The sequence below is a fragment of the Electrona antarctica genome (assembly GCF_951216825.1).
Source record: "Electrona antarctica genome assembly, chromosome: 4".
Classification (NCBI taxonomy): Eukaryota; Metazoa; Chordata; class Actinopteri; order Myctophiformes; family Myctophidae; genus Electrona; species Electrona antarctica.
Window position 1 is genome coordinate 55642600 of NC_136809.1, and position 72089 is coordinate 55714688.

The 72089-nt window shown below is 44.9% G+C and overlaps 2 protein-coding genes across 2 annotated transcripts; both read right to left on the bottom strand.

Moving 5' to 3' along the window:
* Positions 1-11661: 11661 nt before the first annotated feature.
* Positions 11662-12447, bottom strand: LOC306921378 (kelch domain-containing protein 3-like; the record flags this gene model as incomplete). The annotated part of the gene is made up of 1 exon (XM_079498488.1): positions 11662-12447. One exon carries the CDS (start codon positions 12445-12447, stop codon positions 11662-11664), a length of 786 nt encoding a protein of 261 aa, XP_079354614.1.
* Positions 12448-37812: 25365 nt separating this feature from the next.
* Positions 37813-38895, bottom strand: LOC306921379 (kelch domain-containing protein 3-like; the record flags this gene model as incomplete). Its single annotated transcript, XM_079498489.1, has 1 exon — positions 37813-38895. One exon carries the CDS (start codon positions 38893-38895, stop codon positions 37813-37815), a length of 1083 nt encoding a protein of 360 aa, XP_079354615.1.
* Positions 38896-72089: the final 33194 nt, after the last annotated feature.

Sequence of the window (72089 nt, forward strand, 5' to 3'; positions counted from 1 at the left end):
ATCCTAAAAAACTATGTTTCTGTCAGCAAATAGGTTGCCTTCTGCAGGGTATATTGAAAACAGCCTGCAATTTAAAAAAACATGATCCGGATTAGAAAGAGCTGGCGATATATATAACAAATATAACCTCCAAATTCTAAAACAACATTTAGTCTACATGTTGTGAGTAGGCTACATTCGTAATGTAAGTTTGCCTACATGTGGAAGTAGTTGGAATGCAAATGACCCATTTAGCTTGAACAATGCCCATGGCAGCCCGTCTCCAGCCGGGAGGGAGGTGTGAACGTCACTGCTTGCGGGTGGAGAAAGGGTGACGGCGGTCATTTAGGCGAAAAAGTGCAGATATAGTAGGTATAAGTATGCCTAAAAAAATAATATTTATAAAACGTTTCAGATGAGAAAAAAAACAGATGATTTGAATCGAACATTTAGAAAAAGTCATGCAAGGGGAACTTTCTCAGAACTTCACGGGCAAAGAAAATCCACTTCAAAATCTCAAAATCGGTCAGATGGACCACGTAGACGTGCTAGTGTTAATCTTTTAGAAGAACTCACTGAACGTTAGTAGCCTACATAAAGTGCTGCTGTAAACCGCTAGGCCTTAAATCATTTAGACCTGAGGCCGATTTTAAAAAGGCTTCTAAATCCTAAAAAACTATGTTTCTGTCAGTGGTACTCAACCTTTTTCATGTCAAGGACCCCCAGAAATATCTGCATTTGGCTGCGGACCCCCATCTCAAAATATGTTGTTCCAGGGATTCACTCTGAAAGAATAAATATTTCAAAGATTTGCGCCACATTTGCCATTTTTTTTAAAAAGATCTTCTATTTTTCAAATGCTTAAAACACCAAAAGGGGTTCCTGTCCTGAATGGGTTAAATACCTTTTTCACATTTTGTACATCAACAACAATCCCCCCACCTTGGTGTGAAGGAAATGAAATGATGCCTACTGGATGAATCCTTCCCTGGGTAGCACTGTGGCTACATTAAATAGATCTGTATTTATTGGCCTATAGTACTGACCAATCACCTTGCTTCGACTGCTGCAGCTGCAGCGCTACAAGATAGCTACGTAGAACCCACAGGGTGGTGGAAAGTACATTTTGTGACAGAGCAGCCTCTGTCACAGTAATGTATGCTGTTCAACAATACACATTCATTGTGTTTATGCTGCATTGTATGTTGACATTTGGATTCTCAGTCCCACAGAAGGTGCACATTCTGCTGTGACATGTGAATCTAACATACTTGTGTTTATCTGTGCAGATGCTGTAATTGGGACGCTGCCTTGATTGCCTGAAGAGAGCTCTGATTGATTGCTTTAGGGGGAGCGTCTTGGGTGTTGCTAAATGCATTGTGATTTGCTGACTGCTTAGCCAGGGGTGGAGTCAGGAGTCTATATAAAGGGGAAATGGTTCAGTAGAGAGGAGGCTGCCATGGGGAGAGGTTGACTCCAGTACCTCTCTGTTAAGTTATGTTGAGTTATGTTCTTTGAGTTATTTTCTTCAATTATTTCACTTATGTTGTCCAGGCCTGGAACTTATTAAACTTATCTTTCACCTGCAAGTCTGCCTCATGTCCATTATGTCATTTTTAAGGTTTTATTACTGACAAACAGCCGATCTACAATCCCACTTGGTAACAATTGGTGGCAGTGGTGGGATTGTAAAGCCTCCCAGGAGGAATTGTCAGTAGAAAACCTAAAATGGCTGGACGAGGGCGCGGTAGCAAACAATTACGAACTACCCGGAAAAACCCAGTGCTGATGACAGAAGAGAGTGAGGAGCCTGAGGAGGAGCTTGAGGAGGATCCAGAGGAGGAACTGGTGGCTGAGGCGAGTGGGGGAGGGGCCACGGCATCAGTTGGATCCCAATTAGCGGCGGACCAGCAGCTGGTGCTACACCCAGATCCTTCAGTAAAGCCAAAGGGGCCACCTGAGAAAATCCTTCCAACTAAGTTAAGTACTCCTCCTTCACAAGAGGGCCTTCCTTTTGGGCAACAATTTATGAATGAAATGAGAGAATTCATGTATAGGCAACAAAGTTGTTTGATGGGCTTGAAGATCTGAAATTTGTTGTATATCACAAACCCAAACAGTAACGGGGGACTGATGACCCAGCTGGTCACCAGAGTCCCTATGATCTGCCCACTCCAGCTCAACAACACGAGCAGCCCAGCCGATGGACAACGCCGACACATGCTCAACCGGAGCAGCAGCCCATCCGCCGGTACGACGGGGCCCGGATTCGAGAATTCAGTGAAGGTGAAGACGTGGAAAGCTTCTTCATCCGCTTTGAGCGCATCGCCAGGACATGGGGGTGGAATCATGACGAGTGGGCTGCTCGTGTCGTCACCCTTCTCACCGGTAAAGCGTTGGAGGCCTATGCCAGCATGGACGAGCAGCATTCTCACCTCTATTCCGACATCAAAGCTGCTGTCCTTGCCAAGTACAATGTGACCGAAGAGACCTACCGCCAACGTTTCAGATCTACTAGTACACCAGCAGGAGAGTCGACCAGGGAGACCTACAACAGGTTGAAGGGACTCTATAGGAGGTGGATGCGACCTGAGACCAAGACGAAGGAGTCAATGGCCGAGGCATTGATCCTAGAACAGTACCTGTGTGTTCTCCGCCAAGATGTCCGAACATGGGTAAAAGAGCATCAACCACAGACGGGAGAGGAGGCGGCAAAGCTGGCCGAGCGGTATCTGGCGGTACATCCGGAGCCGCCTCGTGAGCCTTCTCGGCCCTACAAGGTGACTGTGGGTCAAGTTAAATCAGAGGGCGTTAAAGGTGATGCGGTTCTACCCAAGCATGATACAGGGGGCGGGGCAAGGTCTAAAAATGGGGCATTTGTCTGTTTCTATTGTCATCAACAAGGGCACAAAGCAGCTTTGTGTCCGCTTAAGAAACCTAAAGAGTTTAATTTGTGCTATGTTCCTAGACCAGAAATTCAACCCACTATGCAAATTGCTAGGCCCAAATCTCTATATGCAACCTCAGTTCTTGTTAATGGGCAGGTTGCTAATGCACTGTTGGATACCGGTAGCTCCCAGACACTGGTGAAGGCAAAGTTTGTAGATGAGTCTTTAAACTTTGAGAACCTAGTAGGTTTGGGGTGTGTTCATGGGGAAGAACAAATGTATCCTACTGCTGTTGTGAATATTGGGGTGGAGGGCCAAGCATACATGATGATGGTGGGGGTGGTTGATCAACTGGCTTATGATGTCATTTTGGGTGAGGATCTGCCAATTCTAACTAACCTTGTTCAGGCTGTGTCAAAGTCATGTGCTTTGGTTACTAGGTCTCAGGCCAAGGGTTTGCAACCCCTTCCTGATATACATCAAAGTATGTTTGAAGGTGGTACAAAGGTTAGGAAGGATAAAAAAACAGCGCTGCCAAGCCAAGCATGTGGGAAAGGCCAGGGTGCAGGATCCAGTCCCGGTTGCTCCAGATCCTGACACCACTCTGCTGGACCCACAGTGGCAAGTCCCTGACAAATTTAAAGAGCTACAGAGAGCAGATCCTTTGCTTCAACCTTTGTTTGATAAGGTATGTCAAGTAGATGGTGAACCTGTTAAAGCAGCTAATCTCATTGGTGATAAATACATTCTCAAAAATAACCTTTTGTACAATGCAAACAGTGAGGTACCTAGGTTGGTTGTCCCTAAACTGTTCCATCAGTTCCATCAGTTAATTCTAAATTTGGGACACCACGTTCCATGGGCGGGACATCTAGGCCAACAGAAAAGCTATGACAGAATCAGTCGCAGGTTCTATTGGCCTAGACTTTACCAGGATGTTCAGGAGTACTGTAGGACATGTGCAGAGTGTCAAAAAGTAGCTCCAATCCGGAAATCAGATCGAGGACCGTTGCAGCCTTTACCAATAATTGGCACACCATTTGAGCGTATTGGTATGGACATAATTGGTCCACTGGTGAAAAGCAGTTCTGGGCATCGATTTGCTCTCGTAATCTGTGATTATGCAACAAGACACCCAGAAGTTTTTCCATTACGCTCTATCCAAGTCAAACACATAGTCCGGTGTCTAATTGATCTGATTTCCAGAGTGGGTGTTCCAGTGGAAATTTTAAGTGATCAGGTTGCCAACTTCATGTCAAAGCTGATGAAAACATTGTACAAGCAGCTGGGCATCAAGGGCATTAGAACTACACCTTATCATCCTGAAACTGATGGGTTGGTTGAACGCTTTAATGGTACACTCAAAAGCATGCCGAAAAGGTTTGTGGATGAGACGGGTAGGGATTGGGATAAATGGATTCCATTCCTGCTTTTTGCATACAGAGAGGTTCCACAAGCCTTAACTGGTTTTTCACCTTTTGAGTTGGTTTATGGCAGGCAGGTTAGGGGGCCCCTGGACGTACTCAAGGAGGGTTGGGTGGCTGGAGAGCCAGCCCAGTGCAGCGTTGCCTCCTACATCCTCCAGATGCGAGACAAGCTGGACAAGATGAGAGACATGGCCCAAGAACACCTGAGAGAGGCCCAAACCAAGCAAAAGGTGTGGTATGACAAACATGCCAGAGAGAGAGAACTGAAACCTGGGCAGAAGGCATTGTTATTGCTCCCATCCGGTACATCTAAGTTACTTGCTAAATGGCAGGGCCCTTATGTTGTGTCTAGAAAAGTTGGACCAGTAACTTATGAAATCCTGTGCCCTGAAAGGAGACGCCAGAAGCAGATTCTGCATGTCAACCTGCTGAGAGAATTCAAGGAGAGGGCTGTGGCCCCAGCTGCAAAACCAGTGATGATGGTGCAGGTAGGATGGAGATGATGAGAGTGACATGGAACCAGTTCGACCACAAGGGGGTGCCATCGAGCCTCCTGAACATCTGAGTGAGGAGCAAAAACAACAACTGGCCCAGGTACAGAAGTCATTCATTCCCCTCTTCCAGGAGACACCAGGTCTCACAGAGGTTATCAGCCATGACATCATTCTGAAGGTTCCTACACCAATCCGACAGAGGTCCTACCGTGTTCCTGAGAGAATGGTGGAGTCATTGAGGAATGAAGTAGCGACCATGTTGGAGATGGGTGTAATAGAGCCTTCAAAAAGCGAGTGGTCAAGTCCTGTTCTTTTGGTGCCTAAGAAAGATGGAAGTGTTCGATTCTGCACAGATTTTCGTAAGTTGAACAGTGTTAGCTGTTTTGACTCTTATCCGATGCCTAGAATCGATGAACTGCTCGAACGGTTAGGCAAAGCCAAATACATGACCACATTAGACCTTTGTAAGGGTTACTGGCAAATTCCACTCACTACTGCTTGTAGACCTTATACCGCCTTTCGTGCACCTACTGGTTTGTATCAGTACACAGTGATGCCGTTTGGTCTTCACGGGGCACCTGCTACATTTCAGAGGCTCATGGACAATGTTCTAGCTGATTGTGGACAATATTCAGCATCATATCTTGACGATTGTGTCATTTTCAGTGAGTCATGGCAGGAGCATCTCTAGCACCTTGAGCAGGTCCTCCAGAGGCTTCAGAAGGCGGGGTTAACCCTCAACCAAAATAAATGCTCATGGACACAGGAGGAGGTAACATACCTGGGGTACCGCATTGGGCATGGCCAGATCAAGCCGCTGGTGGAGAAGTTGGAGACCATTCGAGGGATACCCAGACCGCAAACAAAGAGGCAAGTACGGTCATTCCTTGGTCTAATTGGCTGGTACAGAAGATTTGTGCCTCATTTTGCCACAATAGCTACGCCAATAACTAATCTCACTAAGAAGACTGTTTCGTCCCACCTTCCGTGGACTGACGAATGTGAAGAGGCCTTTAGAAAGTTAAAGGAACTATTATGCCAAGATCCTGTTCTGAAGAGTCCTGATTTCAATGACACGTTTCTTGTACAAGTGGATGCCTCTGATGTTGGCTTAGGTGCTGTTCTAGCCCAAGGAGAGCCTGGAGAAGAGAAGCCCATTCTGTTCCTGAGCAGAAATCTGTTTGACAGAGAAAGGAAGTACTCTACTATTGAGAAGGAGGGACTCGCCATAAAGTGGGCAGTAGATTCTCTTAGGTAATATCTGCTCGGACGGAAGTTCACCCTTCAAACAGACCATCGAGCCCTGAAGTGGATGCACTCAATGCAGAGTCAAAACTCCAGAATACTGCGATGGTGTCTGGCTCTTAAGCCATACCGCTTTACAATTGAGTACTGTCCAGGGGGTCGAAACATCATAGCTGACTATCTGTCACGTTTACCAGGTATGCACAACCCAGAAGGAGAGGGGGTAAGAAATGTGACAGAGCAGCCTCTGTCACAGTAATGTATGCTGTTCAACAATACACATTCATTGTGTTTATGCTGTATTGTATGTTGACATTTGGATTCTCAGTCCCACAGAAGGTGCACATTCTGCTGTGACATGTGAATCTAACATACTTGTGTTTATCTATGCAGATGCTGTAATTGGGACGCTGCCTTGATTGCCTGAAGAGAGCTCTGATTGATTGCTTTAGGGGGAGCGTCTAGGGTGTTGATAAATGCATTGTGATTTGCTGACTGCTTAGACAGGGGTGGAGTCAGGAGTCTATATAAAGGGGAAATGGTTCAGTAGAGAGGAGGCTGCCATGGGGAGAGGTTGACTCCAGTACCTCTCTGTTAAGTTATGTTGAGTTATGTTCTTTGAGTTATTTTCTTCATTTTTCACTTATGTTGTCCAGGCCTGGAACTTAATAAACTTATCTTTCACCTGCAAGTCTGCCTCATGTCCATTATGTCATTTTTAAAGTTGTATTACTGACAAACAGCCGATCTACAATCCCACTTGGTAACACATTTACTTAAGTACAATTTTTAGGTATTTGTACTTTACTGGAGTGATTACCTTTGTTATCCTGTTTCTGTCGTCATGGCTGCCAGTTCCCACCTGATGTTGTGTGGGAGTCCAGACTGCTCCAGACCGTTCTGAATGACAGCTAGTTTGCATAATGTCTTGAGGCTGGGACTGAAGTGTAAGAGCTGTAAGATGAGTCGTGGTCCATAGAGGATGATGTGATCTCCCACCAGGCAACAGCACATTGTACCAAACCAATCCGGGCCTTTCCCCTTGGGCTCAACCTTCGCCCAGGAGAAGGTCTTTGGATTCAACTTCCACAGATCATTGAAGCCCTGATTCTGATTATAGTTGCAGCCACCAAATATGTACAGCTCTCCATTGTAGACAAAGGCTGCATGACGGTAACGCTGTTCTGGAAGAAGCTGTACAGAAGGTGTGTTCATACAACAGTTGGTATCTGTGTCAAACACTCTGATGTTGTCCTGGTGCCCGCTGCCCCCAAATACAAACATCTTTGTTCCAATGATGTTGGCAGAGGGATCTGATGAAGCCGGTGCTGGTGTGCCACTGGTGATGATTAGAGACCAGGTCATTGTGGTGGTGTCCTACTTATAGATGTCATTAGTGCGTCTGGTCAGCTGGGTCCATCCTCCATGGATAAACATGACCTTCTCCAAGACACAGGATGAGTGGCGGTACCTCTCCTCTGGAACAGTTCCAGTTACGTTCGGCTTGAACCATCTGTGGGTGTCGACATCAAATGCATAAAGAATGTTGACCCAGTCCCCTGTGATGGTAAACCAGTTGGTAACGTCTTGTGTCTTACAGTTCACCATCCCTCCCCAGATGTAGATGGTATCTTCTATCAGTACAGCTGTGTGTCCATAGCGCATGGAGGGAACCTCAACGGAACACCCTCCTCTTCTCTTCCTTGTCACCGGGCGCAACGTTGTCCAGCACAAAGTCACTGTGTTGAAGACGTGAACATCAATCTGATCATTGTTGCTGTAGGTCATTCCGTTATAGAAGAACCCTCCAAAGGAATACACCTTGTCCTCCACTGGTCCAGCAGCACAACCAAAGAAGCGTTGGGATGTCTGTGGTCCTCTTCTCAAGGTCGATGTCCAGGTCAACATCTCTACCTCGGACTCTATGTCTGACTGTCTCTGTCCGTCCAGGTCTCAATGTCAGATATTCCCTTCAAAGTGTCTCTCCAGATGTGAGCGACATCTTATATAGGCTGACAAACTAGTGTGACGTCACCCACAACACAAACTGATGTCGTGCATGTGAGGTCTGATACCAAGAACCACTGGTGGACACAGGTTTGCACGGGTTTACAATTCTCTTTATTGAAACTTAAAGGTGCGCCCAGCATGGGTTTCAACTCAGAGGGGTTTCATTCAATAAACAGTTCATCAGAAATGTCTTTGGTCTCCTCGTTCCTTGGCTCTGCAGAGCATGAGAGGTTAGTTAGACTTCATATAGGCCCCAGTCTGTTAGGATAGGCAACCTCACCTCCTCCACCCTAACCCTGAGCACTGGTGTCCCACAAGGCTGTGTGCTGAGCCCCCTTCTCTACTCCCTCTTCACCCACGACTGCACCCCTATGCACGGCACCAATACCATCATCAAATTCGCAGATGACACAACGGTGGTGGGTCTCATCAAAAACAACGATGAGACGGCCTACAGGGAGGAGATCCAGCATCTGGCGTCGTGGTGTGCCGTTAACAACCTGGCGTTGAACATCAAGAAGACCAAGGAGCTCATTGTGGACTTCAGGAGGACTAGGGCTGTCACTCACGCTCCCATTCACATTAACGGAGCGGAGGTCGAACGGGTCCCCAGCTTCAGATTCCTGGGGGTCCACATCTCTGAGGACCTCTCCTGGACCCTCAACACCGCGTCTCTGGTCAAGAAGGCCCACCAGCGTCTCTTTTTTCTGAGGAGACTGAGGAAAGAACATCTATCTCCTCAGATACTGGGGAATTTCTACCGCTGTGCCATCGAGAGCATCCTCACGTACTGCACCACGGTCTGGTACGGAAACTGTACAGCCTCTGACCGGAAGGCACTGCAGAGGGTGGTGAAAACTGCCCAACGCATCACCGGAACATCTCTCCCTGTCATTAAGTCCATCTATGACAGACGGTGCCTGAGGAAGGCTCATAATATCATAAAAGACCCCTCTCACCCCAACCACAGTCTGTTTGCCCTCCCCCCTCTGGGAGACGTTTTAGGAACCTCCGTTCCAAGTCCAGCAGACTTAGGAACAGCTTATTCCCCTCCACTGTCATCTACCTAAACTCCTCATCCACTCCTTTCCCCCCCCCCCTCCCCCCAACCCATCAACCATCCCTGTCGTATCCGAGACTCTGGACACATCCTAGTCTATAGCACTATAGTATGTAGACTCGTGCGATATGGCCACTGGACTTTGTGGAATATGGTCTCTGGACCTTAGTTTAGCACTTTGTGCATTGGGCCACGTGCAATAAGGGCTATGTGCAATATGGACAGATCATGCTTTCTTCTTCCTTCTCATATCCTATTATATTTATTTATTTAAATGACTACTGCTCAGCCCATATCTACTGTTACTACTGTACTACTGTAATTAATGTATCCTCCTCCTTACTGAAATGTTTGCACTTTGGTGAGATGCAAAAATACTTTTCGCTGTGCTGTACTGTACTTTGACAATAAATTGAATCTCATCTCATCATCTCATATAACAAAAACAGGAATTGTCCTTCTTAGGCCCGCTCCTCTCTGGAGGGGCGGTGATGGGGATAATTAAATAATAACTGGCTTCTTTTCTTTTTCTAGGTGGCAGTGGTGGACCCAGCGGACGGCGAGGTGAGTGGTATAGCCTAGGTTTTAGCGTAGGGCTTTAGAATAGCGTTTAGCATAGGATTTCTTCTTCCTCCTGAGTTCAGTGCGGGCTCCTTGATTTGACGTTTGTGCTGCGCCGCTCCCCGTAGGCGGCGCAGAGCCCAGAGATAGGTTTCCTTCCCTCAGTAGATTCCGTCTACGTCCGTCACGTTTCCAGGTCCCGTCCTAAAAGCCTACGGTGGGAGAGAGAGAGGTAAGTGGACAGTATTTGGCATGTGTATATGTGGGGGTGCGAGGCAGCGTGGATCTGACTTACCACCCGACATCGTTAGTGAGGCGCACCTCCGTTGTGCCCGTGGTGAACCATGCCGCTGTCAGACGCGGAATGACGGTGTCTTTTATATCGACCCTCCTGGGGGATCCGGCTGCCGCTGATCGCTGATTAGGGCGCGGCGCCGGCATCATTGCACACTGCTGGAGGAGGAGGTTTGGTAAGTATCTGTGATCTATCAGCGCGCCGAGGGCGGGTGGGTCTTTTGTCCGTGGGCGGTATGTGTCTGACAAGCGCGTCTGGTTACCATGGCAACGCACTCACCTGGTCGGGGGTTTCCTAGCGAGACCCCACAATAGTCAGTGTTGGGGAACGGCGTTATAAATAACGGCATTACTGTAACAGAATACTTTGTTTTGTAACAGAGTAACCTAACGAGCTAGTTTGCAAATAGAGTACAAGTAACACGCGCAAACGCGGGAAGCGAACGCAGCTCGTAAATTGCAATAACAACAATTAGAATAAATGACGTACTTTTTTAAGGTTTTAAGTTATTTTTTTATTTTTTAAGTGTTTTAAGATTTTTTTTCAGTTAAGTTTGTTTAAGTTAAGTTTTTTTTAGGTTCTTTTTTTAGTGTGTGTATGTGTGCGTGCGTGTGTGTTTTTTAGTTTTTCTTTTTATTTTTTTTGTTTAAGTTTAAGTTTTTTTTAAAGTTTTGTGTGTGTGTGTGTGTGTGTGTGTGTGTGTGTGTGTGTGTGTGTGTGTGTACAGCTGCGCCCTCTGGTGGCGGGCGTGTGGTGTTACAGCGTGACACACACACACAGACAGACATGTTCTGCTAGGTCTCATAGTTAGTGCTCATTGCGTTCGCAATCACTGCGTTCGCAAATATGTTACCTAGTTACCCTTTTCCAAAAACAATGCCGTTACTTAGTTGCCTTTAACACATATATTTCCCTCTCTTTTCTGTTGCCACAAAGGAAGAAGAATGGGTCGGGGTCTTGGCTGGGGGCTACACTATAGCAATAGAAACAATGGCTGTGCTCTACAGTGCTGGATGTGATGAAACCGAGATGAGTTGAAGAAGGCTGTGAGGGACACACTTATATACTATATATATACTTATATATATAGTGCTGCTCCTTAATCCTTTAGAAGAACTCACTGAACGATAGTACAGTACATAAAGTGCTGCTGTAAACCGTTAGGCCTTAAATCATTTAGACCTGAGGCCGATAAAAAAAAAGGCTTATAAATCCTAAAAACCTATGTTTCTATGTCAGTGGTACTCAACCTTTTTCATGTCAAGGACCCCCAGAATTATCTGTATTTGGCTGCGGACCCCCATCTCAAAATATGTTGTTCCAGGGACCCCACATTCACCCCACATTTTTGCCATTTAAAAAAAAATATCTCCTATTTTTCAAATGCTTAAAACACCAAAAGGGGTTCCCATCCTGAATGGGTTAAATACTTTTTTTTCACATTTTGTACATCAACAACAATCCCCCCACCTTGGTGTGAAGGAAATGAAATGATGCCTACTGGATGAATCCTTCCCTGGGTAGCACTGTGGCTACATTAAATAGATCAGTATTTATTGGCCTATAGTACTGACCAATCACCTTGCTTCGACTGCTGCAGCTGCAGCGCTACAAGATAGCTACGTAGCACCCACAGGGTGGTGGAAAGTACATTTACTTAAGTACAATTTATATTTGTACTTTACTGGAGTGATTACCTTTGTTATCCTGTTTCTGTTGTCATGGCTGCCAGTTCCCACCTGATGTTGTGTGGGAGTCCAGACTGCTCCAGACCGTTCTGAATGACAGCTAGTTTGCATAATGTCTTGAGGCTGGGACTGAAGTGTAAGATCTGTAAGATGAGTCGTGATCCATAGAGGACGATGTGATCTCCCACCAGGCAACAGCACATTGAACCAAACCAATCCGGGCTTTTCCCCTTGGGCTCAACCTTCGTCCAGGAGAAGGTCTTAGGATTAAACTTCCACAGATCATTGAAGACTTGCTTCTGCTTATAGTTGCTGCCACCAAGTATGTACAGCTCTCCATTGTAGACAAAGGCTGCATGAAAGTAACGCTGTTCTGGAAGAAGCTGTGCAGAAGGTGTGTTCATCCAACAGTTGGTCTCTGTGTCAAACACTCTGATGTTCTTGTCCTGGTGCCCGCAGCCCCCAAATACAAACATCTTTGTTCCAATGCTGTTGGCAGAGTGAGCTGATGAAGCCGGTGCTGGTGTGCCACTGGTGTTGATTAGAGACCAGGTCATCGTGGTGGTGTCCAACTTATAGATGTCAATAGTGACTCCAGTCAGCTGGGTCACTCCTCCATGGATAAACATGACCTTCTCCAAGACACAGGCTGAGTGGCGGTACCTTTCAACTGGAACAGTTCCAGTTACGTTCGGCTTGAACCATATGTGGGTGTCGACATCAAATGCATAAAGAATGTTGACCCAGTCCCCCGTTATGGTAAACCAGTTGTTAACCTCTTTTGTCTTACAGTTCACCATCCCTCCCCAGATGTAGATGGTATCTTCTATCAGTACAGCTGTGTGTCCATAGCGCATGGAGGGAACCTCAACGGAACACCCTGCTCTTCTCTTCCTTGTCAACGGGGGCAACGTCGTCCAGCACAAAGTCATTGTGTTGAAGACGTGAACATCAATCTGATCCTTGTTGCTGTAGGTCTTCCCGTTATAGAAGAACCCTCCAAAGGAATACACCTTGTCCTCCACTGGTCCAGCAGCACAACCAAAGAAGCTCTGGGATGTCTGTGGTCCTCTTCTCAGGGTAGATGTCCAGGTCAACATCTCTACCCCGGACTCTATGTCTGGCTGTCTCTGTCCGCCTAGGTCCTCAATGTCAATGATTCCCTTCAAAGTGTCTCTCCAGATGTGAGCGACATCTTATATAGGCCGACAAACTCTAGTCTGACGTCACTCACAACACAAACTGATGTCATGCATAGTCAGTGTTGGGGAACGGAGTTATAAATAACGGCATTACTGTGACAGAATACTTTGTTTTGGTAACTTATTAACCTAATGAGCTATTTTGCAAATAGAGTATTATGTTACCTAGTTACCCTTTTCCAAAAAACAATGGTGTTACTTAGTTACATTTAACACCTATATTTCCCTCTCTTTTCTGTTGCCGCAAAGGAAGAAGAATGGGCCGGGGTCTTGGCTGGGGGCTACACTATAGCAATAGAAACGATGGCTGTGCTCTACAGTGCTGGATGTGATGAAACTGAGATGAGTTGAAGAAGGCCGTGAGGGACACACTTATATACCAGAGTGCTACTCCTTAATTATTTTAACGCCATTGACGTAGATCTAGGTCAATTAAAGCCTAATTTTTGATACTACGCTTACCGCCATTGCCGTAGATTAATGGCAATTAGGCTTTTATAGCGATTTCGATCGATCAAGCCATAATGCTACTTACGTTAGCTGGTTAGCTAGCTATGTTGTTGTCACAGCACTGGATCGCCCATCTTAGATTGTCGTCGCCATAATAATCCATTCTATATGTTTCTTTCAATCGCCTGTATCTCCTATTCCTTGTCCCAGATGGCATTTTTGGTCAAAACAACGTTTATTTGACGGCACAGAGCCGACAGTGTGGACGTCTCCAGTGCACCAACATAGATTGATCTTGTAAACAAGGCCTGTCCAGGCTCCGTTGACTTACTAGGATAATACTACTTCCGGAAGTCTGGAAATGTGGCTTTTCAAAATAAGAGCTCAACTGGAAAAAATGCTGGCGTGTATTAGATCCTAATTTTTCAATAAATGCTAGCGGGCTAAGTGTCAATCCTTTAGAAGAACTCACTGAACGATAGTACGGGGCGGCGGTGGCTCAGGGGTAGAGTGCCTGGATGGGAACCGCAAGGTTGCCAGTTCGAACCCGGGCTCCCCCAGAGTTACTGTCGAAGTGTCCTTGAGCAAGACACTGAACCCCTAATTGCTCCCGATGTGCTAGCTGGTACCTTGCATGGTTTCCGCTGCCATCGGTGTATGAATGTGTGTGTGAATGGGTGAATGTAATGCACAATCTATGTAAAGCGCCTTGGATAAAGGCGCTATATAAATGCACCATTTACCATTTACCATTTTACATAAAGTGCTGCTGTAAACCGCTAGGCCTTAAATCATTTAGACCTGAGGCCGATACAAAAGGCTTCTAAATCCTAAAAAACTATGTTTCTATGTCAGTGGTACTAGACCTTTTTCATGTCAAGGACCCCCAGAATTATCTGTATTTGGCTGCGGACCCCCATCTCAAAATATGTTGTTCCAGGGACCCCACATTCACTCCGAAAGAATAAATATTTCAAAGATTTGTGCCACATTTTCGCCATTTTTTTAAAAGATCTGCTATTTTTCAAATGCTTAACACTCTTAAAGCCTGGAAAAACACGTGACCCCCGAAACGTGTTTTTTTTCTCTAAATAGGACCGGTCCTGTGGCAGTTTTTTGTGGGGTAGAGACGAGTTGATTAGTTTGTAGTAGCTAGCCTGGTTATCGAGACAAGTAGTAGCCTATTAGTTTGTAGTATTAGTTCAGTATAGATTTTAGTTTATTTGTGTGTCAGTCCGGTTTAGTGTGTGTCCGTCCAGTTTATTGTTCAGTGTAGTAGTCTTTTGTTTTCTTTTTCGTTGCGATGGCGCTAAAGAAACCAACAAAATGAAAATGCTCCCTACCGCGCCTGCTGCTCAAGTCAGCCTTCACTTCGGCAGACTCGTTGGATGGCTCGTTGGATGGCGGGTGCACACGTTGTTCAGGCTAGCTACAACATCGAGTGCTCGACGTCCAGAGGACTGCTGCTGGCGACATGAATCTGAGTGATCTTCCGGACGATGTCCCCGTACCGAACCCCCCCAGCTTCGATGACCCACTCCCAGTGTCTGGACCGAGCCGCGACCGTGTCCGATCGCGATGACAAGCCCATACTCTCCAGCTATGACCCGGCCAGTGCCTGGAACGGAACGATCGCCCGAGGACATCGGTCGCCCCTGAATCTATCCATGGTGACTTCTTCATGTCTGGTATGTCTCTACATTACATTTGTATGATTATTTATTTGATTATATATTTTTTTATTTTAGTGTGGTGGGTGGATGGCTGCTGTTGTTTAGGATCTTGCTGACGCCCCGGCGCGTTGTTCCTTTTTTGTTTTGACCACTGAGTGAATGAAACGCGATACAAATGTAGTCCTCTACAGTGAATCCATAGTATTGTATACGTTGTGTCGTTTGATAATCCGTTATATGATTTTATTATTGTTTAGCGTGACTTTTTGTACAACATGTGGGGGGAGAGACGGCTGCAGCAGCGCCTCTTTTTCCTTCCAAGAGGCGCTGCTGTTGCCGTCGCATCTACAATGAATGTCGTTTGATAACGACATGATTTTATAATTATTTAGAGTGACTTGGAGGCCACGGTGGTTTAGTACAAAATGTGGGAGGAGAGAAGAGGCAACGTGGTATATCGCATTCTCGCTTGCATGTGATTTTATTATTGTTTAGCGTGACTTTTTGTACAACATGTGGGGGGAGAGACGGCAGCAGCAGCGCCTCTTTGAAGGACTACTTTTTTTTAGTCGCCTTGCTATTATGTAGCCTTTGTATAAATAAATACAACTCGAAATGCAAGCAGAAAGGCGATCGACTGGGGGAGGAGGGGAGATATGGTGGCATGCTAACTTTGGCTTTTTTGATTTTTTTTAGGCTCGGCTCGCAGAAGGGGGGGGGGGGGGTTTGATTGTTGACTGTTGATAGAGATGTTTCAGCTTTGTGTGTGAGAGAGCTTGTAGATCAGCTCTTTTTACTACACTACACTGTATATCCCCAAAACTGTGGAATGCACTCCCCGTTGCAATCAGAACTGCAGCATCACTCCCAATCTTCCGCCGTAGTCTGAAGACCCACCTTTTCAGACTCCATCATGGCCCATAGCACTTATCCTACCCCCTTAGATACCACTTTTTAGACTTAGATAGCATTTGAAACAGACTTATAGCATGTCATGTAGACAGCACAATAATTGCATTGTATGTAGTCATAGCACATCATAGTACATATGTATAGCATAGTAGAGTATATATGTATAGTTAATATGTATAGTGTCATTATATAGATATGTTCTAGTTACGTTCTTAGCTTACGCATGTTTCTTGATAAATGCATTTTATATATGTGATGTATTCCCATACTTTTGTTCTTGCCTAATGTAAGTCGCTCTGGATTAAGAGCGTCTGCTAAATGCCTAAATTGTAAATTGTATATCTGCATAATTGCAGAGATACAGTGTAGTGTCTCAGTAAACTATGCAACTATGCTTGCGGAACTCGACTTCGTCTCGTTCCTCACCGCATCCCTGTCGTGGCAATAATCACGTTAACCCACACCCTCTCGTGTAATATTGCTTAAATATACCCTGGAATGTCTGTCTGAATCACACACAAAAAGTGAGTTTCTATCATGTTCCATTTTTGAGTTATGGACCGTTGAAGATGGTTCGGTGTCACAGTGTCACTACATACAGCCATCTGTTGAAAAAGCATGCTATAATCTGAGGTTCATATTTCTATAAAGGAAAATGTGAGAAGCTTCTTTTTTTAAAACAATTATAGTCAACACCATAAGGTTTAATTTGAGATAAGTCATGGATATGTAATAATAATAATAATAATCTTTATTGTCCCGAAGGATATTTGTCTTCACAATCTGTTCAACACCCACATCAAAACAACACAGAGCACATAACACCAAGACAATACAAAAACAAAAACATGAGGTCCCCACTGTGTACAGAACCATCCTATCGGCGGGGCAGTTTGTTTAAAGCTGCGATGGCTGAGGGGACAAAGCTCCTACTAAAACGGACCTTTTTCCAAGGTTCTGTATCTTTGTCCAGATGGCATGAGGTTAAAGAAGCGATACAGGGGATGATCAGTGTCATTTGATATCGAAAGTGCTAGCCGTGTGATGGCATTATTGTTCATATCAGAAAGTGTGGGTGTAGGAAGTCCGATGATCTTGGAAGCAATACGGGTGATACTGAAAAGTTTGTTCCTGTTAGGCATGGACAGTATGGTGTAGAAACATGCAGAACAGTACAACAGAACAGGTTGAATAATGCTTTTGTACAATAATAGCAGAAGATGAGGAGCAACAGATAATGATCTTAATTTACGGATTACATGGAGTCTTTGCTGAAAGCGTGACTGGATAGATGTAATGTGTTGATCAAACCTAAGTCTATTGTCCAATGTGAGTCCAAGATATGTAAAGCTGTCTACCTGTTCTACTGTTTTACCATTAATGAGGAGTGGGTTGAGTCCGGTGTGGTTTGTTTCAATGACCAGTTATTTTGTTTTGACCACATTCAACTCTAGATAGTTGTCAGTGCACCACTGTGTGAAATGAGAAATGGTATTCCTAGTAGAAAGTACTTTGAAAGTACTTTGAAATTACGTTTCACTAACGGGCTCATAACTCTGAAACCTTTTCTGTGTGCTGTTTTGGGTGAAAACGGGCTGTATTCAGCTGCTTACAGCTTCATACCGGTACATTTTATCAAATCAGTTTATTTTTTCCATGATAGCAGACATGTTAATGCTTATTTTGAGATATTGTGTGTTCATAAAGACAAAACAGAGAATATTCAATAATTCTTTAGATATGTCTCCAAATTCGTGGCTCTTGTCTCCAACCCTTTGGGTTTCCGTATCACATGGCTCGAATCTGGCCCGGCGCCAAGAGTGTTAACCAATGAACATCAACATAATCATCACTGTCATATCAATATCAATTCTTCAGTATTCGTCATATTCATCATTATCATCACATAATCAATCAGTTTCACTTCAGGTTTGTAGCGTGCACATTTCTGTGCACTTTAATTTGTTGGCAAGGGCCGCAAGGCTAACCTGACTTTGAAAGTCTGCTTCTAGCAGCTTATAGCATCAGCTTATAGCTTCTAGCTGCTGATTGGCCAGGCCGTTTTGTGGCCGGGCATCAAGTCTGCCTGAGAGTTCCCAGATGGGAGCAGGAGGGGGGAACCCAGTGTACTCTCTGCTGCCCCATCTGGCGGAGTCGGGTTACCGCAAGGCAGGAGCAATCTGAAAGCTTGCAGGTCTGTATACACTTGCAGGCCATGGGGGGGTCAGATCAACATATGGAATAAATTCTGTACTGGCCATATATGGAGCGTGTCTTGAGTGTACAGGGTTTCATTAGGTCAGATCAACATATGGAATGTCAGAACGGGTCAGCTCCATATATGGAGATCTAAGGGTGGCAGCGGGGGCAGTGTCTTGAGTCTACAGGGTTTGGTGAAGTCTGGCCATATATGGAGCGTATCTTGAGTGTACAGGGTTTGATGAGGTCAGCTCAACATATGGAATGTCAGAACAGGTCAGCTCCATATGTGGAGATCTAATGGTGGGCGGGGGCAGTGTATTGAATATACAGGGTTTCATGAGGGCCCAGGTAGGCCGGGCCTTCATTTTCGGGCCTGTTGAGAACTCTAGTTTTCGCCGGCTGCTGGGCGCGGCTGCACTAATACCTTTGCGGCAGGCCCGTCTAGAGTTTAAATGGACAGGTAGGTATCAGTCAAAAGGGAGACATCGAAGAGGAAGGACGGGTGGGGATGGATCAACATATGGAATGTCAGAACAGGTCAGCTCCAGATTTGAAGCTCCATGCTGATCTAGGTGATGATCCAGTCTTCTCCATGTATGGCTATCCAGGGTTTGATGAGGGCAGTGTCGTGATCTTCATATATGGAGACGGCCATATATGGATCGTGTCACAAGGCGTGATGGACTGATGGCCATATATGGTGGTGTGATGTGTCACAAGGCGTGAGGCACTGACGGCCATATATGATGGTGTGATGTCACGAGGAGAAACAAAACACCACATTCCACTATAATCTTTGTCCTTTGTTGGCAAGCGAAAACATTCAGTGGTATTATTCTGGTTGCTGATCAAGGATCAAGGTTCAAGGTCTTTATTAATGTCCCAGAAGGGCAATTGTGTTTACAGCAATTGTAGTGGTTTCCGACATACAAACAATACAAAACAATACAGGACAACAACAGACATGAGACACCATAGCATAAACAGAGGTCTGGTCCCATCTAGTGCAGGTATAGAATAAGAGATACAAAATAAGAAAGGCAAAAAAAGTGCTAAGATATAAGATATAAAGTGCCGCATAAAGTGCATGTTTCAGCATCATCATCATCACATTACATGATTACTGGCAGCATTGACTGCACGAATCGAGGCAGGGACAAAGGAGTGCTTATATCTGTTGTTTTTGACAACGGGGGCACCCAGACGATGGCCCGATGGCAACAGCCTGTACTCTGACTCGAGTGGGTGGGCATTATCCTGCCGAATGGCCCTGGCCTTCATGAGCAGCTGTCTATTGTAAAAAGGATCGAGGCTCTCCAACTGAATGCCAGTAATTTTGGAGGCAGTTTTCACAATACTTCTAAGGGAATTTTTATGTTGCCATACCAACAGATGATAGAAAAGGAGATAATAGAATGTACATAGGCACTGTAAAACAGTTTCATCAGGTTTCTGTCAACATTAAACCTGGCTAGTTTCCTTAGGCAAAAAAGGCGTTGCTGGCCCACAGCATGTCGTGTTTACATCAAATTTCAGTTTGTTTGATCAACATAACCAAAGTTATATAGTCCTCTTCTGGTTGGACAGCATTTTGAGTATGACCTTGCTCTCTCCTCCTATGTCCACAAGGCCTACAGTGACCTTTGTTATGTGAAGTGCATTATTCACCCAATGGCACAGGGATCTGATTCTTATTGAACATGAAATGTACATTGATGAATTATTGTCTTTTAGAGGGGAATCAGATTTTATTGTAGTAGCATGGCCTGCTGCTCATGCTCTCAAGTCTCAACCAGCTGCGCTGACTCTGCACATGAACCGTTCTGGATGGGAAATAGGACTGTTTTCATGTGTGCTTCTACAGAACTATTCGTGTTCTTTGCTTCTAGTATATGCCTTGTTGTGGTAGGGCCATATACTGTATACTGTATTTGCCTATTTCCAGGCTCCATCAAGCCAACTATCTTCTATCTATGGTGTTGGGTCCAAGATTATCGGTATTCCAGTGATCATGCAGTACATCCGTTGTGTCTGCTTCAAGACTGTTATCAGTATTTGCCATTCATAAGGTAGAGCTGCAATCAAATCACAGTACAAGTACAGTACAGTACAGCGAAAGCCCTCAGGGACATCTTGCTAGGAACCCCAAAAGGGTCATCTGTTGACATGCTGTCCACGACCAGGACATCCTCAGCTTCAGTTTTGCGCATGAAGACTTGAAAGTAGCCAGACCAGACATGCTTGATTCATTCAAGGCTTGCCCCAGGAATAAAGTCATCAAGGTTACATAACTTAATTATGACAAGACATTATTTTATGGACATCAAAACAGACTTAGACTGTAAGATTCTTCTCAATAAAGGTAAAGCAAAACATATAATAGCTATTTATGGGTTTCAGCCCATTTATGCAAATATGCTAAATGACAAAAGGTTGAATAATTTAGTCATGACATGGCAAGATATGAATTTCAGGACATGTATAGACTCAGAGTCTAAGAGAGACTAAGATAAAACTTGACTAAATTGTGAAAAATGTAGAAAACTTCTAGTAAAGTATAGAAATGTCCTTATTTTGACCTCATTTCTTTCACGACTTATGCAAATTATGCAAATTAAAAAGGTGGCATGATTGCACTATGGTAACAGATGCATTTCTAAACATCACAAACATAGACTTAGACTCTTAGATCACCTTTTTAAGTTAAGTAAAGCAAAGTGTGTGTGTGTGTGTGTGTGTGTGTGTGTGTGTGTGTGTGTGTGTGTGTGTGTGTGTGTGTGTGTGTGTGTGTGTGTGTGTGTGTGTGTGTGTGTGTGTGTGTGTGTGTGTGTGTGTGTGTAATTATAAGTGTGAATCAAACATAATTGTTAAAACATATACCACCTACAGTAAATTGCACAAAATCCTACTCTGCATATAATGGGAGTTAATGGGGAAACAATGATTGTCCCAAAAAAGTATTAAAGCTACTCTTTTGAAAATGCTATCATGTCTCAAAGTACTTATATGGACCCAACAAACAAAATGGTAGCAACGAGATTTTGCCACCAAAAATGTCCCTCACTTCTGGTCTGGCCCATGGACTAAAAGGGGTTCCCGTCCTGTTAAGGGAGTATTTGGTCTCACTATTTGTGAGAAGCAGACAGAGTTGGAAGCAGGACTCAACATCATCATGGTGGCATCATTCTTTATTTCAAGTTGTCAGATCATCTCAGTACAGTCAAAGTGGTAGCATCACTGGGTCCATCCTTCCCAGTCCTCATTTACCTCCCCTTTATTTCCCAAACACACCCCCCCAAATCGACAGTCAGTGACAGGTGTTTATTCAAATACAACAGGACATAGGCAGATAATAACAGGTGGTCATTCACTCATCTCCTTTCATGGTCGGAGTTAAATGAGCAGGAAACAAACATGCTTATTCTAATCTGTTCTATTGCGAGAACAACACACTATTAGTGACACCTTTGTTGACAGTGGTCTAGTGGGCATGGGAACTACAGCTGTCAGATTGACAGCTGTCGTTAGTGGTTGTTTGGGAGAGGAAGACAACTGTCTCGTCTCCTTTCTGTTCTAAATAGGGAGAGTTATACGAATGTTCTTACAGTAGGATGGAAGTTAAGGTGTGTATATCTATTTGGTAATAGTAACACCTTAACTGCCTGGCTTGGAAACTGATTCAGCTGTCAGGTGACAGCTGTTGGTCAGTCCAAATGCGTAGTTGTGGTGGCCCATTCAATTTGACTGAATGGGAGAACTTATATATTTAAATAGTATAATTGGCATTCTAAAACTGCCATTACAGTCCTGAAAGGGTTAAATACTTTCCCCCCCCCCACATTTTGTACATCAACAACAATCCCCCCACCTTGGTGTGAAGAAAATGAAATGATGCCTACTGGATGAATCTTTCCCTGGGTAGCACTGTGGCTACATTAATTAAATCAGTATTTATTGGCCTATAATACTGACCAATCAGGTTGCTTCGACCGCTGCAGCTGCAGCGCTACAAGATAGCTATGTACTGTAGCACCCACAGGGTGGTGGAAAGTACATTTACTTAAGTACAATGTTGAGGTATTTGTACTTTACCTTTTTTATCCTGTTTCTTTTGTCATGGCTGCCAGTTCCCACCTGATGTTGTGTGGGAGTCCAGACTGCTCCAGATCGTTCTGAATGACAGCTAGTTTGCATAATGTCTTGAGGCTGGGACTGAAGTGTAAGATCTGTAAGATGAGTCGTGATGCATAAAGGATGATGTGATCTCCCACCAGGCAACAGCACATTGAACCAAACCATTCCGGACCTTTTCCCTTGGGCCAAACCTTCGTCCAAGAGAAGGTCTTTGGATTCAACTTCCACAGATCATTGAAACCCTGATTCTGATTATAGTTGCAGCCACCAAATATGTACAGCTCTCCATTGTAGACAAAGGCTGCATGACTGTAACGCTGTTCTGGAAGAAGCTGTGCAGAAGGTGTGTTCATTCAACATTTGGTCTCTGTCAAACACTCTGATGTTCTGTGTACCACTGGTGTTGATTAGATACCAGGTCATTGTGGTGGTGTCCAACTTATAGATGTCATTAGTGCGTCCGGTCAGCTGGGTCCATCCTCCATGGATAAACATGACCTTCTCCAAGACACAGGATGAGTGGCGGTACCTCTCCTCTGGAACAGTTCCAGTTACGTTCGGCTTGAACCATCTGTGGGTGTCTACATCAAATGCATAAAGGATGTTGACCCGGTCCCCTGTGACGGTAAACAAGTTGGAAACCTCTTTTGGCTCACAGTTCACCATCCCTCCCCAGATATAGATGGTATCTTCTATCAGTACAGCTGTGTGTTCATAGCGCATGGAGGGAACCTCAAGGGAACACCCTCCTCTTCTCTTCCTTGTCACCAGGGGCAACGTCGTCCAGCACAAAGTCACTGTGTTGAAGACGTGAACATCAATCTGATCCTTGTTGCTGTAGGTCTTCCCGTTATAGAAGAACCCTCCAAAGGAATACACCTTGTTCTCCACTGGTCCAGCAGCACACCCAAAGAAGCGTTGGGATGACTGTGGTCCTCTTCTCAGGGTCGATGTCCAGGTCAACATCTCTACCCCGGACTCTATGTCTGACTGTCTCCGTCCGTCTAGGTACTCAATGTCAATTATTCCCTTCTGTTATATGACCATGGGTCATATGTATAAGTGAGTATAAAGCTGCCTACCTTCAGATCTTCAGAGGTCTTCCTCCATGCCAGTCTCCCAACAACACCAGCCTGGTGTTTGAGTGCTTTTAGCTAGCCATTACCAGTATTTTAGGACGTTTCACTGTCAACATGGTTTACTCCCGGTAATGTAGGAGTGGGTGTTCTTTCTTTTGGTTTCCTTGTTAATGTGTTTCTTTAGTTGATGTTAGGTAAGATACCTGTGTTTGTTTTGTGTAGGTAAGCATAGGTTTTCTTTTAGTGTAGTAATGTTCTGTACAGGTGCCCACCCTGAGGTAATTTATCCCATGTATTCCATGTCACTGTAACTTATGCAATAAACAACTGTACTTTGGCTTTTCAACTGGTGTTGGCTGATTATATTTGGGAACTAGGTAGGAGGGAGAACACTTTTGTGTTACACCTGGTGACCCCTAGGCCGGATCGTAACACCTTCAAAGTGTCTCTCCAGATGTGAGCGACATCTTATATAGGCCGACAAACTCTAGTGTGGCGTCACTCACAACACAAACTGATGTCGTGCATAGTCAGTGTTGGGGAACGGCGTTATAAATAACGGCATTACTGTAACAGAATACTTTTTTTTGGTAACTGAGTAACCTAACAAGCTAGTTTGCAAATAGAGTAATATGTTTCCTAGTTACCCTTTTCCAAAAACAATGGTGTTACTTAGTTGCCTTTAACACATATATTTCCCTCTCTTTTCTGTTGCCACAAAGGAAGAAGAATGGGCCGGGGTCTTGGCTGGGGGCTACACTATAGCAATAGAAACAATGGCCGTGCTCTATGGTGCTGGATGTGATGAAACTGAGATGAGTTGAAGAAGGCTGTGAGGGACACACTCATATACCATAGTTTACCAAAAGGGGTTCCCGTCCTGAATGGGTTAAATACCTTTTTTTTCACATTTTGTACATCAACAACAATCCCCCCACCTTGGTGTGAAGGAAATGAAATGATGCCTACTGGATGAATCTTTCCCTGGGTAGCACTGTGGCTACATTAAATAGATCAGTATTTATTGGCCTATAGTACTGAACAATCACCTTGCTTCGACTTCTGCAGCTGCAGCGCTACAAGATAGCTATGTAGCACCCCAGGGTGGTGGAAAGTACATTTACTGAAGTACAATTTTGAGGTATTTGTACTTTACTGGAGTGATTACCTTTGTTATCCTGTTTTGGTCGTCATGGCCACCAGTTCCCACCTGATGTTGTGTGGGAGTCCAGACTGCTCCAGACCGTTCTGAACGACAGCTAGTTTGCATAATGTCTTGAGGCTGGGACTGAAGTGCAAGATCTTTAAGTTGAGTCGTGATCCAAAGAGGACGATGTGATCTCCCACCAGGCAACAGCACATTGCACCAAACCAATCCGGGCCTTTCCCCTTGAGCTCAACCTTCGTCCAGGAGAAGTTCTTAGGATTAAACTTCCACAGATCATTGAAGACTTGCTTCTGCTTATAGTTGATGCCACCAAATATGTACAGCTCTCCATTGTAGACAAAGGCTGCATGACTTTGACGTTGTTCTGGAAGAAGCTGTGCAGAAGGTGTGTTCATCCAACAGTTGGTCTCTGTGTCAAACACTCTGATGTTCTTCTCCTGGTGCCTGCAGCCCCCAAATACAAACATCTTTGTTCCAATGCTGTTGGCAGTGTGAGCTGATGAAGCCGGTGCTGGTGTGCCACTGGTGATGATTAGAGACCAGGTCATTGTGGTGGTGTCCAACTTATAGATGTCATTAGTGCGTCTGGTCAGCTGGGCCCATCCTCCATGGATAAACATGACCTTCTCCAAGACACAGGATGAGTGGCGGTACCTCTCCTCTGGAACAGTTCCAGTTACGTTCGGCTTGAACCATCTGTGGGTGTCGACATCAAATGCATAAAGAATGTTGACTGATTCCCCTGTGATGGTAAACCAGTTGGTAACCTCTTTTGTCTTACAGTTCATCATCCCTCCCCATATGTAAATGGTATCTTCTATCAGTACAGCTGTGTGTCCATAGCGCATGGAGGGAACCTCAACGGAACACCCTGCTCTTCTCTTCCTTGTCACCAGGGGCAACGTCGTCCAGCACAAAGTCACTGTGTTGAAGACGTGAACATCAATCTGATCCTTGTTGCTGTAGGTCTTCCCGTTATAGAAGAACCCTCCAAAGGAATACACCTTGTCCTCCACTGGTCCAGCAACACAACCAAAGAAGAATTGGGATGTCTGTGGTCCTCTTCTCAGGGTCGATGTCCAGGTCAACATCTCTACCTCGGACTCTATGTCTGGCTGACTCTGTCCGTCTAGGTCCTCAATGTCAATTACCCCCTTCGAAGTGTCTCTCCAGATGTGAGCGGCATCTTATATAGGCCGACAAACTCTAGTCTGACGTCACTCACAACACAAACTGATGTCGTGCATGTGAGGTCTGATACCAAGAACCACTGGTGGACACAGGTTTGCACAGGGTTTACAATTCTCTTTATTGAAACTTAAAGGTGCGCCCAGCATGGGTTTCAACTCAGAGGGGTTTCATTCAATAAACATCCATCCATCCATCCATCTTCAACCGCTTATCCGTAGTCGGGTCGCGGGGGCAACAGCTCCACCAGAGTGCTCCAGACTTCCCTCTCCAGAGCAACATTAGTGACTACCTCCTGGGGGATTCCGAGACGTTCCAAGGCCAGTGAGTCGATGTGTTTCCTCCAACTGCGCCTTGGTCTGCCCCGGCGTCTCCTCCCAGTGGGACGTGCCTCGAGGACCTCCCTAGGGAGGCGCCCGAGAGGCATCTTAACCAGATGCCCGAACCACTTCAGCTGGCTCCTTTCAATAAACAGTTCAACAGAAATGTCTTTGGTCTCCTCGTTCCTTGGCTCTGCAGAGGATGAGAGGTTAGTTATACTTCATATAACAAACACAGGAATTGTCATTCTTAGGCCCGATCCTCTCTGGAGGGGCGGTGATGGGGAAAATTAAATAACTTATTTTCTTTCTTTTCTCTTCTAGGTAGTGGTGGTGGACCCAGCGGACAGCGAGGTGAGTGGTATAGCCTCGATTTTAGCGTAGGGCTTTAGAATAGCGTTCAGCATAGGATCCCCCCCCCCCCCCCCCCCCTTAGGGGTCCCGTCTACAGGTGAAGTATGACAACAGGTGAGGTATTTATCCGTAGCTCGTTACTCTTCGCTCTATAACCCACAGCCAGGTAGGTGCCTGTTAAGTGACAGTCTATTCTCAATGGGGATTCGTATATTTAGCTACTGTGCTTCATAACAGTGCTTTAGTATTAAAGGTTCCTTTCCGTCCTGAGTTCAGTGCTGGCTCCTGGATTTGACGTTTGCGCTGCGCCACTCCCCGTAGGCGGCACAGAGGCCAGAGATAGGTTTCCTTCCCTCAGTAGATCCCGTCTCCGTCCGTCACGTTTCCAGGTCTCGTCCTAAAAGCCTACGGTGGGAGAGAGAGAGGTAAGTGGACAGTTTTGGAACATGTATATGTGGGGGGTGCGAGGCAGCGTGGATCTGACTTACCACCCGACATCGTTAGTGAGGCGTGCCTCCATTGTGCCCGTGGTGAACCATGCCGCTGTCAGACGCGGAATGACGGTGTCTTTTATATCGACCCTCCTGGGGGATCCGGCTTCTGCTGATCGCTGATTAGGGAGCGGCGCCGGCATCATTGCACACTGCTGGAGGAGGAGGTTTGGTAAGTATCTGTGATCTATCAGCGCGCCGAGGGCGGGTGGGTCTTTTGTCCGAGGGCGGTATGTGTCTGACAAGCGCGTTTGGTTACCATGGCAACGCACTCACCTGGTCGGGGGTTTCCTAGCGAGACCCCACAATAGTCAGTGTTGGGGAACGGCGTTATAAATAACGGCATTACTGATAGACCAAGTCATGTGACGCATCACCGCCACAAATAGTGCTACAGCGTTATCTAAAATGCACTTCCGCATACCTCACCGTCAGTTACTTGGATTTATGAACATTTACATGCCTCCGTGAGAGAGAGAGAGAGAGAGAGAGAGAGAGAGAAAAAAGAGACGTGCGTGCAGATCAGTTCCACTGGTCGCTTGCAGAAAAGTTTACAGACAAAGAAGGACAGACAGAACTATTATCTTTTGACTGACAAAACATTTAGACGTTCGGGAGGTCTATCGGGTTGGAATGATTTCAAACACTGTCATTTTTATTTGGAATCGCATCGGCAAGCAATGTAAAGAAAATGTCGGTCGAGTCAAACCGACCATGCACAGCTCGTAGTCACGATGCTATAAACTTTATTATTCCAACGTGTCGGCAAACAGGTTGCCTTCTGCAGGGTATATTGAAAACAGCCTGAAATTTAAAAAAAAAATGATCCGGATTAGAAAGAGCTGGCGATATATATAACAAATATAACCTCTAAATTCTAAAACAACATTTAGTCTACATGTTGTGAGTAGGCTACATTCGTAATGTAAGTTTGCCTACATGTGGAAGTAGTTGGAATGCAAATGACCCATTTAGCTTGAACAATGCCCATGGCAGCCCGTCTCCAGCCGGGAGGGAGGTGTGAACGTCACTGCTTGCGGGTGGAGAAAGGGTGGCGGCGGTCATTTAGGCGAAAAAGTGCAGATATAGTAGGTATAAGTATGCCTAAAAAAATAATATTTACAAAACGTTTCAGATGAGAAAAAAAACAGAGATGATTTGAATCGAACATTTAGAAAAAGTCATGCAAGGGGAACGTTCTCAGAACTTCACGGGCAAAGAAAATCCACTTCAAAATCGGTCAGATGGACCGCGTAGATGTGCTAGTGTTAATCTTTTAGAAGAACTCACTGAACGTTAGTAGCCTACATAAAGTGCTGCTGTAAACCGCTAGTCCTTAAATCATTTAGACCTGAGGCCGATTTTAAAAAGGCTTCTAAATCCTAAAAAACTATGTTTCTGTCAGCAAATAGGTTGCCTTCTGCAGGGTATATTGAAAACAGCCTGCAATTTAAAAAAAAACATGATCCGGATTAGAAAGAGCTGGCGATATATATAACAAATATAACCTCCAAATTCTAAAACAACATTTAGTCTACATGTTGTGAGTAGGCTACATTCGTAATGTAAGTTTGCCTACATGTGGAAGTAGTTGGAATGCAAATGACCCATTTAGCTTGAACAATGCCCATGGCAGCCCGTCTCCAGCCGGGAGGGAGGTGTGAACGTCACTGCTTGCGGGTGGAGAAAGGGTGACGGCGGTCATTTAGGCGAAAAAGTGCAGATCTATAGTAGGTATAAGTATGCCTAAAAAAATAATATTTATAAAACGTTTCAGATGAGAAAAAAAACAGATGATTTGAATCGAACATTTAGAAAAAGTCATGCAAGGGGAACTTTCTCAGAACTTCACAGGCAAAGAAAATCCACTTCAAAATCTCAAAATCGGTCAGATGGACCACGTAGCTGTGTAGCTAGTGTTAATCTTTTAGAAGAACTCACTGAACGTTAGTAGCCTACATAAAGTGCTGCTGTAAACCGCTAGGCCTTAAATACCTTTTTCACATTTTGTACATCAACAACAATCCCCCCACCTTGCTGTGAAGGAAATGAAATGATGCCTACTGGATGAATCCTTCCCTGGGTAGCACTGTGGCTACATTAAATAGATCAGTATTTATTGGCCTATAGTACTGACCAATCACCTTGCTTCGACTGCTGCAGCTGCAGCGCTACAAGATAGCTACGTAGAACCCACAGGGTGGTGGAAAGTACATTTTGTGACAGAGCAGCCTCTGTCACAGTGATGTATGCTGTTCAACAATACACATTCATTGTGTGTATGCTGCATTGTATGTTGACATTTGGATTCTCAGTCCCACAGAAGGTGCACATTCTGCTGTGACATGTGAATCTAACATACTTGTGTTTATCTATGCAGATGCTGTAATTGGGACGCTGCCTTGATTGCCTGAAGAGAGCTCTGATTGATTGCTTTAGGGGGAGCGTCTTGGGTGTTGCTAAATGCATTGTGATTTGCTGACTGCTTAGCCAGGGGTGGAGTCAGGAGTCTATATAAAGGGGAAATGGTTCAGTAGAGAGGAGGCTGCCATGGGGAGAGGTTGACTCCAGTACCTCTCTGTTAAGTTATGTTGAGTTATTTTCTTCACTTATTTCACTTATGTTGTCCAGGCCTGGAACTTATTAAACTTATCTTTCACCTGCAAGTCTGCCTCATGTCCATTATGTCATTTGTAAGGTTTTATTACTGACAAACAGCCGATCTACAATCCCACTTGGTAACAATTGGTGGCAGTGGTGGGATTGTAAAGCCTCCCAGGAGGAATTGTCAGTAGAAAACCTAAAATGGCTGGACGAGGGCGCGGTAGCAAACAATTACGAACTACCCGGAAAAACCCAGTGCTGATGACAGAAGAGAGTGAGGAGCCTGAGGAGGAGCTTGAGGAGGATCCAGAGGAGGAACTGGTGGCTGAGGCGAGTGGGGGAGGGGCCACGGCATCAGTTGGATCCCAATTAGCGGCGGACCAGCAGCTGGTGCTACACCCAGATCCTTCAGTAAAGCCAAAGGGGCCACCTGAGAAAATCCTTCCAACTAAGTTAAGTACTCCTCCTTCACAAGAGGGCCTTCCTTTTGGGCAACAATTTATGAATGAAATGAGAGAATTCATGTATAGGCAACAAAGTTGTTTGATGGGCTTGAAGATCTGAAATTTGTTGTATATCACAAACCCAAACAGGAACGGGGGACTGATGACCCAGCTGGTCACCAGAGTCCCTATGATCTGCCCACTCCAGCTCAACAACACGAGCAGCCCAGCCGATGGACAACGCCGACACATGCTCAACCGGAGCAGCAGCCCATCCGCCGGTACGACGGGGCCCGGATTCCAGAATTCAGTGAAGGTGAAGACGTGGAAAGCTTCTTCATCCGCTTTGAGCGCATCGCCAGGACATGGGGGTGGAATCATGACGAGTGGGCTGCTCGTGTCGTCACCCTTCTCACCGGTAAAGCGTTGGAGGCCTATGCCAGCATGGACGAGCAGCATTCTCACCTCTATTCCGACATCAAAGCTGCTGTCCTTGCCAAGTACAATGTGACCGAAGAGACCTACCGCCAACGTTTCAGATCTACTAGTACACCAGCAGGAGAGTCGACCAGGGAGACCTACAACAGGTTGAAGGGACTCTATAGGAGGTGGATGCGACCTGAGACCAAGACGAAGGAGTCAATGGCCGAGGCATTGATCCTAGAACAGTACCTGTGTGTTCTCCGCCAAGATGTCCGAACATGGGTAAAAGAGCATCAACCACAGACGGGAGAGGAGGCGGCAAAGCTGGCCGAGCGGTATATGGCTGTACATCCGGAGCCACCTCGTGAGCCACATCGTGAGCCTTCTCGGCCCTACAAGGTGACTGTGGGTCAAGTTAAATCAGAGGGCGTTAAAGGTGATGCGGTTCTACCCAAGCATGATACAGGGGGCGGGGCAAGGTCTAAAAATGGGGCATTTGTCTGTTTCTATTGTCATCAACAAGGGCACAAAGCAGCTTTGTGTCCGCTTAAGAAACCTAAAGAGTTTAATTTGTGCTATGTTCCTAGACCAGAAATTCAACCCACTATGCAAATTGCTAGGCCCAAATCTCTATATGCAACCTCAGTTCTTGTTAATGGGCAGGTTGCTAATGCACTGTTGGATACCGGTAGCTCCCAGACACTGGTGAAGGCAAAGTTTGTAGAGTCTTTAAACTTTGAGAACCTAGTAGGTTTGGGGTGTGTTCATGGGGAAGAACAAATGTATCCTACTGCTGTTGTGAATATTGGGGTGGAGGGCCAAGCATACATGATGATGGTGGGGGTGGTTGATCAACTGGCTTATGATGTCATTTTGGGGGAGGATCTGCCAATTCTAACTAACCTTGTTCAGGCTGTGTCAAAGTCATGTGCTTTGGTTACTAGGTCTCAGGCCAAGGGTTTGCAACCCCTTCCTGATATACATCAAAGTATGTTTGAAGGTGGTACAAAGGTTAGGAAGGATAAAAAACAGCGCTGCCAAGCCAAGCATGTGGGAAAGGCCAGGGTGCAGGATCCAGTCCCGGTTGCTCCAGATCCTGACACCACTCTGCTGGACCCACAGTGGCAAGTCCCTGACAAATTTAAAGAGCTACAGAGAGCAGATCCTTTGCTTCAACCTTTGTTTGATAAGGTATGTGAAGTAGATGGTGAACCTGTTAAAGCAGCTAATCTCATTGGTGATAAATACATTCTCAAAAATGACCTTTTGTACAATGCAAACAGTGAGGTACCTAGGTTGGTTGTCCCTAAACTGTTCCATCAGTTCCATCCGTTAATTCTAAATTTGGGACACCACGTTCCATGGGCGGGACATCTAGGCCAACAGAAAAGCTATGACAGAATCAGTCGCAGGTTCTATTGGCCTAGACTTTACCAGGATGTTCAGGAGTACTGTAGGACATGTGCAGAGTGTCAAAAAGTAGCTCCAATCCGGAAATCAGATCGAGGACCGTTGCAGCCTTTACCAATAATTGGCACACCATTTGAGCGTATTGGTATGGACATAATTGGTCCACTGGTGAAAAGCAGTTCTGGGCATCGATTTGCTCTCGTAATCTGTGATTATGCAACAAGACACCCAGAAGTTTTTCCATTACGCTCTATCCAAGTCAAACACATAGTCCGGTGTCTAATTGATCTGATTTCCAGAGTGGGTGTTCCAGTGGAAATTTTAAGTGATCAGGGTGCCAACTTCATGTCAAAGCTGATGAAAACATTGTACAAGCAGCTGGGCATCAAGGGCATTAGAACTACACCTTATCATCCTGAAACTGATGGGTTGGTTGAACGCTTTAATGGTACACTCAAAAGCATGCTGAAAAGGTTTGGATGAGACGGGTAGGGATTGGGATAAATGGATTCCATTCCTGCTTTTTGCATACAGAGAGGTTCCACAAGCCTTAACTGGTTTTTCACCTTTTGAGTTGGTTTATGGCAGGCAGGTTAGGGGGCCCCTGGACGTACTCAAGGACGGTTGGGTGGCTGGAGAGCCAGCCCAGTGCAGCGTTGCCTCCTACATCCTCCAGATGCGAGACAAGCTGGACAAGATGAGAGACATGGCCCAAGAACACCTGAGAGAGGCCCAAACCAAGCAAAAGGTGTGGTATGACAAACATGCCAGAGAGAGAGAACTGAAACCTGGGCAGAAGGCATTGTTATTGCTCCCATCCGGTACATCTAAGTTACTTGCTAAATGGCAGGGCCCTTATGTTGTGTCTAGAAAAGTTGGACCAGTAACTTATGAAATCCTGTGCCCTGAAAGGAGACGCCAGAAGCAGATTCTGCATGTCAACCTGCTGAGAGAATTCAAGGAGAGGGCTGTGGCCCCAGCTGCAAAACCAGTGATGATGGTGCAGGTAGGATGGAGATGATGAGAGTGACATGGAACCAGTTCGACCACAAGGGGGTGCCATCGAGCCTCCTGAACATCTGAGTGAGGAGCAAAAACAACAACTGGCCCAGGTCTCACAGAGGTTATCAGCCATGACATCATTCTGAAGGTTCCTACACCAATCCGGCAGAGGCCCTACCGTGTTCCTGAGAGAATGGTGGAGTCATTGAGGAATGAAGTAGCGACCATGTTGGAGATGGGTGTAATAGAGCCTTCAAAAAGCGAGTGGTCAAGTCCTGTTCTTTTGGTGCCTAAGAAAGATGGAAGTGTTCGATTCTGCACAGATTTTCGTAAGTTGAACAGTGTTAGCTGTTTTGACTCTTATCCGATGCCTAGAATCGATGAACTGCTCGAACGGTTAGGCAAAGCCAAATACATGACCACATTAGACCTTTGTAAGGGTTACTGGCAAATTCCACTCACTACTGCTTGTAGACCTTATACCGCCTTTCGTGCACCTACTGGTTTGTATCAGTACACAGTGATGCCGTTTGGTCTTCACGGGGCACCTGCTACATTTCAGAGGCTCATGGACAATGTTCTAGCTGATTGTGGACAATATTCAGCATCATATCTTGACGATTGTGTCATTTTCAGTGAGTCATGGCAGGAGCATCTCTAGCACCTTGAGCAGGTCCTCCAGAGGCTTCAGAAGGCGGGGTTAACCCTCAACCAAAATAAATGCTCATGGACACAGGAGGAGGTAACATACCTGGGGTACCGCATTGGGCATGGCCAGATCAAGCCGCTGGTGGAGAAGTTGGAGACCATTCGAGGGATACCCAGACCGCAAACAAAGAGGCAAGTACGGTCATTCCTTGGTCTAATTGGCTGGTACAGAAGATTTGTGCCTCATTTTGCCACAATAGCTACACCAATAACTAATCTCACTAAGAAGACTGTTTCGTCCCACCTTCCGTGGACTGACGAATGTGAAGAGGCCTTTAGAAAGTTAAAGGAACTATTATGTCAAGATCCTGTTCTGAAGAGTCCTGATTTCAATGACACGTTTCTTGTACAAGTGGATGCCTCTGATGTTGGCTTAGGTACGGTTCTAGCCCAAGGAGAGCCTGGAGAAGAGAGGCCCATTCTGTTCCTGAGCAGAAAGCTGTTTGACAGAGAAAGGAAGTACTCTACTATTGAGAAGGAGGGACTCGCCATAAAGTGGGCAGTGGATTGTCTTAGGTATTATCTGCTCGGACGGAAGTTCACCCTTCAAACAGACCATCGAGCCCTGAAGTGGATGCACTCAATGCAGAGTCAAAACTCCAGAATACTGCGATGGTGTCTGGCTCTTCAGCCATACCGCTTTACAATTGAGTACTGTCCAGGGGGTCGAAACATCATAGCTGACTATCTGTCACGTTTACCAGGTATGCACAACCCAGAAGGAGAGGGGGTAAGAAATGTGACAGAGCAGCCTCTGTCACAGTAATGTATGCTGTTCAACAATACACATTCATTGTGTTTATGCTGTATTGTATGTTGACATTTGGATTCTCAGTCCCACAGAAGGTGCACATTCTGCTGTGACATGTGAATCTAACATACTTGTGTTTATCTATGCAGATGCTGTAATTGGGACGCTGCCTTGATTGCCTGAAGAGAGCTCTGATTGATTGCTTTAGGGGGAGCGTCTTGGGTGTTGCTAAATGCATTGTGATTTGCTGACTGCTTAGCCAGGGGTGGAGTCAGGAGTCTATATAAAGGGGAAATGGTTCAGTAGAGAGGAGGCTGCCATGGGGAGAGGTTGACTCCAGTACCTCTCCGTTAAGTTATGTTGAGTTATGTTCTTTGAGTTCTTTTCTTCACTTATTTCACTTATGTTGTCCAGGCCTGGAACTTATTAAACTTATCTTTCACCTGCAAGTCTGCCTCATGTCCATTATGTCATTTTTAAGGTTTTATTACTGACAAACAGCCGATCTACAATCCCACTTGGTAACACATTTACTTAAGTACAATTTTGAGGTATTTGTACTTTACTGGAGTGATTACCTTTGTTATCCTGTTTCTGTCATCATGGCTGCCAGTTCCCACCTGTGTGTGTGTGTGTGTGTGTGTGTGTGTGTGTGTGTGTGTGTGTGTGTGTACAGCTGCGCCCTCTGGTGGCGGGCGGGTAGTGTTACAACGTGACACACACACACAGACAGACATGTTCTGCTAGGTCTCATAGTTAGTGCTCATTGCGTTCGCAATCACTGCGTTCGCAAATATGTTACCTAGTTACCCTTTTCCAAAAACAATGCCGTTACTTAGTTGCCTTTAACACATATATTTCCCTCTCTTTTCTGTTGCCACAAAGGAAGAAGAATGGCCCGGGGTCTTGGCTGGGGGCTACACTATAGCAATAGAAACAATGGCTGTGCTCTACAGTGCTGGATGTGATGAAACCGAGATGAGTTGAAGAAGGCTGTGAGGGACACACTATGTCAGTGGTACTCAACCTTTTTCATGTCAAGGACCCCCAGAATTATCTGTATTTGGCTGCGGACCCCCATCTCAAAATATGTTGTTCCAGGGACCCCACATTTTTGCCATTTAAAAAAAAAAGATCTCCTATTTTTCAAATGCTTAAAACACCAAAAGGGGTTCCCGTCCTGAATGGGTTAAATACTTTTTTTCCCAAATTTTGTACATCAACAACAATCCCCCCACCTTGGTGTGAAGGAAATGAAATGATGCCTACTGGATGAATCCTTCCCTGGGTAGCACTGTGGCTACATTAAATAGATCTGTATTTATTGGCCTATAGTACTGACCAATCAACTTGCTTCGACTGCTGCAGCTGCAGCGCTACAAGATAGCTATGTAGCACCCACAGGGTGGTGGAAAGTACATTTACTTAAGTACAATTTTGAGGTATTTGTACTTTACTGGAGTGATTACCTTGTTATCCTGTTTCTGTCGTCATGGCTGCCATTTCCCACCTGATGTTGTGTGGGAGTCCAGACTTCTCCAGACCGTTCTGAATGACAGCTAGTTTGCATAATATCTTGAGGCTGGGACTGAAGTGTAAGATCTGTAAGATGAGTCCTGATCCATAGAGGACGATGTGATCTCCCACAAGGCAACAGCACATTGTACCAACCCAATCCGGCCCTTTCCCCTTGGGCTCAACCTTCGTCCAGGAGAAGGTCTTTGAATTCAACTTCCACAGATCATTGAAGACTTGCTTCTGCTTATAGCTGGCGCCACCAAATATGTACAGCTCTTCATTGTAGACAAAGGCTGCATGACTGTGACGTTGTTCTGGAAGAAGCTGTGCAGAGGGTGTGTTCATCCAACAGTTGGTCTCTGTGTCAAACACTCTGATGTTCTTGTCCTGGTGCCAGCAGCCCCCAAATACAAACATCTTTGCCCCAATGATGTTGGCAGAGTGAGCTGATGAAGCCGGTGCTGGTGTGCCACTGGTGATGATTAGAGACCAGGTCATCGTGGTGGTGTCCAACTTATAGATGTCATTAGTGTGTCCTGTCAGCTGGGTATATCCTCCATGGATAAACATGACCTTCACCAAGACACAGGCTGAGTGGAAGTACATTGCCTCTGGAACAGTTCCATTTACGTTCGGCTTGAACCATCTGTAGGTGTCGACATCAAATGTATAAAGAATGTTGAAACAGTCCCCTGTGATGGTAAAGCTGTTGGTATCCTCTTTTGTCTCACAATTCACAATCCCTCCCCAGATATAGATGGTATCTTCTATCAGTACAGCTGTGTGTCCATAGCGCATGGAGGGAACCTCAAGGGAACCTTCTCCACTTCCGGTTGTCAACGGGGGCAACGACGTCCAGCACAAAGTCATTGTATTGAAGACGTGAACATCAATCTGATCCTTGTTGCTGTAGGTCTTCCCGTTATAGAAGAACCCTCCAAAGGAATACACCTTGTCCTCCACTGGTCCAGCAGCAAAACCAAAGAAGCGTTGGGATGTCTGTGGTCCTCTTCTCAGGGTCGATGTCCAGGTCAACATCTCTACCCCGGACTCTATGTCTGGCTGTCTCTGTCCGCCTAGGTCCTCAATGTCAATGATTCCCTTCAAAGTGTCTCTCCAGATGTGAGCGACATCTTATATAGGCCGACAAACTCTAGTCTGACGTCACTCACAACACAAACTGATGTCATGCATAGTCAGTGTTGGGGAACGGAGTTATAAATAACGGCATTACTGTGACAGAATACTTTGTTTTGGTAACTTATTAACCTAATGAGCTATTTTGCAAATAGAGTATTATGTTACCTAGTTACCCTTTTCCAAAAAACAATGGTGTTACTTAGTTACATTTAACACCTATATTTCCCTCTCTTTTCTGTTGCCACAAAGGAAGAAGAATGGGTCGGGGTCTTGGCTGGGGGCTACACTATAGCAATAAACGATGGCTGTGCTCTACAGTGCTGGATGTGATGAAACCGAGATGAGTTGAAGAAGGCTGTGAGGGACACACTTATATACCAGAGTGCTGCTCCTTAATCCTTTAGAAGAACTCACTGAACGATAGTACAGTACATAAAGTGCTGCTGTGAACCGCTAGGCTAGGCCTTAAATAATTTAGACCTGAGGCAGATTAATAAGAATAAGCTTCTAAATCCTAAAAACCTATGTCTCTATGTCAGTGGTACTCAACCTTTTTCATGTCAAGGACCCCCAGAATTATCTGTATTTGGCTGCGGATCCCCATCTCAAAATATGTTGTTCCAGGGACCCCACATTCACCCCACATTTTTGCCATTTAAAAAAAAAAGATCTGCTATTTTTACAAATGCTTAAAACACCAAAAGGGTTTCCCGTCCTGAATGGGTTAAATACTTTTTTTCCCACATTTTGTACATCAACAACAATCCCCCCACCTTGGTGTGAAGGAAATGAAATGATGCCTACTGGATGAATCCTTCCCCGGGTAGCACTGTGGCTACATTAAATAGATCTGTATTTAATGGCCTATAACTTTGCTTTGACTGTTGCAGCTGCAGCACTACAAGATAGCTCCCACAGGGTGGTGGAAAGTACATTTACATTTACTTAGTACAATTTCTTGGTATTTGTACTTTACTGGAGTGATTACCTTTGTTATCCTGTTTCTGTCGTCATGGCTGCCAGTTCCCACCTGATGTTGTGTGGGAGGCCAGACTGCTCCAGACCGTTCTGAATGACAGCTAGTTTGCATAATGTCTTGAGGCTGGGACTGAAGTGTAAGATCTGTAAGTTGAGTCGTGATCCATAGAGGACGATGTGATCTCCCACCAGGCAACAGCACATATCACCAAGACAATAATCCGGGCCTTTCCCCTTGGGCTCAACCTTCGTCCAGGAGAAGGTCTTTGGATTCAACTTCCACAGATCATTGAAACCCTGATTCTGATTATAGTTGCCGCCACCAAATATGTACAGCTCTCCATTGTAGACAAAGGCTGCATGACAGAGACGCTGTTCTGGAAGAAGCTGTGCAGAAGGTGTGTTCATCCAACAGTTGGTCTCTGTGTCAAACACTCTGATGTTCTTGTCCTGGTGCCCGCAGCCCCCAAATACAAACATCTTTGTTCCAATGCTGTTGGCAGAGTGAGCTGATGAAGCCGGTGCTGGTGTGCCACTGGTGATGATTAGAGACCAGGTCATTGTGGTGGTCTCCAACTTATAGATGTCATTAGTGTGTTTGGTCAGCTGGGTCCATCCTCCATGGATAAACATGACCTTCTCCAAGACACAGGCTGAGTGGCGGTACCTCTCCTCTGGAACAGTTCCAGTTACGTTCGGCTTGAACCATCTGTGGGTGTCGACATCAAATGCATAAAGAATGTTGACACAGTCCCCTGTGATGGTAAAGCAGTTAACCTCTTTTGTCTCACAATTCACAATCCCTCCCCAGATATAGATGGTATCTTCTATCAGTACAGCTGTGTGTCCATAGCGCATGGAGGGAACCTCAGGGGAACATTCTCCTCTTCCGGTTGTCAACGGGGGCAACGTCATCCAGCACAAAGTCATTGTGTTGAAGACGTGAACATCAATCTGATCCTTGTTGCTGTAGGTCTTCCCGTCATAGAAGAACCCTCCAAAGGAATACACCTTGTCCTCCACTGGTCCAGCAGCACAACCAAAGAAGCTCTGGGATGTCTGTGGTCCTCTTCTCAGGGTCGATGTCCAGGTCAACATCTCTACCTCGGACTCTATGTCTGGCTGTCTCTGTCCGTCTAGGTTCTCAATGTCAATTATTCCCTTCAAAGTGTCTCTCCAGATGTGAGCGACATCTTATATAGGCCGTCTATCTCTAGTGTGACGTCACTCACAACACAAACTGATGTCATGCATAGTCAGTGTTGGGCAACGGCGTTACTGTAACAGAATACTTTGTTTTGGTATACTTTTGTTTTTGTTTTGAGTAACCTAACGAGCTAGTTTACAAATAGAGTAATATGTTACCTAGTTACCCTTTTCTAAAAAATCACACCTGTGTGAACTGAGTTGTGCAGTGACGTCACATACTAACCATAGCAACCATGCTCATTTTTAGTCTGTCTGTCTGTCTGTCTGTCTGTCTGTCTGTCTGTCTGTGCAGAAAAATTGAGCATGGTTGCTACGGTCACCCAGTTCACCCGGGTGTGATTTCATTACGTCAGACATTACGTCAGACCACAGCTGATCAGGCTATATAAGACCTTACACCACTCAGTTCACACGGGTGTGATTTTTCATAATCGGAAAGATTAATTTTGGATATTAATTTTTCGGAAAAAAAATATATCTTTTTTTTGAGTGGTGTAATTTTTGGTACGAACACACACGGGTACTAACAAAGCCAGTTGTTGGAGTGGTTTGCAACACTCAAAAACAATGGTGTTACTTAGTTACATTTAACACCCTCTCTTTTCTGTTGCCACAAAGGAAGAAGAATGGGCCGGGGTCTTGGCTGGGGGCTACACTATAGCAATAGAAACGATGGCTGTGCTCTACAGTGCTGGATGTGATGAAACAGATGAGTTGAAGAAGGCCGTGAGGGACACACTTATATACTGTACCAGAGTGCTACTCCTTTATTATTTTAACGCCATTGACGTAGATCTAGGTCAATTAAAGCCTAATTTTTGATACTACGCTTACCGCCATTGCCGTAGATTAATGGCAATTAGGCTTTTATAGCGATTTCGATCGATCAAGCCATAATGCTACTTACGTTAGCTGGTTAGCTAGCTATGTTGTTGTCACAGCACTGGATCGCCCATCTTAGATTGTCGTCGCCATAATAATCCATTCTATATGTTTCTTTCAATCGCCTGTATCTCCTATTCCTTGTCCCAGATGGCATTTTTGGTCAAAACAACGTTTATTTGACGGCACAGAGCCGACAATGTGGACGTCTCCAGTGCACCAACATAGATTGATCTTGTAAACAAGGCCTGTCCAGGCTCCGTTGACTTACTAGGATAATACTACTTCCGGAAGTCTGGAAATGTGGCTTTTCAAAATAAGAGCTCAACTGGAAAAAATGCTGGCGTGTATTAGATCCTAATTTTTCAATAAATGCTAGCGGGCTAAGTGTCAATCCTTTAGAAGAACTCACTGAACGATAGTACAGTACATAAAGTGCTGCTGTAAACCGCTAGGCCTTAAATCATTTAGACCTGAGGCCGATACAAAAGGCTTCTAAATCCTAAAAAACTATGTTTCTATGTCAGTGGTACTCGACCTTTTTCATGTCAAGGACCCCCAGAATTATCTGTATTTGGCTGCGGACCCCCATCTCAAAATATGTTGTTCCAGGACCCCCACATTCACTCTGAAAGAATAAATATTTCAAAGATTTGTGCCACATTTACGCCATTTTTTTAAAAGATCTGCTATTTTTCACTCTTAAAGCCTGGAAAAACACGTGACCCCCGAAACGTGTTTTTTTTCTCTAAATAGGACCGGTCCTGTGGCAGTTTTTTGTGGGGTAGAGACGAGTTGATTAGTTTGTAGTTCAGTATAGATTTTAGTTTATTTGTGTGTCAGTCCGGTTTAGTGTGTGTCCGTCCAGTTTATTGTTCAGTGTAGTAGTCTTTTGTTTTCTTTTTCGTTGCGATGGCGCTAAAGAAACCAACAAAATGAAAATGCTCCCTACCGCGCCTGCTGCTCAAGTCAGCCTTCACTTCGGCAGACTCGTTGGATGGCTCGTTGGATGGCGGGTGCACACGTTGTTCAGGCTAGCTACAACATCAAGTGCTCGACGTCCAGAGGACTGCTGCTGGCGACATGAATCTGAGTGATCTTCCGGACGATGTCCCCGTACCGTACCGCCCCAGCTTCGATGACCCACTCCCAGTGTCTGGACCGAGCCGCGACCGTGTCCGATCGCGATGACAAGCCCATACTCTCCAGCTATGACCCGGCCAGTGCCTGGAACGGAACGATCGCCCGAGGACATCGGTCGCCCCTGAATCTATCCATGGTGACTTCTTCATGTCTGGTATGTCTCTACGTTACATTTGTATGATTATTTATTTGATTATATATTTTTTTATTTTAGTGTGGTGGGTGGATGGCTGCTGTTGTTTAGGATCTTGCTGACGCCCCGGCGCGTTGTTCCTTTTTTGTTTTGACCACTGAGTGAATGAAACGTGATACAAATGTAGTCCTCTACAGTGAATCCATAGTATTGTATACGTTGTGTCGTTTGATAATCCGTTATATGATTTTATTATTGTTTAGCGTGACTTTTTGTACAACATGTGGGGGGAGAGACGGCTGCAGCAGCGCCTCTTTTTCCTTCCAAGAGGCGCTGCTGTTGCCGTCGCATCTACAATGAATGTCGTTTGATAACGACATGATTTTATAATTATTTAGAGTGACTTGGAGGCCACGGTGGTTTAGTACAAAATGTGGGAGGAGAGAAGAGGCAACGTGGTATATTGCATTCTCGCTTGCATGTGATTTTATTATTGTTTAGCGTGACTTTTTGTACAACATGTGGGGGGAGAGACGGCAGCAGCAGCGCCTCTTTGAAGGACTACTTTTTTTTAGTCGCCTTGCTATTATGTAGCCTTTGTATAAATAAATACAACTCGAAATGCAAGCAGAAAGGCGATCGACTGGGGGAGGAGGGGAGATATGGTGGCATGCTAACTTTGGCTTTTTTGATTTTTTTTTAGGCTCGGCTCGCAGAAGGGGGGTTTGATTGTTGACTGTTGATAGAGATGTTTCAGCTTTGTGTGTGAGAGAGCTTGTAGATCAGCTCTTTTTACTACACTACACTGTATATCCCCAAAACTGTGGAATGCACTCCCCGTTGCAATCAGAACTGCAGCATCACTCCCAATCTTCCGCCGTAGTCTGAAGACCCACCTTTTCAGACTCCATCATGGCCCATAGCACTTATCCTACCCCCTTAGATAGCACTTTTTAGACTTAGATAGCATTTGAAACAGACTTATAGCATGTCATGTAGACAGCACAATAATTGCATTGTATGTAGTCATAGCACATCATAGATCATAGAATGCATTCTATGATCCTATAGTTTACTGAGACACTACACTGTCTCTCTGCATTCACAGTTCACATCATAGTTATGCCTTCTGTCTATTCTGCACACTTCCAAGGTATTTGGTAGGGACGAAGCGTTATAAAACGGCTTATAACTCCAAAATGGAAGATGATAGAAACTAACTTTTTTTGGGAGAGTATAGACTACATTCAAACCTTTGGATATATAATACGTTCACATGGTCCGGACAGTACATTTTCTACGGGTGCATGTTTCTTGAAACTAGGTTTTAGTCAAAAAGATTTTTGAGAAACATGGATCCACAGAGAATGTACTGGTCTGACCATGTGAACATAATATATATAATATATTAGCTGCACTAATACCTTTGCGGCAGGCCCGTCTAGAGTTTAAATGGACAGGTAGGTATCAGTCAAAAGGGAGACATCGAAGAGGAAGGACAGGTGGGGATGGATCAACATATGGAATGTCAGAACAGGTCAGCTCCAGTTTTGAAGCTCCATGCTGATCTAGGTGATGATCCAGTCTTCTCCATGTATGGCTATCCAGGGTTTGATGAGGGCAGTGTCGTGATCTTCATATATGGAGACGGCCATATATGGATCGTGTCACAAGGCGTGATGGACTGATGGACATAAATGGTGGTGTGATGTGTCACAAGGCGGAGGCACTGACGGCCATATATGATGGTGTGATGTCACGAGGAGAAACAAAACACCACATTCCACTATAATCTTTGGCCTTTGTTGGCAAGCGAAAACATTCAGTGGTATTATTCTGGTTGCTGATCAAGGTTCAAGGTCTTTATTAATGTCCCAGAAGGGCAATTGTGTTTACAGCAATAGTAGTGGTTTCCGACATACAAACAATACAAAACAATACAGGACAACAACAGCCATGAGACACCATAGCATAAACAGAGGTCTGGTCGCATCTAGTGCAGGTATAGATAGTCTACAGGGTTTGGTGAAGTCTGGCCATATATGGAGCGTATCTTGAGTGTACAGGGTTTGATGAGGTCAGCTCAACATATGGAATGTCAGAACAGGTCAGCTCCATATGTGGAGATCTAATGGTGGGCGGGGGCAGTGTATTGAATATACAGGGTTTCATGAGGGCCCAGGTAGGCCGGGCCTTCATTTTCGGGCCTGTTGAGAACTCTAGTTTTCGCCGGCTGCTGGGCGCGGCTGCACTAATACCTTTGCGGCAGGCCCGTCTAGAGTTTAAATGGACAGGTAGGTATCAGTCAAAAGGGAGACATCGAAGAGGAAGGACGGGTGGGGATGGATCAACATATGGAATGTCAGAACAGGTCAGCTCCAGATTTGAAGCTCCATGCTGATCTAGGTGATGATCCAGTCTTCTCCATGTATGGCTATCCAGGGTTTGATGAGGGCAGTGTCGTGATCTTCATATATGGAGACGGCCATATATGGATCGTGTCACAAGGCGTGATGGACTGATGGCCATATATGGTGGTGTGATGTGTCACAAGGCGTGAGGCACTGACGGCCATATATGATGGTGTGATGTCACGAGGAGAAACAAAACACCACATTCCACTATAATCTTTGTCCTTTGTTGGCAAGCGAAAACATTCAGTGGTATTATTCTGGTTGCTGATCAAGGATCAAGGTTCAAGGTCTTTATTAATGTCCCAGAAGGGCAATTGTGTTTACAGCAATTGTAGTGGTTTCCGACATACAAACAATACAAAACAATACAGGACAACAACAGACATGAGACACCATAGCATAAACAGAGGTCTGGTCCCATCTAGTGCAGGTATAGAATAAGAGATACAAAATAAGAAAGGCAAAAAAAGTGCTAAGATATAAGATATAAAGTGCCGCATAAAGTGCATGTTTCAGCATCATCATCATCACATTACATGATTACTGGCAGCATTGACTGCACGAATCGAGGCAGGGACAAAGGAGTGCTTATATCTGTTGTTTTTGACAACGGGGGCACCCAGACGATGGCCCGATGGCAACAGCCTGTACTCTGACTCGAGTGGGTGGGCATTATCCTGCCGAATGGCCCTGGCCTTCATGAGCAGCTGTCTATTGTAAAAAGGATCGAGGCTCTCCAACTGAATGCCAGTAATTTTGGAGGCAGTTTTCACAATACTTCTAAGGGAATTTTTATCTTTAATGGCGAGGTTGCCATACCAACAGATGATAGAAAAGGAGATAATAGAATGTACATAGGCACTGTAAAACAGTTTCATCAGGTTTCTGTCAACATTAAACCTGGCTAGTTTCCTTAGGCAAAAAAGGCGTTGCTGGCCGTGTTTACATCAAATTTCAGTTTGTTTGATCAACATAACCAAAGTTATATAGTCCTCTTCTGGTTGGACAGCATTTTGAGTATGACCTTGCTCTCTCCTCCTATGTCCACAAGGCCTACAGTGACCTTTGTGATGTGAAGTGCATTATTCACCCAATGGCACAGGGATCTGATTCTTATTGAACATGAAATGTACATTGATGAATTCTTGTCTTTTAGAGGGGAATCAGAGGGGACGTAGTTTCATAGCACATTGAGAAAAGAAAGGTAAAGTTCCCCAATTTCGGGATCTTCCTCCAGGATTTTATTGTAGTAGCATGGCCTGCTGCTCATGCTCTCAAGTCTCAACCAGCTGCGCTGACTCTGCACATGAACCGTTCTGGATGGGAAATAGGACTGTTTTCATGTGTGCTTCTACAGAACTATTCGTGTTCTTTGCTTCTAGTATATGCCTTGTTGTGGTAGGGCCATATACTGTATACTGTATTTGCCTATTTCCAGGCTCCATCAAGCCAACTATCTTCTATCTATGGTGTTGGGTCCAAGATTATCGGTATTCCAGTGATCATGCAGTACATCCGTTGTGTCTGCTTCAAGACTGTTATCAGTATTTGCCATTCATAAGGTAGAGCTGCAATCAAATCACAGTACAAGTACAGTACAGTACAGCGAAAAGTATTTTTGGTGAGATGCGAAAATAGTACATGTACATGCTGTGCTGTACTGTACTGTACATTGACAATACATTGAATCTCATCTCATCTCATCTCATCTCAAATGCAAAGCACGAAGACCTCTGTCAAAGGCTTCTAAGATGCCAGGATTGAGTTATATGCTGACCAGATAAGGATATAAATATTCGGGTGTGGTGGAGGTAGGACTGCTGTTTCCTCAGATCTTTCAGAGGGCAACTGGTCATTTCAATAACTGCTAAGCCCTCAGGGACATCTTGCTAGGAACCCCAAAAGGGTCATCTGTTGACATGGTGTCCACGACCAGGACATCCTCAGCTTCAGTTTTGCACATGAAGACTTGAAAGTAGCCAGACCAGACATGCTTGATTCATTCAAGGCTTGCCCCAGGATTAAAGTCATCAAGGTTACATAACTTAATTATGACAAGACATTATTTTATGGACATCAAAACAGACTTAGACTGTAAGATTCTTCTCAATAAAGGTAAAGCAAAACATATAATAGCTATTTATGGGTTTCAGCCCATTTATGCAAATATGCTAAATGACAAAAGGTTGAATAATTTAGTCATGACATGGCAAGATATTAATTTCAGGACATGTATAGACTCAGAGTCTAAGAGAGACTAAGATAAAACTTGACTAAATTGTGAAAAATGTAGAAAACTTCTAGTAAAGTATAGAAATGTCCTTATTTTGACCTCATTTCTTTCACGACTTATGCAAATTATGCAAATTAAAAAGGTGGCATGATTGCACTATGGTAACAGATGCATTTCTAAACATCACAAACATAGACTTAGACTCTTAGATCACCCTTTTAAGTTAAGTAAAGCAGTGTGTGTGTGTGTGTGTGTGTGTGTGTGTGTGTGTGTGTGTGTGTGTGTGTGTGTGTGTGTGTGTGTGTGTGTGTGTGTGTGTGTGTGTGTGTGTGTGTGTGTGTGTGTGTGTGTGTGTGTGATTATAAGTGTGAATCAAACATAATTGTTAATTGTTAAAACATATACCACCTACAGTAAATTGCACAAAATCCTACTCTGCATATAATGGGAGTTAATGGGGAAACAATGATTGTCCCAAAAAAGTATTAAAGCTACTCTTTTGAAAATGCTATCATGTCTCAAAGTACTTATATGGACCCAACAAACAAAATGGTAGCAAAGAGATTTTGCCACCAAAAATGTCCCTCACTTCTGGTCTGGCCCATGGACTAAAAGGGGTTCCCGTCCTGTTAAGGGAGTATTTGGTCTCACTATTTGTGAGAAGCAGACAGAGTTGGAAGCAGGACTCAACATCATCATGGTGGCATCATTCTTTATTTCAAGTTGTCAGATCATCTCAGTACAGTCAAAGTGGTAGCATCACTGCGTCCATCCTTCCCCAGTCCTCATTTACCTCCCCTTTATTTCCCAAACACACCCCCCCAAATCGACAGTCAGTGACAGGTGTTTATTCAAATACAACAGGACAAAGGCAGATAATAACAGGTGGTCATTCACTCATCTCCTTTCATGGTCGGAGTTAAATGAGCAGGAAACAAACATGCTTATTCTAATCTGTTCTATTGCGAGAACAACACACTATTAGTGACACCTTTGTTGACAGTGGTCTAGTGGGCATGGGAACTACAGCTGTCAGATTGACAGCTGTCGTTAGTGGTTGTTTGGGAGAGGAAGACAACTGTCTCGTCTCCTTTCTGTTCTAAATAGGGAGAGTTATACGAATGTTCTTACAGTAGGATGGAAGTTAAGGTGTGTGTATATCTATTTGGTAATAGTAACACCTTAACTGCCTGGCTTGGAAACTGATTCAGCTGTCAGGTGACAGCTGTTGGTCAGTCCAAATGCGTAGTTGTGGTGGCCCATTCAATTTGACTGAATGGGAGAACTTATATATTTAAATAGTATAATTGGCATTCTAAAACTGCCATTACAGTCCTGAAAGGGTTAAATACTTTCCCCCCCCCCCCCCACAATTTGTACATCAACAACAATCCCCCCACCTTGGTGTGAAGAAAATGAAATGATGCCTACTGGATGAATCTTTCCCTGGGTAGCACTGTGGCTACATTAATTAAATCAGTATTTATTGGCCTATAATACTGACCAATCAGGTTGCTTCGACCGCTGCAGCTGCAGCGCTACAAGATAGCTATGTACTGTAGCACCCACAGGGTGGTGGAAAGTACATTTACTTAAGTACAATGTTGAGGTATTTGTACTTTACTGGAGTGATTACCTTTTTTATCCTGTTTCTATTGTCATGGCTGCCAGTTCCCACCTGATGTTGTGTGGGAGTCCAGACTGCTCCAGATCGTTCTGAATGACAGCTAGTTTGCATAATGTCTTGAGGCTGGGACTGAAGTGTAAGATCTGTAAGATGAGTCGTGATGCATAAAGGATGATGTGATCTCCCACCAGGCAACAGCACATTGAACCAAACCATTCCGGACCTTTCCCCTTGGGCTCAACCTTCGTCCAGGAGAAGGTCTTTGGATTCAACTTCCACAGATCATTGAAACCCTGATTCTGATTATAGTTGCAGCCACCAAATATGTACAGCTCTCCATTGTAGACAAAGGCTGCATGACTGTAACGCTGTTCTGGAAGAAGCTGTGCAGAAGTTGTGTTCATCCAACATTTGGTCTCTGTGTCAAACACTCTGATGTTCTGTGTACCACTGGTGTTGATTAGATACCAGGTCATTGTGGTGGTGTCCAACTTATAGATGTCATCAGTGCGTCCGGTCAGCTGGGTCCATCCTCCATGCATAAACATGACCTTATCCAAGACACAGGCTGAGTGGTAGTACCTCTCCTCTGGAACAGATCCAGTTACGTTTGCCTTGAACCATCTGTGGGTGTCCACATCAAATGCATAAAGGATGTTGACCCGGTCCCCTGTGACGGTTAACCAGTTGTTAACCTCTTTTGTCTTACAGTTCACCATCCCAGATGTAGATGGTATCTTCTATCAGTACAGCTGTGTGTCCATAGCACATGGAGGGAACCTCAAGGGAACACCCTCCTCTTCTCTTCCTTGTCACCGGGGGCAACGTCATCCAGCACAAAGTCACTGTGTTGAAGACGTGAACATCAATCTGATCCTTGTTGCTGTAGGTCTTCCCGTTATAGAAGAACCCTCCAAAGGAATACACCTTGTCCTCCACTGGTCCAGCAGCACAACCCAAGAAGCTCTGGGATGTCTGTGGTCCTCTTCTCAGGGTCGATGTCCAGGTCAACATCTCTACCTCGGACTCTATGTCTGGCTGACTCTGTCCGTCTAGGTCCTCAATGTCAATTATTCCCTTCAAAGTGTCTCTCCAGATGTGAGCGACATCTTATATAGGCCGACAAACTCTAGTGTGACGTCACACACAACACAAACTGATGTCGTGCATAGTCAGTGTTGGGGAACGGCGTTATAAATAACGGCATTACTGTAACAGAATACTTTGTTTTGGTAACGGAGTAACCTAAAAAGTTAGTTTACAAATAGAGTAATATGTTACCTAGTTAGCCTTTTCCAAAAAACAATGGTGTTACTTGGTTACATTTAACGCATTTCCCTCTCTTTTCTGTTGCCACAAAGGAAGAAGAATGGGCCGGGGTCTTGGCTGGGGGCTACACTATAGCAATAGAAATGATGGCTGTGCTCTACAGTGCTGGATGTGATGAAACTGAGATGAGTTGAAGAAGGCCGCGAGGGACACACTTATATACCAGAGTTCTACTTCTTAATTATTTTATTTTAACGCCATTGGCGTAGATCTAGGTCAATTAAAGCCTAATTTATGATACTACGCTTACCGCCATTGCCGTAGATTAATGGCAATTAGGCTTTTATAGCGATTTCGATCAATGAGCCATAATGCTACTTACGTTAGCTGGTTAGCTAGCTATGTTGTTGTCACAGCACTGGATCGCCCATCTTAGATGGTCGTCGCCATAATAATCCATTCTATCTGTTTCTTTCAATCGCCTGTATCTCCTATTCCTTGTCCCAGATGGCATTTTTGGTCAAAACAACGTTTCTTTGACGGCACAGAGCCGATGATGTGGACATCTCCAGTGCACCAACATAGATCGATCTTGTAAACAAGCCCTGTCCAGGCTCCGTTGAGTTTACTAGGATAATACTACTTCCGGAAGTCTGGTAATGTGGCTTTTCAAAATAAGAGCTCAACTGGAAAAAATGCTGGCGTGAATTAGATCCTAATTTTTCAATAAATGCTAGCGGGCTAAGTGTCAATCCTTTAGAATAACTCACTGAATGATAGGACAGTACACAAAGTGCTGCTGTGAACTGCTAGGCCTTAAATCATTTAGACCTGAGGCTGATTAAAAAACAAAAGGCTTCTAAATCCTAAAAAACTGTTTCTATGTCAGTGGTACTCGACCTTTTTCATGCCAAGGACCCCCAGAATTATCTGTATTTGGCTGCGGACCCCCATCTCAAAATATGTTGTTCCAGGAAACCCACATTCACTCTGAAAGAATAAATATTTCAAAGATTTGTGCCACATTTTCGCCATTTTTTTTAAAAGATCTGCTATTTTTCAAATGCTTAAAACACCAAAAGGGGTTCCCGTCCTGAATGGGTTAAATACATTTTTGCACATTTTGTACATCAACAACAATCCCCCCACCTTGGTGTGAAGGAAATTAAATGATGCCTACTGGATGAATCCTTCCCTGGGTAGCACTGTGGCTACATTAAATAGATCAGTATTTATTGGCCTATAGTACTGACCAATCACCTTGCTTCGACTGCTGCAGCTGCAGCGCTACAACATAGCTATGTAGCACCCACAGGGTGGTGGAAAGTACATTTACTTAAGTCAAATTTTGAGGTATTTGTACTTTACTGGAGTGATTACCTTGTTATCCTGTTTCTGTCGTCATGGCTGCCATTTCCCACCTGATGTTGTGTGGGAGTCCAGACTTATCCAGACCGTTCTGAATGACAGCTAGTTTGCATAATGTCTTGAGGCTGGGACTGAAGTGTAAGATCTGTAAGATGAGTCCTGGTCCATAGAGGACGATGTGATCTCCCACCAGGCAACAGCACATTGTACCAACCCAATCCGGACCTTTCCCCTTGGGCTCAACCTTCGTCCAGGAGAAGGTCTTTGGATTCAACTTCCACAGATCATTGAAACCCTGATTCTGATTATAGTTGCCGCCACCAAATATGTACAGCTCTCCATTGTAGACAAAGGCTGCATGACTGTGACGTTGTTCTGGAAGAAGCGGTGCAGAAGGTGTGTTCATCCAACAGTTGGTCTCTGTGTCAAACACTCTGATGTTCTTGTCCTGGTGCCCGCTGCCCCCAAATACAAACATCTTTGTTCCAATGATGTTGGCAGAGTGATCTGATGAAACCGGTGCTGGTGTACCATTGGTGATGATTAGAGACCAGGTCATTGTGGTGGTGTCCAACTTATAGATGTCATTAGTGCGTCCGGTTAGCTGGGTCCATCCTCCATGGATAAACATGACCTTCTCCAAGACACAGGCTGAGTGGTGGTACCTCTCCTCTGGAACAGTTCCAGTTACGTTCGCCTTGAACCATCTGTGAGTGTCGACATCAAATGCATAAAGAATGTTGACCGATTCCCCTGTGATGGTAAACCAGTTGTTAACCTCTTTTGTCTTACAGTTCACCATCCCTCCCCAGATGTAGATGGTATCTTCTATCAGTACAGCTGTGTGTTCATAGCGCATGGAGGGAACCTCAGGGGAACATTCTCCTCTTCCGGTTGTCAACGGGGGCAACGTCATCCAGCACAAAGTCATTGTATTGAAGACGTGAATATCAATCTGATCCTTGTTGCTGTAGGTCTTCCCGTTATAGAAGAACCCTCCAAAGGAATACACCTTGTCCTCCACTGGTCCAGCAGCACAACCAAAGAAGCTCTGGGATGTCTGTGGTCCTCTTCTCAGGGTCGATGTCCAGGTCAACATCTCTACCTCGGACTCTATGTCTGACTGTCTCTGTCCGTCTAGGTCCTCAATGTAAATTATTCCCTTCAAAGTGTCTCTCCAGATGTGAGCGACATCTTATATAGGCCGACAATCTCTAGTGTGACGTCACTCACAACACAAACTGATGTCATGCATAGTCAGTGTTGGGCAACGGCGTTACTGTAACAGAATACTTTGTTTTGGTAACGGAGTAACCTAACGAGCTAGTTTACAAATAGAGTAATATGTTACCTAGTTACCCTTTTCTAAAAAATCACACCCGTGTGAACTGAGTGGTGCAGTGACGTCACATACTAACCATAGCAACCATGCTCATTTGTTTTGGTACGAACACACACGGGTACTAACAAAGCCAGTTGTTGGAGTGGTTTGCACCACTCAAAAACAATGGTGTTACTTAGTTACATTTAACACCTATATTTCCCTCTCTTTTCTGTTGCCACAAAGGAAGAAGAATGGGTCGGGGTCTTGGCTGGGGGCTACACTATAGCAATAGAAACGATGGCTGTGCTCTACAGTGTTGTATGTGATGAAACCGAGATGAGTTGAAGAAGGCCGTGAGGGACACACTTATATACCAGAGTGCTGCTCCTTAATCCTTTAGAAGAACTCACTGAACGATAGTACACTACATAAAGTGCTGCTGTGAACCGCTAGGCCTTAAATCATTGTTTGCACATTTTGTACATCAACAACAATCCCCCCACCTTGGTGTGAAGGAAATTAAATGATGCCTACTGGATGAATCCTTCCCTGGGTAGCACTGTGGCTACATTAAATAGATCTGTATTTATTGGCCTATAGTACTGACCAATCACCTTGATTCGACTGCAGCATGCAGCATCGCTACAAGATAGCTACGTAGCACCCACAGGGTGAGTAAAATTTTGAGGTAATTGTACTTTACTTGAGTATTTCAATTTCCAATACTTTTTTCTTCTATTCCGATACATTTCAGGTCCAAAGTTACAAACTACATTTATTTGACAACTTTAGTCACTATAGTTACTTTGTAGATTTGTATTATTATTACAAAACATACATTAACCACTTATATACATTTTGGGCATTTGAAAATAGCCGATCTACAAGCTCACAATGTGTCGCATAGCGAGCTTGTAGATCGGCTATTTTCAAAAGATTTGGATACATTTGAAAACTTGAAATGAGACATTCTGCTCAAGTATTTTTTACTTTTGGTACTTTAAGTACATTTTGAAACCAATACTTTGATACTTTTACTCAAGTACACTTTAAAAAGCGCACCTTTAATTGTAACAAAGTACTTATACGTTACAGTATTGCTACTTTTACTTAAGGGAAACTTTGACAGGAAAAGACTCGCTCACCGTATAGAAAGTAGAAGTAAAAACTCCTTAAACTGAGACTTAGAAAAATATTTTTTCCTTTATTTTAACATGCTCATAAAGTGCTCGTGCTCAAAGTGCAATTAAAAAGCAAAACGTTTCGGTCCTAGGACCTTCGTCAGTGCTATATGATTTTCACAGACACAGAACTTGCTCTTAAAGAGCTCCAAAACAATACAGCTCAGGTGCTGAGAATTGCTGATTGCTAATTGATGACATCACCAGATGGTGGGGCGTGGACATTACAGAATAGATATACAAATTCACAGTTATATAGGAAACAAGAATTCTGCATACAATACATCACATGTTGACAGACAATCACTTTTTGAAAATAACTTGTGAATTGTAGTTCTTCTAATGTAGTCTACATGATTACATGTAAATGTAATCTACAGTATGTAGGCAAAACATCTAGGGCAGTCCGCACACGTATCATAGAACACATGAGTGCCATCAGACGCAAAGACATCAAATCTCCGGTCGCAAGACATTTCATGGAAGCCGGTCACTCAATAGCAGGTCTTACACAGTTATTGAACAAATTAAGAAATCTAGAAGAGGTGGTGATTTAGACACTAAACTCCTCCAAACTGAATCTAGATGGATTTATTATTTACAGTCTGTCAATCCAGGTGGCTTGAATGAAGATCTCTCCCTCCAGTGCTACCTATAAGGAAAAAGTTATTTTCAAAAAGTGATTGTATGTCTGTCAACATGTGATGTATTGTATGCAGCATTCTTGTTTCCTATATAACTGTGTGAATTTGTATATCTATTCTGTAATGTCCACGCCCCACCATCTGGTGATGTCATCAATTAGCAATCAGCAATTCTCAGCACCTGAGCTGTATTGTTTTGGAGCTCTTTAAGAGCAAGTTCTGTGTCTGTGAAAATCATATAGCACTGACGAAGGTCCTAGGACCGAAACGTTTTGCTTTTTAATTGCACTTTGAGCACGAGCACTTTATGAGCATGTTAAAATAAAGGAAAAAATATTTTTCTAAGTCTCAGTTTAAGGAGTTTTTACTTCTACTTTCTATACGGTGAGCGAGTCTTTTCCTGTCAAAGTTTCCTTTATGTTTTTGAGACCACCGCTACCGTAGTCAAGTTTGGAAAGAAAAAGGACGACGAAAGGCGCAACAGTTTTCTCAGTGCTTCAGTACTTTTACTTAAGTAAAGAAATGAAGTGTTGGAACTAACGCCCTGTACATTAAGTTACTTTACATAAAGAAACTACTTTTTGCTGTAACTTGTAACATAACTCTTTACATTTTCCCATTCAGTAACGCCATTATAGTTACTGTGTTTTCAATGGGTGAGTTAGTAGTTACCCACGTTATGTAATGTAATCCAAAAGAACCGTCTCCTTCTCCTGCCAGTGCGGAGTCTGTCATGTAAACTGACATGGTGCGCTGAGTGCGATGATTTGTCAACATAGGGTAACATAGGGTAATTACTTACTGTCTGTGCATGGGCAGGGCATCAGCATTATATCCATATCATTAGACTGGATATTGTCTGTGATTTTGGATATTGTACTATTGGCATAAATAAGTGTTCTATTCCAGTTTTTTAGAGTAGAGCTTAAAACAAACCACAACTGGACCAGTGACATTAGGGAATATTTCTTCCTTGAAAACGTGTCTGAATTGGAAAATCTTATATATATATTTATTTTTAAAACCTTTATTTTTTTATAAAGTAAAGTAACTAGTTACTTTCATAATTTAGTAGGAAAGTAATTAGTTACTTTTTCAGACTAGTAACTATAACTATTTACTAATTACTTTTCAAAAGTAACTTGAACAACACTGAAGAAATGTGAGTACTTTTGCCACCACTGGACATTGGCATTCTCTGAGGACTTTTGAAACCTTTTTAATACCTCAAAAAAGAAATGACTGCGTCAAAAGTAATCAACAAACTATAACTATAGTGTAAAAAACACACCCGTGTGAACTGAGTGGTGTAAGGTCTTATATAGACTGATCAGCTGTGGTCTGACGTAATGTCTGACGTAATGAAATCACACCCGTGTGAACTGGGGGACCATAGCAACCATGCTCATTTTTTTGGTACGGACAGACACGTAAACTAACAAAGCCAGTTGTAGGAGTGGTTTACACCACTCAAAAAACGGTGAAATATTGGTCAACTTTTATAAGAAAGAGGGGGGAAAGTGAAAATAGCCGCTCTACAAGCTCACACCGCCTCGCATTGCGAGGTGTTGTTGAGCTTGTAGATCTGCTTGTACATATCTGCACACACACACACACACACACACACACCACTCTGCTTTAACTCTCAATTTGAAATTCATCCATTTGACAAGTGATCAATGGATGCTTTAATATGAAGACATAAACAGAAAGAACATTAAAAAAAATGTGTAGCCTATATGTAGAGTCTCACTCACATTATGGATGGTCCATGTAAAGGACTTTGGAGAGTCTCACTCACATTATGGATGGTCCATGTAAAGGACTTTGGAGAGTCTCACTCACATTATGGATGGTCGATGTAAAGGACTTTGTAGAGACTCACTCACATTATGGATGGTCCATGTAAAGGACTTTGTAGAGTCTCACTCACATTATGGATGGTCCATGTAAAGGACTTTGTAGAGTCTCACTCACATTATGGATGGTCCATGTAAAGGACTTTGGAGAGTCTCACTCACATTATGGATGGTCCATGTAAAGGACTTTGTAGAGACTCACTCACATTATGGATGGTCCATGTAAAGGACTTTGGAGAGTCTCACTCACATTATGAATGGTCCATGTAAAGGACTTTGTAGAGACTCACTCACATTATGGATGGTCCATGTAAAGGACTTTGGAGAGTCTCACTTACATTATGAATGGTCCATGTAAAGGACTTTGTAGAGACTCACTCACATTATGGATGGTCCATGTGAAGGACTTTGTAGAGTCTCACTCACATTATGGATGGTCCATGTAAAGGACTTTGTAGAGTCTCACTTACATTATGGATGGTCGATGTAAAGGACTTTGTAGAGTCTCACTTACATTATGGATGGTCGATGTAAAGGTCTTTGTAGAGTCTCACTTACATTATGGATGGTCCATGTAAAGGACTTTGTAGAGTCTCACTCACATTATGGATGGTCCATGTAAAGGACTTTGGAGAGTCTCACTTACATTATGGATGGTCCATGTAAAGGACTTTGGAGAGTCTCACTTACATTATGGATGGTCCATGTAAAGGACTTTGGAGAGACTCACTCACATTATGGATGGTCGATGTAAAGGACTTTGGAGAGACTCACTCACATTATGGATGGTCCATGTAAAGGACTTTGGAGAGACTCACTCACATTATGGATGGTCCATGTAAAGGACTTTGGAGAGACTCACTTACATTATGGATGGTCCATGTAAAGGACTTTGGAGAGTCTCACTCACATTATGGATGGTCCATGTAAAGGACTTTGGAGAGACTCACTCACATTATGGATGGTCCATGTAAAGGACTTTGGAGAGACTCACTTACATTATGGATGGTCGATGTAAAGGACTTTGGAGAGTCTCACTCACATTATGGATGGTCCATGTAAAGGACTTTGGAGAGACTCACTTACATTATGGATGGTCCATGTAAAGGACTGTAGAGTCTCACTTACATTATGGATGGTCCATGTAAAGGACTTTGGAGAGTCTCACTCACATTATGGATGGTCGATGTAAAGGACTTTGGAGAGACTCACTCACATTATGGATGGTCGATGTAAAGGACTTTGTAGAGTCTCACTCACATTATGGATGGTCGATGTAAAGGACTTTGCCACGAAGCTTGATCACCTAAATGACATCAGCATTGGCTAAAAGAAAGGGAGCATTAGCATCCGTTTTGTTTAACGCATTTAGGACTGAGACCAGATTCTCCAAAATGTCTTCTAAATCCTGGCAGTTTTAGTGGTTCTCTATTTCATGTCAAGGACCCCCAAAATTATATTTAATTGGCCACCGTCCGGACCCCCACCATCTGAAAATATGTTGTTCCAGGGACTTCCCAGAAGCAAAGATATGAGTTAAAAAAACGTTTGTTGTGAAAGAATATATATTCAAAGATTTGTGCCACATTTTCACCACTTTTCAAAAATAGCAGATCTACAAGCTCGTAGTGCAGCACCAAGTGCCGCGCTATGAGCTTGTAGATCTAATATTTTTGAAGTGGTTAAAAAGCTATACGGTTACGCGCGGATGCCTTCCCGTCCTAAATGGCTTAAATCAATCACTGGGTGAGATAAAATGGGACGGCATTGTGAGAAAATGCTTCTTCCTCAGGAATGAATCATGGCGGCGGTAAATTAAATTCCACAAGTCTCAGGACATTTTACTGTTCATTTAGTCACTGTCGACCGTAAATGGTCATCAGTCATCTTTCCGTCGTCCACTGACGAGGACGGATGGTTGTGATTTACTCTCCTGTAATTGAAGAGGTAATGATGCCCCCTGATGGATTATGTTGTACGGGACAGTTTGTTCTGCTCAAACACCTCGCCTCGTTGTCTGTCTCCCTAATTTAAAAATGTTGCGTGATATCACGCGGCCTCTTTAAAGGACAACTTTGGGTTTTTTCATGTTCTAGGTTGTAATTGTCTCCGCCAGGCCGAAGGCATGGGGAGAGAGTATGTTTTGCACTCCGTTCCGTCCGTCCGTCCGTCCGTCCGTCCGTCCGTCTGTGAACAGCTAATCTCCGGCACCGTTAACCCGTTCGATGCCAAATTTTGCCCAAAAATGTCCAGAACGGCCTGTTATAGCGCCACCAGGAGGCCGCTTTGTGCAAAACAAGTTTTTGGACAGTACACCTACAGATTTTGTCCAAACATCACGCAAATTGGTACACAGTCTCTCTAGAGCCATTCAACGAAACGGGTATTTCAGATTCCTCAGACTCCATCCTGATTGGCTAAGATTGGCTTCCAAATTTCGCAGGAGTGCTCAGTTTCAAACAAAATGCTGCAAATCATGAACACATCGTGTGATTTCCGTGAAATTGCGCACGCACATTCCCACTAGGCTGAGGAAGAAATGCCACATGAACATTTTCAACTCAGCCTCATGGTGGCGCTATAACTGGCCAAAAAGTTTTGACCTCCAACTGCACGGATTTGTGGATAACTTTGTATGCCAACTCCCTAGAGGCCAAGGAAAAACCTTTGCCTGGAATTTTTCTGCTCTTTATAGCGCCACCAGGAGGCCGACATATTTAAAACACATATTCTAATATTACTCCTTCAGATGTTATCCAAATTTCACGCAAATCGGTACACATGTGATCAAGACGGGTTTGTTTGATTTCTCATAATCCACCTTCATTGCCTACGATTGACTTCTAAACTTTTCAGGAGTAGCCTGCTTTGTACCCGTTTTGTACAAATCGCCACAACTACTCAACGCAGTGTCTGATTGCGGTTAAACTGTGCATGCATATTCCCACTAGGCGGAGGAAGAAATGCCACTTGACAGTTTTCAAATCAGCTTCATGGTGGCGCTACAACAGGCCAAGCTGTGTCTCACACACACACACACACACACACACACACACACACACACACACACACACACACACACACACACACACACACACACACACACACACACACACACACACACACACAAAACATGATTATACTGTATTACTCCTAAACATTTTGCCAAACATCACACACACTCCTATTCTCCTGGTGGAGACCTGTGCCCAGAAGGGCACTTTTTCTAGTATTGGATCTCTTGTCCACTAGCCCCTTCCTAACATTTTAGTCTAGTTTTTATTTGTTGACGAAATGGTCAGTATATTTAGTCTTAGTTGTAGTCGTCATAGCTTAGTTTTCATTTAGTTTCCGTCAGTGAAAAAAGTCAGTTTAGTTTATTATTTTTAGTTAACTTATTTGTTAACACACGGTTACATACCAAAAAGGAACTGGAGGTGATCAAAAGGAATAGGCTGAAGCTGAAAGCTTATAAATGCCTGTCCTACGAACATCAAAATAAAAAATCCTCACGTGGTTATTGAAGGAATTAAAATAAACAATCCAAACAATTTAATACCATCGTCAAGAAGATTCACAACCAATTGACGAGAACCAACACCATGACCCACCCACCCCCGTGTCACCATTATAGAGATCCACCAGGATCCCTCTTCATCATCGTCATCGTCGTCGTCGTCATCTATCTTGAAACGAGAGATGTGTCTGCTGTGTTTCACATCCTCGGTCAAGCCATTCCATATTTTCACCCATCCATCCATCTTCAACCGCTTATCCGTAGTGCTCCAGACTTCCCTCTCCAGAGCAACATTAGTAACTTCCTCCTGGGGGATTCCGAGACGTTCCAAGGCCAGTGAGTCGATGTATTTCCTCCAACTGCGCCTTGGTCTGCCCCCTAGGGGTCTCCTCCCAGTGGGACGTGCCTCGAGGACCTCCCTAGGGAGACGCCCGAGAGGCATCCTAACCAGATGCCATAACCACCTAAGCTGGCTCTTTTCCAGGCGAAGAAGCAGCGACTCTACTCCAAGTCTCTCTTGCGTTACTGAACTTCTCACCCTATCTCTAAGGGAGATGCCAGCCACCCGTTGAAGAAAACTCATTTCGGCCGCTTGTATTCACGACATTATTCCTTCGGTCATGACTCACCTCGAACAAGTGGCTAAATATGTTGTTTTTTTTTGTATTTACTATAGTCCTACTAGTACTAGGGGGCTGCCATACTGCATGTTTGTCATATAGGCTCAATCGTCAGTTCGTCACCACCTCCTCCACATTCAGTCACCGAAATCACCACTGCTGTGTGGTCAACCCTCGATTAGGTTCAGGACCGGCCATGCATTGCATGCCCCCGCTTACCGTCGGTAGTCATTGGTCAGACCAGTCATTAGTCCGACATCGACATCCTTAGTCCTACAACTACAACCTATCTCAAACCCTCACCCTAAACCTAACCTCCCACGGGGCAGCACACCTAAACCTAACCCATGTCTAACCAATGACTAGTCTAAACTAAGTATGCACCCCAACCTAAACATAACCGCAAGCACGGGAGCAGCGCAGTTCGGGGTGCATACTTAGTTTAGACTAGTCATTGGTTAGACATGGGTTAAGGTTAGGTTTAGGTGTGCTGCCCCGTGGGAGGTTAGGTTTAGGTTTCTGGTTTAAGGACTTCAGTGTTTTGTACCATACTATTGTAGTCCATACCATACTGTAGTACCGAACAAAGAATGTTTGCTTTCGCCATCTTTGTTGAAGAAGAGTCTGGGCAATTAAGGTTTAGTCTTACTAGAAGTACTAAAAGTTTCTCAATCTTATATTTAGATTTAGTCTGGCTTAATCTAGTTACCTCTGAGGCAGGTTTCTGGAGGTCAATGATTAAAGTGTGATGACCTTTGAGGGGATTAAGTCCACCCATCAAGCCCATTAGTGTCAACCTCAGACCATCAGATCATGGTCTGATTTTGAATCTAAATGGCTTTGTGTTTCTGCTATTGTCCTGTGAGGGTTTGAGATAGGTTGTAGTTGTAGGACTAATGACTGGTCTAACCAATGACTAGTCTAAACCAAAAACTGTCTAAACTAAGTACTGCACCCGCGCAGTTCCAACGGTAGTCCGACCGTTGTTTCCGCATGTCGGTATGTCGGCGGGTCTAATCTTAGTGCGCATCCCCTCACGGTCGTCCTTCAAAAATCGGGGCGGCAGCCCCAGCTCATTGTGTGCACGCACGCACGCACGCACGCACGCACACAGCAGCAGCCCCAGCTCATTGTGTGCTTGTGGTGGAGAGGAACAAACAATGCAAAACACTCTCTGGGCGGCCGGGAAGCTAAAAAGAGAATTAATCGTGCTCCATACAGGCCGGCTGTCCAGAAGGCAACCGCTTTGCTCAAGGACTTTTCATTTGCTGTGTGTGTGTGTGTGTGTGTGTGTGTGTGCGTGTGCGCGTGTGTGCGCGTGCGTGCGTGTGCGCCCTTGTGTCATTGACTGTAAAAAGAATAAACAAACAAAGAAACATTTTCTGGTCCCCATGTGAGTAAAATGGTATCTTCTAAAACAGAACAGTCCCAATCCTTGATTCTGATTGGCTGGTGCAGGCACGTCGCTGACGATTTAGTTGGCCTACTCGCATATGATTATAGTGCTGTGTCTGTCTGTGACCTGCAGCTACAGTTGGGTGCCACCGATATTGTCCCTTATCATTTGACCCATTTAGGCCTGACCTCAAAATTTTAAAAAATCCTTCTAAATCCTCCAGTTTTCTGAAATAAATATTTTCACGATTTTTCAAAAATAGCAGACCTACAAGCTGATTTTTGTATATTGTATACCCCTATTTTGTCAAAACATCACGGAAATCGGTGCACATTAACTCTATAGTCATGTGATCGAGGTGGATCTGTCCGATTCTTCGAATTCCTTCAGCATGGCCTTGTGCCTCACTACACCCCTCAGCCATTGTACAATGCTCGATAAACTAGTAGCGTATTGCTTTATTTTATGCTTAAATAATTTCACAGTGATGGTTAAAATTATAGGAATTGATTCAGCTTGGGTTTGAGTCAAATCATGCTTTAGGTTTAGAGTTGGAGGTTTAAGATTGCAGTCAGGGTTAGCTGAGGGAACATACATGCTCCCTGTCTCTAACTTGACACCCTGACAGCTGCTCTGTACTAGTCAGTTTCACTTCAAGGTTTCCTCCTTGGCTCTGCTGATGCAATAATCTTTGGTTGAAGTTGAAGGTTCTGTCACCATCGACAGTGCTGTCAGACACACTGGTGGTCGGTATGGTGCCGCATTGAAAAGTATTCTTCTACAAGTCCCGTGATATAGGACTCCTATCTGGAACAATAATGTTCTTTCAACCGGCTCCATCCCTTTTAACTTCCTTGCGTGGGCTAATCAGGGTATATAAATGTCCTTAGTGATATAGTGATATGAAACCAACAAGGTTCCAGAGATCTTTCCTTACCAGGTGTTTTTCTAGTGTTTTCACCTTTCAGCTTTGAAAACATTATTTTCATATTATCATCGCGGCCGATGGCAGGGCAGAGACTATATGTGTTTTGGCCCCTTGCCGTCCGTGTAAAGCACTGTATGTGTCCATCCATCCATCTGTCTGTGACCAGCTAATATCTGGCACCGTGGGACTGATTGGTGTGAAACTGTGCACGCACATCATCATCCTTCGACTGTCGTCGAGATCCTAGATGCCACGTCTTTCCATCGGGTCCTGTCGGCCATCGCTGCTCCCAGTTCTTGGAATGTCAGTCCTGTGTCCGTGGAGACACAGGTGTCAGGATATGTATGAGGCCTGGTTCCTCTGGGCGACTGGGGGAGCCGCCATAGCAGGACATCTGAGATGACTTGATCCTTGGAGCGGTAGCAGTGACCAGCAAAGATCGCTCTACGACATGCTACACGGTTGTTGTTATTGGCGGCAGTTCACCATAGATCTGCTCTTCGGTTGGATGAGTTTTCCGGGAGATGTTTTTAACACACATGAGGAGTCTTGTATATGTGCCATCAAGCCAGTCTTGTAATTCCTTCTTCATAGTCCATGTCTCAGCACCATATAATAGAAGAAAGAGACCTTGGTGGAGGTTGAAACGCCGGACTGCCAGACTCCGAGGAGTTTGTTGCAGGCGTTCCAGGCTTGTCCCTTTCTGGCAAGAAAGTCCTTCTTTCTGCTGTCAGCCACATATGAACCCAGATATTTGAAGTCCTCGACTTCCTTGATTTGTGCACGCACACGCGCACACACACACACACACACACACACACACACACACACACACACACACACACACACACACACACACACACACACACTCCCTGGTGGCCAGAGCAGAACCTTTGTCACATTGGCCTGCCATAGCTCCACCAGGAGGCCGACGGATGCCACAAGGAGGCCGATGGACAGACGGGCGGACGGACGGACGGAGGGTTTGTTGGAAAAAAAGGACGGACGGAGGGTGTTTTGGGGAAACAATGACAGACGGACGATTTTTGGAAAAAAAACAGACAGACAGAGGACACAGAGGACACTGAGGAGGGGAAGAGGGTACTGTAGTAGCCAGCCCAGCTATGATTAAGTTGTAGATGAACTTTTGTTTAACCTCCAGTTGATGTTTGTGTATAAAACGTGCCCTTTGGAATCCCCCGAGGATTTATGCATCTCAGTGTCTCTTTAAGTACTTCCAGAGAATCCAGAGTAAAGTGGCACTGACGCACTGCTTTGACCCTATGAGACCCTGAGATATCATTCTGGAACGCGTCCACAGCTTATTGGCATTTTGCCTGGATTTCACAACATGAATATCTAAAATTAGAAAGTTTTAGCCATACACTTCGGACTTGTGCAGTATAACAGCATAGGGGTGTTTTTTAAGACTTGCAAAAAGACAAACATTATGAAAGTCATACAAAGGACTTTAACAGTAAAAGATACATAGATCTATTTGTAACCTTTAACCATCGACTCGTGTTGATTCATGCAAATGTAATGTAGAACTACCAAGTCAGACTTGGTACCATAAGTTTAACACATTTGATGCTAAGGACGGGTATACTCGTCCAATTAAATAAATACGCGAGGTGATCTATACGAGTATACTCGTCTTAAGCGTTTAATATCAATATAAGAATGCCTCGCTATTTTCCATTTTTGGAAGCGCACGCAACTCGCATTAGCTTCGGTATTAGCCACGGCCTTCCCACGCTCTTTCTATGAAACTGCGCCGCTGTCCATGGTCGGCGATCCTCTGAGGTCATTTTAGATTTTCCGGTGATCGTGATTGGAATATTGGCGTTTTCTGGAGCAAGGGATGGACCTCGCCTTTGCTCGCTAGCATTGGCGCTATTGTTGCCATTAGCATCCAAGACGGCGACAAACCGGACATACTAAAACACTCTGATCCTGTGGCACCCAAGCGCCACCAATTTTGTCCACCAGGGGGCACTCATTAAGGTGCAATGGCCTTTTGGGGCATTTTATTTCGTAGTTGCAGTCTGAAACAGAAGCCTCTGTTTCTGAACCAACCGATCGGGGCGGCGGTGGCTCAGGGGTAGAGTGGCTGGATGGTAACCGCAAGGTTGCCAGTTCGAACCCGGGCTCCCCCAGAGTTAGTGTCGAAGTGTCCTTGAGCAAGACTCTGAACCCCTAATTGCGCCTCCTGATGTGCTGGTTGGTGCCTTGCATGGTTTCCGCCGCCATCGGTGTATGGATGTGTGTGTGAATGGGTGTATGAATGGGTGTGTGAATGGGTGTGTGAATGAATGGGTGGGTGGATGTAATGCACAATCTATGTAAAGCGCCTTGGATAATTACACATTACACTTGAGGGTGTTCTTTATAGTCATTCATTCTTTCAGCGCCATTGCTGTAGATGTAGGTAAATAAGCCTATTTTTTGATACTACGCTTACCGCCATTGCCGTTGATTAATGGCAATTGCGCTTTTATAGTGCATTCGATCGATCGAGCCATAATGCTACTTACGTTAGCCGGTTAGCTAGCTATGTTGTTGTCACAGCACTGGATCGTCCATCTTAGATCGTCGTCGCCATAATAATCTGTTTTTTGAAATCGCCTGTATCTCCTATTCCTTGTCCCAGATGGCATTTTTGATCAAAACAAAGTTTCTTTGACGGCACAGAGCCGACGATGTGGAGCTCTCCAGTGCCCCGGTTTGGATTCACCTTGAAAACAAGGCCTGTCCAGGCTCCGTTGAGCTTACTAGGATAATACTACTTCCGGTAGACTGGAAATGTGGCTTTTCAAAATAAGAGCTCAAATGGGAAAAATGCTGGCGTGAATTAGATCCTAATTTTTCAATAAATGCTAGCGGGCTAAGTGTTAATGTACGTCTGCGATGCTGCAGGAAGTGCAGTGCAGAAGTGCATTAATGACCATGAAGAACACCCCCGAGTGTAATATTGCAATTATACAACATTCACCCTTAAAACTAAGATAGACGCTAAGAAATCATAATTGTTTTATTGACAGATGTAGCCACTACGACCACAAATGTCCCAAGAAACTCGCTATAGCCTTAGTTGCAACCCAGTTTGCTGGACTCGGGGAGAACAGAGCAGCTCATTTCTATGTTCTGATTAGGTGTTCCTTTACGCTCGTTTAAGGCACGAATGCTAGAATGCTGTTTCAACCAATCAGATTGCTTCCTCGAAACGACCTGTTGTATAACATACATATATTTGAGGGAGAGATAGAGGATTCGTCAATTTTCCTTCTGGATTTGTGAGACATCCTGTCACGAACCGTGTACTTTTATTGTGTAGTTGTTCCCAGTGTTTCCTGTCTGCACTAATGTATGCTCGTAATTCTACCCATAGAGTAATACAAGGATAGAGGCCGAACCGGAGTGACAGCCCCCCCCCCCCCCCCCCCCCCCGCTATTCATTTCAGTGGAAGTTGCTCAGTGGCGTTTTGAAGCACCCGGAAGCACGCTCTACTTCCGCATTTGGACACCGACAGTTGGTGTCCAAATGCGGAAGTGCAACCGAGTGCTCAATGTTGAACCCCGAGCTGCAGGGGGGGCCCGCCTGCATTCTCAGCTCTGACCAGTGTAGGGCCAGTAGAGTGCTTCAACTCTGGAGAGCCTCCCCATGGGGGCTTGATGCTATACTCTGCCTTGTCTAACCTTGTGATTAGTCTTTGTATATTTCACCTGTGTCCTGTTTAGTGTCAGCCTATCGTGTGTTGATTGTAGTTGTGTTGCACCTGTGTCTATAGTCTATTCAAACCTCCCTGTGATAAAGTGTTTCCTTGACAGTTTATAGTTTGTTGTCACAGTGTCCTGCCCTGGTCAGGGACAAATTAGCCATTGGGCCGTGGCCCAGGGGCCCTTGGCTCTTAGGGGCCCTTCGGGGAAATTGGACCGTGAGGTACAGTACTAGGTTTGGCGCCCTGAAAAGGGCTCCTGGGGCCCTTCATTGGCTGTTGATTTTGTTAAATTTAGGTTAAAAAGATGATAAAAACACGGAAAAACACTAAAATGTCGCGTGCACGCGCGCTATGGGGGCCCTGCAAATATTACCGGCCCAGGGGCCCTCGTGGGGGTTAATCTGGCCCTGGTATGTTCTGTGTCCAGTTGTCAACGAATCATCATTGAACTTTATCTGCCTATAGTCTATACCTGCCCGCTTGTGGTTCTGCATTTGGTCCAACACGTGACATGTCTCATTGTGACATGTCACAATGACCCCTTTTTTCCCCAGTTTTCCCTCATCACCACCAAACGATGGCTGCCTATTAAACTCATTGCACCACGGTGTTCATTTGGTCTTCGGATTGTCGACTGGGCATTTTATAGCCCTGCGAATGCACCAAACTGTGTGCCAGGAAAAGGCTTACCTTACTTTACCTGTATCCCATGTTTGTGTTTTGGTCCACGGGTGGACGAACAGGTGGCTTTATCTCCCACTATAGATGACTGCAGGAATGTTATTTTTCCCTCCTCCTCCGCCCCGGCAATTTATTTGTGTTCCCTCATGCCTGACGCAGGTTTATAGCTGCCGTGCCGTAGCCGAGAGCAGCACTGCAACACATGCTGTGTATAGTAGTATACTGTCTGGGAGAGACTTTCCCCCATTCATTAAAATTTCAACAAGCTTACAGAGTAAAATCCTCAGTGTTATATCTCAGGGTCCGTTTGGTTCCATTTGTGCACTGTTTGGGTTTACATTAACACTTAACCCATTCAGGCCTGACGTCGAAATTTAAAAGAATTCTTCTAAATCCTCCAGTTTTCTGAAATAAATATTTTCACGATTTTTCAAAAATAGCAGACCTACAAGCTCGTAGCGCGCCACTTGGTGGCGCGCTATGAGCTTGTAGATCTGCTATTTTTCAATAGCTAAATTATAACAATGTTTAAAACACCAAAAGGGGTTCCCGCACAAAATGGGTTAAGGAGTGCGTGCGTGCCTGCGTGCCTGTGTGCGTGCCTGCGTGCGTGTGTGCGCTGTATGAAAACGTCACGTCTTGTCCATTCAAAGATGAACGCCATATAAGATAGATAAGAGCATGGGAGATCCAGTGAGCGCGTTTCATATTTTTTTTACACATAAAAGGATATTAAGACGCGTCATTATATTTTTGTAATATCCTCTTGTCTGGCAGGTGGTTTTCTCTTTCAGTTTATGAAAAGCAGCCGCAACTTCAAATCTCTCTGTGGAGGGAGGCATATGCAGACGTCTTGGCAGGGTGCCCACACTTTCTCACAGCACCGCAAAGAACGCCGAATATAAACTCCTTAAATCGTGTTTTAAGTCAGTGGTTTTTCCATGTCAAGGACCCCCAAACGGACACTATAATGAGCCCGCGGACCCCCATTTGAAGAGATATGCCAGGGACAACCCCTATAAGAGAAGATTGTTTTTAAAGGACCCCCAATTTTGACATGCATTTAGGCTACGGTCCCTCATTTAATGGCATTTCTAGCTCTGAGACCCCCAATTTATATTGTAAAAATCAAAGTTAATTTAACTCTGAGAGTGTACAAATGGAACCAAATGGGACCCGTTAGGGCCCATTTGGTCAATAGCTATAGCTATTGAAAAATAGCAGATCTACAAGCTCATAGCGCGGCACCGAGTGCCGCTCAATAAAGGTTGAGCACCACTGATAGAAACATAGGTTTTTCAGAAAACTTTTATTATTTAGAAGACTTTTTTTTTTAGGTCTAAATGGGTTTTTTTGGCCATGATGACCAGATAGTGATACAGTAGCTTTGCTATAGTGTTCGGTGAACACGCACATGCTCTCACGCAGTCAAATCCAGGGTGCTAGTTTGACTCCTGAGAGTGTACAAAATGGGGCCAAGATGTAATGGTTCCATTGGCCCGCAAGAAAGGGTCCATTTGGTTCCATTTGTGGCAGTCTCACTCAGGATTTTACTAGTGTATTCATGAATTAATGTTCCCGTCAGTCCCCGAAAATTATCCATGTATAAAATTACGTTGTTACCTGACAATTTTTTTGTCCATTAGCAAATCGCTCAGTGTGAATAACAAATTAATATTAATGAGAGTCATTAACGCATTTAGACCGGAGACCAGATTCTACACATCTTTTAAATCACGACAGGTTTTTGTTTCTGAAAACATGTTGTTCCAGGGAGCAAATATTTGAGTCAAAAACGTTCACTGCGAAAGAATACATATTCAAAGATAAGTGCCGCGCTACGAGCTTGGAGATCTGCTATTTTTCAACAGCTAAGGTTTAAAATAATGGTTAACTAAAGTGGTTCAAAGCTATAAGGTGACACAGACGCGTCCTCAGGTCCAAATGGGTTAAAGAGTGTCATGCTGGTCTCCTTAGCACTCCATTTGATTCTATTTGATGTGAATTAGTTTGTACACAGTGACACAGCGTCAGCATTAAGTGTCTCTTTGAAGTCGCTGCAGCACACACAGCATCCTATGAAACAATCATGAACAGATAGGAAAATAAATCTATTGTTGAATCTCAAAGAGATCAGATTTTTTTCTCGTCAATTTAGTTGTTATTCCATTTGATTAATTCCTCCCGACACACATTTCTGTGTTGTCACTGTTTGCTGTTGTCTTAGTCTACTGACTCACCTGCTAGTGAGGAGCCCCCACCGGGAGGACGTACTGTTGTATCCTATACTGACTCAACCTGCTAGTGAGGAGCCCCCGCCGGGAGGACGTACTGTTGTATCCTATACTGACTCACCTGCTAGTGAGGAGCCCCCACCGGGAGGACATACTGTTGTATCCTCGACTCACCTGCCAGTGAGGAGCCCCCACCTGGAGGACGTATACTGTTGTATCCTATACTGACTCACCTGCCAGTGAGGAGCCCCCACCGGGAGGACGTACTGTTGTATCCTATACTGACTCACCTGCTAGTGAGGATCCCCCACCGGGAGGACATACTGTTGTATCCTCGACTCACCTGCCAGTGAGGAGCTCCCACCTGGAGGACGTATACTGTTGTATCCTATACTGACTCACCTGCCAGTGAGGAGCCCCCACCGGGAGGACGTACTGTTGTATCCTATACTGACTCACCTGCTAGGGAGGAGCCCCCACCGGGAGGACATACTGTTGTATCCTCGACTCACCTGCCAGTGAGGAGCCCCCACCTGGAGGACGTATACTGTTGTATCCTATACTGACTCACCTGCCAGTGAGGAGCCCCCACCGGGAGGACGTACTGTTGTATCATATACTGACTCACCTGCTAGTGAGGAGCCCCCACCGGGAGGACATACTGTTGTATCCTCGACTCACCTGCCAGTGAGGAGCTCCCACCTGGAGGATGTATACTGTTGTATCCTATACTGACTCACCTGCCAGTGAGGAGCCCCCACCGGGAGGACGTACTGTTGTATCCTATACTAACTCACCTGCCAGTGAGGAGCTCCCACCTGGAGGACGTATACTGTTGTATCCTATACTGACTCACCTGCTAGGGAGGAGCCCCCACCGGGAGGACATACTGTTGTATCCTCGACTCACCTGCCAGTGAGGAGCCCCCACCTGGAGGACGTATACTGTTGTATCCTATACTGACTCACCTGCCAGTGAGGAGCCCCCACCGGGAGGATGTACTGTTGTATCCTATACTGACTCACTTGCTAGTGAGGAGCCCCCACCGGGAGGATGTACTGTTGTATCCTATACTGACTCAACCTGCCAGTGAGGAGCCCCCACCGGGAGGACGTACTGTTGTATCCTATACTGACTCACCTGCCAGTGAGGAGCCCCCACCGGGAGGACGTACTGTTGTATCCTATACTGACTCAACCTGCTAGTGAGGAGCCCCCACCGGGAGGACATACTGTTGTATCCTATACTGACTCACCTGCCAGTGAGGAGCCCCCACCGGGAGGACGTACTGTTGTATCCTATACTGACTCACCTGCCAGTGAGGAGCCCCCACCTGGAGGACGTATACTGTTGTATCCTATACTGACTCACCTGCCAGTGAGGAGCCCCCACCGGGAGGACGTACTGTTGTATCCTATACTGACTCAACCTGCTAGTGAGGAGCCCCCACCGGGAGGACATACTGTTGTATCCTCGACTCACCTGCCAGTGAGGAGCTCCCACCGGGAGGACGTACTGTTGTATCCTATACTGACTCACCTGCTAGGGAGGAGCCCCCACCGGGAGGACATACTGTTGTATCCTCGACTCACCTGCCAGTGAGGAGCCCCCACCTGGAGGACGTATACTGTTGTATCCTATACTGACTCACCTGCCAGTGAGGAGCCCCCACCGGGAGGACGTACTGTTGTATCCTATACTGACTCACCTGCTAGGGAGGAGCCCCCACCGGGAGGACATACTGTTGTATCCTCGACTCACCTGCGAGTGAGGAGCCCCCACCTGGAGGACGTATACTGTTGTATCCTATACTGACTCACCTGCCAGTGAGGAGCCCCCACCGGGAGGACGTACTGTTGTATCCTATACTGACTCACCTGCCAGTGAGGAGCCCCCACCGGGAGGACATACTGTTGTATCCTCGACTCACCTGCGAGTGAGGAGCCCCCACCTGGAGGACGTATACTGTTGTATCCTATACTGACTCACCTGCCAGTGAGGAGCCCCCACCGGGAGGACGTACTGTTGTATCCTATACTGACTCACCTGCCAGTGAGGAGCCCCCACCGGGAGGATGTACTGTTGTATCCTATACTGACTCACCTGCCAGTGAGGAGCCCCCACCGGGAGGATGTACTGTTGTATCCTATGCTGACTAACCTGCCAGTGAGGAGCCCCCACCGGGAGGACGTATACTGTTGTATCCTATACTGACTCACCTGCCAGTGAGGAGCCCCCACCGGGAGGACGTACTGTTGTATCCTATACTGACTCACCTGCCAGTGAGGAGCCCCCACCGGGAGGACGTACTGTTGTATCCTATACTGACTCACCTGCCAGTGAGGAGCCCCCACCGGGAGGACGTACTGTTGTGTCCTATACTGACTCAACCTGCTAGTGAGGAGCCCCCACCGGGAGGACATACTGTTGTATCCTATGCTGACTAACCTGCCAGTGAGGAGCCCCCACCGGGAGGACGTACTGTTGTATCCTATGCTGACTAACCTGCCAGTGAGGAGCCCCCACCGGGAGGACGTACTGTTGTATCCTATACTGACTCACCTGCCAGTGAGGAGCCCCCAAGCGGGAGGACGTACTGTTGTATCCTATACTGACTCAACCTGCTAGTGAGGAGCCCCCACCGGGAGGACGTACTGTTGTATCCTATACTGACTCACCTGCCAGTGAGGAGCCCCCAAGCGGGAGGACGTACTGTTGTATCCTATGCTGACTAACCTGCTAGTGAGGAGCCCCCACCGGGAGGACGTACTGTTGTATCCTATACTGACTCACCTGCCAGTGAGGAGCCCCCAAGCGGGAGGACGTACTGTTGTATCCTATACTGACTCACCTGCCAGTGAGGAGCCCCCAAGCGGGAGGACGTACTGTTGTATCCTATACTGACTCACCTGCCAGTGAGGAGCCCCCAAGCGGGAGGACGTACTGTTGTATCCTATACTGACTCACCTGCCAGTGAGGAGCCCCCAAGCGGGAGGACGTACTGTTGTATCCTATGCTGACTAACCTGCCATTGGGAGCCCCCACAGGGAGGACGTAGAGCCTTCATCTTACTCCTCCCGGCCAACACTCCTTGCTGATAGGTGCCACGTACCCCCCAGCTCTAGTAGAGTTCTCAAATTCTGCCCAAACCCGACCCAACACGACGTGTCGGGCCTAAAGCCCTAATCACACCAAATGGTCGAGACAGTTTAGCGTTGTCCCTGCAGTGTGATATGTCCTGTTGCACGTTGACGCGCGTCGTCCCTGGCGATTCAACGCATGGAATTCAATGGCCCCAAACCACACCAAAGGGTCGAGACGGTTTTGGACCCAAGGAGTTGCATGGTGACCCTTTGGTGTGGTTTTGGCTTAAAGGAGAATTTCGGACTAGAAGGCTTCTTACCTTTATTTGGTGTTGTTACGTCCCCACCAAAGAGGTCCAGGTGTTATTTTGTGCAAAAACGCATTATTGGCTATTTCCCCTACCATAAGCCCTTAATGGGGCGCTGGGTTTTAGTGCTAATTTGCTTATTTCCATCACTCAAAAATCCATATATCCTGTCTTCATAATGTAAATAGTATCCCAAGTGGCACACTTTACTACTTATTTAGATGGAAATAAGCGAATTAGCGCTAAAACCTCGGGTCAGATCGGTGAGCCAATGTTCTCCGGCGCTTGCTCCATGCGCTAACCGCCCCTCTAGCCCATTTTGGGCGGGAACCCCTTTTGGTGTTAACATTATGTTATGCTTTAGCTATTGAAAAATAGCAGATCTACAAGCTCATAGCGCGCCACCGAGTGGCGCGCTACGAGCTTGTAGGTCTGCTATTTTTGAAAAATCGAAGAACGACTGACTATAGAAACATAGCTTTTTCAGAAAACTGTCAGGATGTAGAAGACATTTTTA